At 38.2% G+C, this 72,089-nt stretch overlaps 1 long non-coding RNA gene across 1 annotated transcript; it reads right to left on the bottom strand.

Moving 5' to 3' along the window:
* Positions 1-40,406: 40,406 nt before the first annotated feature.
* Positions 40,407-53,515, bottom strand: LOC116534975. Its single transcript, XR_004261981.1, has 3 exons — positions 53,505-53,515; positions 52,901-52,902; positions 40,407-40,712 (listed from the first exon to the last, which is right to left on the bottom strand). It is a non-coding gene; the product is annotated as an uncharacterized LOC116534975 (long non-coding RNA).
* Positions 53,516-72,089: the final 18,574 nt, after the last annotated feature.

Below are 72,089 nucleotides of genomic sequence, written 5' to 3'. Positions count from 1 at the left end.
TAAATGTGTCCCAGAGATTCTGGTATGTTGTGTCTTCATTCTTGTTGGTTTTGAAGAACATCTTTATTTCTGCCTTCATTTCATTGTTTATCCAGTCAACATTCAGGAGCAAGTTGTTCAGTTTCTATGAAGCTGTGTGGTTCTGGGTTAGTTTTTGAATTCTGAGTTCTAACTTGTTTGCACTGTGGTCTGAGAGACTGTTTGTTAGGATTTCCATTCTTTTGCATTTGCTGAGGAGTGATTTACTCCCAATTATGTGGTCAATTTTAGAGTCGGTGTGATGTGGTACTGAGAAGAATGTATATTCTGTGGGTTTGGGGTGGAGAGTTCTGTAAATGTCTATTAGGTTTGCTTGGACCAGGTCTGAGTTCAAGTCCTGGATATCCTTGTTAATTTTCTGTCTGGTTTATCTGTCTAATATTGACAATGGGATGTTAAAGTCTCCCACTGTAATTGCGTGGGAGTCTAAGTCTCTTTGTAAGTCATTAAGAACTTGCCTTATGTATCTGGGTGCTTCTGTATTGGGTGCGTATATATTTAGGATCGTTAGCTCTTCTTGTTGCATTGATCCTTTTACCATTATGTAATGTCCTTCTTTGTCTCTTTTGATCTTTGTTGCTTTAAAGTCTAATTTATCAGAGATGAGAATTGCAACTCCTGCTTTTTTTTTGCCCTCCATTTGCTTGGTAAATCTTCCTCCATCCCTTTATTTTGATCCTTTGTGTGTCCTTGCATGTGAGATGGGTTTCCTGGATACAGCACACCGACGGGTTTTGGCTTTTTATCCAATTTGCTAGTCTGTGTCTTTTGATTGGGGCATTTAGTCCATTTACATTTAGCGCTACTATTGTTATGTGTGAATTTGATACTGCCATTTTGGTTCTAGTTGGCTGTTTTGCCCATTAGTTGATGCAGATTCTTCATTGTGTTGATTTTCTTTACCATTTGGCATGTTTTTGGAGTGGCTGGTACTGGTTGTTCCTTTATATATGTAGAGCCTCTTTCAGGAGCTCTTGTAAAGCAGGCCTGGTGGTGATGAAATCTCTGAGTACTTCATGTTCACAAAGGATTTTATTTTTCCTTCACTTATGAAGCTTAGTTTGGCTGGATAGGAGATTCTGGGTTGAAAGTCCTTTTCTTTAAGGATGTTAAATATTGGCCCCCACTCTCTTCTGGCTTGTAGGGTTTCTGCCAAGAGATCTACTGTGAGTCTGATGGGCTTCCCTTTGTGGGTAACCCTACCTTTCTCTCTGGCTGCCCTTAGTATTTTCTCCTTCATTTCAACCCTGGTGAATCTGATGATTATGTGCCTTAGGATTGCTCTTCTTGAGGAATATCTTAGTGGTGTTCTCATTATTTCCTGGTCTTGAATATTGGCCTGCCTTGCTAGGTTGGGGAAATTTTCCTGGATAATATCCTGAAGAGTATTTTCCAGCTTGGATTCATTCTCTTCGTCGCATTCAGGTACACCTATCAAACGTAGATTAGGTCTTTTCACATAGTCCCGCATTTCTTGGAGACTTTGTTCATTCATTTTTACCCTTTTTTCTCTATTCTTGCCTTCCCGTTTTATTTCATTGAGTTGATCTTCGACCTCTGATATCCTTTCTTCTGCTCGGTCAATTCGGCTGTTGAAACTTGTGCATATTTCGCGAAGTTTTCATGTTGTGTTTTTCAGCTCCATAAATTCACTTATATTCCTCTCTAAGTTGTTTATTCTTGTTAGTATTTCATCAAATCTTTTTTCAAGGTTCTTAGTTTCTTTGCATTGGGTTAGATCATGTTCTTTTAGTTCACAGAAGTTTCTTACTACCCACTTTCTGAAGTCTGATTCTGTCATTTCATCACACTCGTTCTCCATCCAACCTTGTTCCCTTGCTTGTGAGGAATTGTGATCCCTTGCAAGAGTAGAGGTCTTCTGGTTTTAGGTGTTTTCATCCTTTTTGCGCTGGTTTCTTCCCATCTTTATGGGTTTATCCACCTGTTGTCTTTGTAGTTGCTGGCTTTCAGGTTGGGTCTCTGAGTGGAAGTTCTGTTTGTTGATGATGAGGTTATTTCTGTTTCTTAGTTTTCCTCCTAACAGTCCGGCCACTCTGCTGTAGGTCTGCTGAGGTCCACTCTAGGCCCTTCTTGCCTGGGGATCACCTGCAGCAGCTGCAGAACAGTAAGGGTTGTTACCAGTTTTCTTCTTCTGCTATCTTTGTCCCAGCAGGATACCCGCCAAGTGTCAGTCTGATCTCTCCTTTATGAGATGGCTCTTTGGATATACAGGTGTCAGGGAGCTGCTTGAGGAGACAGTCTGTTCTTTATAGGAGCTCAAATGCTGTGTGTGAGCTCCATTGTTCATTCAGAGCTGCTGGGCAGGTACGTTTAGGTCTGTTGCAGCAGAACTCATAAACCGCCTTTTGTTCCCAGGTGCTCTGTCCCAGGGATTTAGGGCTTTATCAGTTTCTGTTGTGCTGCTGCCTTCTTTTTTTTTCCCTTCAGAGTTGCCCTGACCAGCAAGGAGGCACCCTAGTCACTGTCTGCCTGCAGAGGCTTTGCTGAGCTGCTGTGGGCTCCACCTAGCTGCCAAGTGAACTTCCCTGCAGTCCTGTTTATATGGATATAGTTAGAACTGCCTCAGCAATGGTGGCCCACCTCTGTATTGGCGTACTCTCTCTGTAATGACTCACTGACTCAGCAATGGCGGATTGCCTTGGCAACGGCAGGCTGCCTCAGCATTGGCTGAATACCTCCGTAGTGTTGGAGTGCCTCAGTAATGGCGGACGCCCCTCCCCCACAGTGCTGGACCATCCCGGGTTCAGCTGCGCTTGCTGTGCAACTCTCAATCCAGGGAGTTTCTGATTGCTGTTCTTTTGTGGGGGTGAGACCAGCCGAGCCTGATCGCGTGGCTCCCTGCCTCAGAGACTTTTTTTTTTTTTTTTTAAGTTGGTGTTCCAGTCGCCTGTTGAAGGGGCACTGGGATCTGTGTGTTTTCCTGTGGGGTGACTCACTGCGCTGGGTTAAACAGCGGCACTGAGATTCGTGGCACTTTTTTTTGCCCTGAAATCTACTGTCCTGGTTCCCTGTTCAGTCCCCTTTTTAAACAGACGAATGGGCGACTTCCCATGGCTCTGGTCGCCAGTCAAAGGGGCACACAGACCAATGTATTTTGTGTGGAGAACCACTGCTCCGGGGCGCCGATAAAGCAGCCGCGCGGGGCACAGCAGCCGTGCCGGCCGACGCAGCGGCACCGGCCAAAACAGCTGTACTGGCAACCCATGGGGCTCCTCCGCCTGGGAATTTCCTAGTCTGTGGGCAATAAAAATGTGGTGTGCACTCACCCTCTGTGCTTTCACTGGGAGCTGCAATCCTGAGCTGTTCCTAAATGGCCATCTTGGATCGATCTTCCCTTTTTTTTTTTTTTTTACCCTCTTTGGAAAATAAACTATAAATAAAGGGAGAAAATACCAATTCATGGCAAGCATGGTCTGCTTGGGTTTTTAGAAATCCACTCAACTGACCCCAGCTTCATCTATTCCTCACCACCCTTTACCACCCACCTTAAAACCTTAACTCTAGACTCTGCTCTTCCTTCTCGTTATCCTCTTTTCCCCCACCTCCTAGTAATAAAAAACAATAACATTGCTCCTGCCTTTGTCCTCCTCCACCACTGTAGCATTTGTCACCAGGGACCAGCCCTTTATTTTTAAGACTCTCTTCTTTGGCTTCCATTGGAAAATTATCATCTTATCTCTGAGCCTCAAATGTGCCTATCTTTTTTTTTTTTTTTCTTTTTTTTTAAGACGAGGTTTCACCATGTTGGTCAGGCTGGTCTTGAACTCCCAACCTCAGGTGATCCACCCACCTCGGCTTCCCAGAGTGCTAGGATTACAGGCATGAGCCATCGTGCCCGGCCTCAATGTGCCTATCTACACAAAGTTCCCATTTGAGGTATTGGATTAGATGGGTTTAATGGCCAGCTCTATAATCTAAGTATTTAAAATTATACCCCTCAACTTTTTTAACTTCATCAATCTCTCCTTCTCTGTCTTTTGGCTGATTTTCTTCCTCCTGTCCCTTTCCTAGGAATCCCTCAAGGTCTATTTTACAGTGTATGTTGTTCTTTCTCTACACTTGTTCCCTTGGAAAATTTATTCACTTTTTATATTAAAGTATTTAGAAGCAGCAAAGGCTTTGAAGTCCTAAAGACTTGGATTTTAATTATTTTGACTTTCTCTGTTGAAATGGGCTAATACTTCTGACTTTCCCTCACAGAAACTCAACACATGTTAATTTGTCTTCTCTCTCTCTCATCTGGTAATTAGAAATCTATGATATCAAATCTAACATATCACTCAAGATACAGGCTTATATTTTCAATGACTTGCTAATACCCGAAATTCAGCCCATCCAAATCAGGTGCGTTTTACAGATAAGGAAATGGACACTCAGAAGGGAAATGGTCTAAGATCCTACAGCTCAAATTAAAGCCCACATCTATCCAACGTTTAGGCTTTAGCACAATGCCATAATCTAGTACCCATGCCGCCTCTTGAGTCCTAACTCTTTCTTGGAGTCTTGTCAAACTTTATTTATCATCCCCTCTTTTGAACTCCAACAGCACTTAGTATCCTTGCCATATAACTTGGCATTTTACTGTGTGCTAGCTTGTACTATTCAGTTGTTTTTCTGTGTGTAAATCTTGTATTCACAACCAGATTGGAAGGCAGCAGCATGTCATGCCTTTCTCATCCTTCACAGCTTCTGGCACAGTGGGAGTGAGGCACATAAGTTAATAAACACTTATGGACTTGACTAGAGAAAACTGATGGGCAACCACAACCAGCAAGGGGAGAACTGGTATATCATTGGATTTAAGAAGAGCTGGATGTAAGCAGATGGATACTGTGCTTGGCTCCAGGAAGCAGACGAAGTAAGCCAAAATAAATACTTGCTTCCCTCACAAGTTGTCTGATAGTTAGAGAATTGCAGATTATGTCTTTCCATATGTTGAAGTAATCAGGAAGAGGGTCTTCAATAGGGTTTTTGGTAGAATTAAGAGAGCACTTCCAGTTAATGTCAGAAGATGGGGAAAACCTATTAAGGCAACATAAACATGAATGGATGTCTTCATACCCAGCAGCAGAGCTTCTGGCTGCTACACCTGGCACACTTTTAAATCAGCTAGCATTGGAGGACCTGGAACAGCTAGAAAGAGGTAGAGATGGAATATGGGGAATAGTGGAGTTCAATAATTTTTTCAAATACAAGAATGGAAGTGATTTCAAAGCAATCTAACCAGATGTTGGAGGAGAGAGATGAAGTTCCTTTTGCTTTTCATGTCTGATGCTTCCCTAAACTCTACACTGCTCTTTCCCTTGGATGCTTCCTGCTCATTTTTGCCCCTCTACCTACGTGAGTCAAGGCCACAAAATATCAGCTTTGCAGCTATGTGGGTGAAAGCATATAAATAAAGGACCTGATAACATGTATGTATATGTGACTTTTCCTATTTCCTTATCTGCCTTCAGATAAGGCACCCACTACTCCATATTGGTAGTTTATGTTAACAAGACTAATAACTACAAAACCCCATTCATCAGAACATTCTGCAACACCTTTGCATGTAGCATCATAGAGACAAAATATCTGAGTATTTGTCAATATGTCTCTTGATAAACAGTTCAAAGAAGGAAGATCACAGACTTTGAAGTCAGGCCAACTTAAGTTCTAAGCCTGGTTTCACCACTTAATGGTTGTTTAATCATGGGAAAGTTATTTAATTTATTTGAGTTTTTATTTATAAAATGAAAAGTAAAAATATTGATATTTCAGGGAAATTATGAGGATTAAAACAAAGTATGCACAACTTTGCACTTAGTAAGAACACAATATACAGTATCAAATATTTATTACATGTTGCCTCATGCTAGCCACTTTAAGATATCGATAATAATAATAGTAACGATAATAAATAGCAAATGTTGAACTCTGAGGAAGTGTCAAGCACTAATTGAAACACATTAATGATCTTAAGAGACAGTGGTTATAATTATCCCAACTTTATAGGTGAAGTAATTAAGCCACAAGAAGGTTAAATAATTTGCCTAAAGAATATAGTAAGTGGTCAAGATGGGATTGTGAGCCCTAGTAATCTAACTCTAAGATTAAGTTTTTAATCACAATAGCATGCTGAAGAGGTCCATGCTGCTCCATTCTCATCATATGTCAAACAGCTAAGATAAATGTTAATGCTGAATTACTTGGTACTATGTCCAAATGCAAGTGGAGTTTAGAGAAAGTAAAGCTCACTGTAAGCTGTAAGGTAGCAAATTTTCTCAGGGAGTAGTTCATGTTAGAAAGAAGACTTAAAACTGTATTTAGAATTTCAAAATGTGAATATTTGATGGAGATTTTCTGTTATTTTAAACAACAGGAAATTGAGGCCCAGAGAGGCAAAGGAGCTTCATTGTCATCACAATGACAAAATCAGGGTAAAACTATTTGGACAATAAGAATGATGGATCTTTTGAGAGAGAGAGTAACACTTATGTTTTTACAGGGTCATATAACCAAAATAACTGCAAAAATGATTTCAGAATTTAAAAATTATTTAGCAATGAGGCAAGATTGCTCAGTAGAAGTGGCATATGGATAAATGGATGACAACTATGTCTATGTATCAGTTTGTTTAAAGGTATTGTTATCCTGAGCACCAATTTATCCAGTGATTTTTACCCTTTTAAATACCACTGTTCTGATATCGAGCCTTGAAGGACAACTTGAAGTAGATAAATGACTAATTGCTAATACTAGGGAATCCAGGTATATGAGAGAGGTAGATATCAGCAGTGGGAAAAGAGACTTACTAAAGGCAGAGAGTCGGCTACAATTATGTCACAGGTAGTGAATGTTGGGAAGACAAGTGTGGACATGTGTGGCTCTAGCATAGGGGGCCAGGTTGAAAGGTTTTTAAGTGAAAAATTTTACTGAACTAGCTGTATATTCACATGCAATTACAAGAAATAATACAGTGTAATATTCCTTTATATTTTCATCCAATAATAACATCTTGCAAAACTATAGTACAATATTACAACCAGAATATTCACATTGATAAGTCAACTAATCTTTTTCAGATTTCCACAGTTTTAATTGTACTCATTTGTGTGTATGTGTACTTAATTCTAAATTTTTTTTCACATATGTATGTTTATGTGCTCACCGCCACAGTCAATATACTGAACAGTTCCATCACTACAAAGATCCCTCATACTGCCTATCATAACAGACCTCTCTCTCTTCACACGCCACCCCCTGCCACTCAATGGCCCAATACCTAACCTCTGACAACAAATAATCTTCTTCATTCCTGTGATTTTACCAACTCCAAAATGTTGTATCAATTGAATTATACAATGTGACTTTGAGGGATAAGTCTTTTTCACGCAGTATAATTACCTGAGAAATACTCAACTTGCTGATGATATCAATAGCTTATTAGTTTTTATTGCTGAGGCATATTCCATTGTATCATTGTAAAAGAATTTGCCTAACCATTCATCCATTGAAGGAATCTTGGCTGTTTCCAGTTTTGGCTATTACGAATCAATCTCTTATGAATATTCATATACAAGTCTTTATGTGATATAAGTTTTCATTTCTCTAGAGTAAATGACTAAGAGTGCAATTGCTGGATCATATAGTAGTTTTTATTTTGTAAGAAATTGCCAAGCTATTTCTCAGAGTGGCTGTGTTACTTTACATTCCCACCAGCACTGTGTAAGTGATCCAGGTTCTTTGCATCTTTACTAGCGTTTAGTATTGTTTCTATTTTTATTTTAGCTTTTCTGAGAGATGTATAGTGATATCTCACTGTGGTTTTAAACTTACCTTTCTTTAATGGCTAATGATGGTGAAATATTTTCATATGCTTATTTGCCATCTTATCCTCTTCAGTGAAATGTCTCTTCATGTCTTTTGGCTATCATTTATTTAGATTTTATAAAAATTATTTTTGAGAGGTTTTTTTTTTTGTATATTCAGCATACTAGTTCTTTATTGGATATGTAGTTTGAAAATATTTTTCCCAATCAGTAATGTGTATATTTATGCTTCTAATATAATCTTTTGTAGAACAAAAGTTTTTTTGTTTTTTTTTTTTTGGTTTTTTGGTGAGACAAAATGTATCAATTTTTCTTGTCATAGAAAATGGTTTTGGTGTCAAGTATAAAAATTCTTTGCCTACCACTAAATTTTCAAGGTTTGTTTCTTTTTTTCTAAATGTGTTACAGCTTTATGTTTTATACTTAAGCCAGCGATCTATTTTGAATTAATTTTTATAGAAGATGTGAGGTTTATGTCAATGCTCATTTTTTTCACCTATGTGTGTCCAATTCCTCCGGGATCATTTATTGCAAAAGCTATCTTTCTTCCAGGGAATTGCTTTTGTAATATTTGTCAGGAATCAATTCAGCATATTTCTGTGTCTATTTCTGGGTTCTCTTTTCTGTTCCATTCATCTGTATATCTATCCCTCCGCTATAACACACTATATTGATTACTGTTGATATATAATAAGTTTTAATATCAGATACAGTGTTTCCTCCCACTTCATTTTTCTATTTCAATATTGCTTTAACTGTTCTAGACCCTATGTTTTTCCATGTAAATTTTAAAATAAATTTGTCTGTCTAAGAACAACTTGCTCATATCTGTAATCCTATCACTTTAGGAGGCTGAGGTTGGTGGATCACGTGAGGTCAGGAGTTTGAGACCAATCTTGCCAACATGGTGAAACCACGTCTCTGCTAAAAATATAAGCATTAGCCAGGAGCAGTGCCTCATGCCTGTAGTCCCAGCTAGTCAGGAGACTGAGGCACAAGAATCACTGCTTGAACCTGGGGGGCAGAGGTTGCAGTGAGCCAAGATCACACCATTGCACTCCAGCCTGGGCAACAGAGTGAGACTCAGTCTCAAAAAAAAAAAAAGAAGAAGAAGAAAAGAAAAGAAAAACAAAAATAAAATAGCCAGGCGCGGTGGCTCAAGTCTGTAATCCCAGCACTTTGGGAGGCCGAGGCGGGTGGATCACGAGGTCAAGAGATCGAGACCATCCTGGTCAACATGGTGAAACCCCGTCTCTACTAAAAATACAAAAAATTAGCTGGGCATGGTGGCACGTGCCTGTAGTCCCAGCTGCTCAGGAGGCTGAGGCTGAACAATTGCCTAAACCCAGGAGGTGGAGGTTGCGGTGAGCCGAGATCGCGCCATTGCACTCCAGCCTGGGTAACAAGAGCGAAACTCCGTCTCAAAAAAAAAAAAAATAAAATAAAATAAAAAAATAAAATAAAATAAAAACAACTTGCTGGAATTTTCACATGCATTGACATAACCCCATAGATCATCAACTTGGGGACAATTGGCATCTTTAGTAAGTTGAGTCTTTCAGTTGATGGACAGGATATATATTTCCATTTATTTAAGTCTTTGGTTTCTTTCATCAGCATTTTAAAATTTTCATACAGATCTATAGGTGACTTGTAAACTTATACTATAATATTTCATTTTATTTGAAGTATTTGTACATGGTATACTTTTAAACTCTGGCAAAATATACAAAATTTTACCCTTATAATCATTTTAAGTGCACAATTTAATGACATCAGCTATATTCATAATGTTGTACAATCATCATGAATATCTATATTTAGAATTTTTTCATAATCTCAAACAGAAACTTTGTAACAAGTAACTCCTTAGTACCCTTTCCTACAGCCCCTGACAAACTCTATTCTACTTTCTATCTCTACGAATTTGCCAATTCTATGCATCTCGTGTAAGGGGAATTATATAATATTTGTCCTTTGTGTCTTCCATATTTCATTTAGCATGTTTTTAATGTTTAGTTATGCTGTAGCATGTATCATAATTACATTCCTTTTTAAAGGTAAATAATGTTCCATTGTATGTACATACTACATTTTGTTTAATTTAAAATAAATCAGAAATATACCTGGTACTGTATTAGTTTGTCTTTGGTATCAGTGTAATATTAGCCTCATGAAATGAGATGGAAAATCTGTCTTCCACTTTTTTATTTCTGGAATTGTGTAACATTGGTATTCATTCTTCTTTTAGTGCTTGGTAGATTTTGCCGGTGAAACCATATGGGCCTAGAGATCTGAAAGGTTTTTTTTACAAAACTGATTCACTGGTTTATAGGCCTATTTAAATTATCTATTTTATATTGGGTGAATTGTGGTAATTTGTCTTTTTTTCAGGAAGTTTTTTTATTAAATCTAAGTTGTCAAGTTTATGATTGTAAAGTTATTCATAGTATTTCTTAACAGCTTTATTGTGATATAATTAACATATAATGCAATCCAGCAAGTTGAAGTATACAATTCAATGTTTCTAGTACAGTGAAAGATATGTAACACTACCAGTATGACGCGTTTTGGAATACTTTTATCATCTCAAAAACAAACCTGTTAGCCTGTAGCTATCACTCCCTATGTAATGGTCCTCTCAGGTCTAAACAATCACCAGTCTACTTTCTGACTCCATAAATTTGTCTATTCTGGACATCCCATGTAAGTGAAATCATATAATATGTGGTTTCTTATGACTAGCTTCTTTTAGCTAGCCTAAGGCTTTCAAGGCCTATTCCCTTGTCTTAGCATGCTAAAGCATTCCCTTGTTTAGCAAGCATTCTCTTATTTTAGTATGTATCAATGCCTCATTCCTTATTGTTGCTGAATGCTATTCCATTGTATGAATATAGCACTTCCTATTTAGACATTTGTCAGTTGATATACAAGTTGTTTCCACCTTTTGGTTATTATGAATAATGCCTCTATATACTTCAGCTTCTCATACGTATATACCTAGGAGTGGAATTCTGGCAGTATATGGTAGTTTTATCGTTAACCATTTGAGAAATTGTCAGACTGTTTTCCGGAGAGGCTGAACCACTGTGCATTCCCACAAGCCGTATAGGAGAGTCACTGTTTCTCCATATCTTCACTGATACCTCATACTGCCTAATTTTTTTAATTTTCATCATCCTAGGGCATATGAGGGGGTATCTTATTGTGGTTTGATTTACATCCAAGTGTCCTTGTGACTAAGTATGTTGATCATCTTTTTATGTGCTCATGGGCCATTTGTTATAATATTTTTGAGAAATGTATATTCAGATCTTTTGCCCTTTTAAAATTATGAGGGTTTTGTGTGTGTGTGTGTGTGTGTGTGTGTGTGTGTGTGTGTGTGTGTGTGTTGTGGTTGACTTGCAAGAGTTAAGATTTATTTATATATTCAAAATACAGGTTCCATATCTAACACACTATGTGAAAATATTTTTTTCCATTCTATAGTTTGTCTTTTCACTTTTTTTAATAGTGTTCTAGGCATCACAAAAGATTTTTTAATGGTATCCAATATATCTCATTTATCTTCTGTTTGTTTGTGCTTTTCGTGTCATATTTAAGAATCCATTGCCAAATCTGAGACCATGAAGACATATGACTATGTTTTCTTCTAATTGTTTTATAGGTTAGCTCTTACATGTAGGTCTTGATCCATTTTGAGTTATTTTTGTTAATGGCGCAAAATTGGGATAATTCTTTTGAGTATAGATACTTAGTTGTCCTAGCACTAATTATTGAAAAGAGAAATCTTTTCTCATTAAATTGTATTTGAAATATTATTGACAATAAACTCATCAAAAAATAAAGATTTAGTTCTTGAACTTCAGTTCAGTTCCACTGATCTATATATGTGTCCTTTATGCCAGTACCATACTGTCTTGACTATTGTTGCTCAGTAGTAAGTTTTGAAATTGGGAAGTGTGAGCCATCTGCCTTTCTTCTTTGTCAAGATTTCTGTGACTATTCTGGGCCTTTTGCTATTCCATCTAGATTTTAGAATTTGTGTGTCATTTTTTACAAAGAAGTGAGCTAAGACTCTACCTGGAGTTAAGCAAACTCAAGAAAATAAGCACAGTTCCCACAAGTGTACCCCACTTCAAACACCATGCACAAGTTTGGAGTTCCCTAAGCACCCTTATTTTTGGACAGCAGGCTGCAAATTGAGGGGTTGTTACTATTCTCTCAGGTTTGATAATTCACTTCAGTTACTCAAATAACTCAGGAAGTTACTCTACTTATAATTATAGCTTTATTATAGTAAAAGGATACAAATCAGAACCAGCCAAAGAGAGAAAGTCTGGGAGGGTCCCAAATATAAAGCTTCTGTCATCTTCAAGGGCATAATATCCTTCTATCACATTGATGAGTGACAATATGCAGAGTATTGCCAATCAGAAAGCTTGTCTAAGCTCTGATATTTAGGGGTTTTAATTGAGGTTCCATCACATAGGCATAATTGATTGAATTTTTAGCCATGCTCCCCTCATTAGCATAAATCATCAAATGTGGTTTGAGGGAACTACCATGAATAAGAGAGACATTCCAAACAGTTGGGAAATTCCAAGGATTTGGAGATTACCTCCAAGAAACTAGAACAAAAGCCATCCAAGTATTTTATTGCACATATTCTGATAGGGATAGTATCAAATTTGTAGATTAATGTAAGGAGTATTGTCATCTTATAAATATTAAGCCCTCCAGTCCATAAACATGGAAAATATTTCCATTTCTTTGGGTCTTCTTTAATTTATTTCAAAAATGTTTTGAAATAAAGTGTTCAAATTCCTTTGGGTATGTACCCAGTAATGGGATAGCAGGGTCAAATGGTAGTTCTGCCTCTGGGTCTTTGAGGAATCACCACAATGTCTTCCACAATGGCTGAACTAATTTACATACCCACCAACAGTGTAAAAGTGTTCCTTTTTCTTTGTAAATTTACCAGCATCTGTTGGTTTTTGACTTTTTAGAAACATGGAGGGTTACAGTATATATTGGGGCCTGTCAGAGGGGGAGTAGGGTGGGGGAGATCATCAGGAAAAATAGCTAATGGACGCCAGGTTTAATACCTAGGTGATGGGATGATCTGTACAGCAGACTACCATGGCTCACGTTTACCTATTTAGCAAACTTACACATCCTGCATATGTACTCTTGAACTTAAATTAAAAATTGAAGGGGGAAAAAAAAGTGTTAAGAGAATAGGTTTTGCATCTAAAATTTACTCCCACCTGTTTTATTATTTTTGATGCTAAGAAATACAACTGAGTTTTTACATTAATATTCTATTTTGAAAACTTGATGATCTCATTTATTAGTTAAATAGTCTTTTAGTGGGCTCCTTATGACTTTGCATACACAAATTCATGTCATCTGCAAACAGACACAATTTAACTTACTCATTTCCAATCTGGATGCCTTTTATTTATTTTCCTTGCATCATTACACTGGCTAGAACTTTTAGTACAAAGTTGAAAGAAGGAGTGAGAGTGAACATCTTTTTTCTGTTCTGATCTTAGAGGGTAAACATATAATCTTTCACTATTAAATGTGATGTTCACTGTGAGTATTTGTTAGATGCACTTTATCACATTAGAAAGCTTCCTTCCATTCTTAGCTTGTTGAGAATGTTGTCATAAAAGGTTGTCAGATTTCGTCAAATGCTTTTTATGTATTAATATGATTATGTGTGTGATTTTAATTTGATTGATATGGTTTTTCCATTGATTTTTAGGTGTAAGCAACCTTGCATTCCTGGGATAAATTTCAACTGGTCATGGCATTTAAGGGATATAATTTATTTTATATGATGATGGATTCAGCTTCTCAGTATTTTGTTAAAAGCTTTGTGTCCATAATAAGAGATACTGATAGCAGTTTTCTTGTGATGTCTTCATCTGGATTTTTACTAGTAGACCTAAGAAATGAGATAGATGACAACATAATAGTAGTGGGGAATTTCAATACTACAGTGAACAGCACTAAATATGTCATCAACACAGAAAGTCAACAAACAGCAGACTTAAATGATACTTGAGAACAAATGGACTTAACAGATATTTATAGAACATTCTACCCCCAAACTGCAGAATATACATTCTCTTCATTAGCCCATGGAACACTCTCCAAAACCGATCATATAATAGGCCACAAAACAAGTCTCAATAAATTTAAGAAAATCAAAATCATATCAAGTACATTCTCAGGCCAAGTGGAATAAAACTGGAAATTAACTCCAAAAGGAACCCTCAAAACTATACAAATACATGAAGATTAAATAATTTGCTCTTGAATGATCTCTGCTTTGACAATTAAATGAAAATGGAAATTTAAAAATTATTTGAATTGAATTATAACAGTGATACAAGTTATCAAAACCTCTTTGATACGCAAAAATGAGGCTGAGAGGAAAATTCATAGCATTAAATGCCTACATCAAAAAGTCTGAAAGACCACAAGTAGACAATCTAAGTTCATACCTCAAAGAACTAGAGAAAGAAAACAAAACAAACAAAGAAAAAACCAGGCCGGACACGGTGGCTCATGCCTGTAATCCAAGCACTTTGGGAGGCCGAGGTGGGTGGATCACCTGAGGTCAGGAGTTCAAGACCAGCCTGGCCATCATGGTGAAACTCCATCTTTATAAAAAAAATAAATAAATAAAAATAAAACAAAACAAACAAAGAAAAAAAAACGCAGAAAAAGAAAAAAATAGCAAAATCAGAGCAGAAATAAATATTAAAAAAAAAATACAAAAGAAACCAAAAAGTAGTTCTTTAAAAAGGTAAATAAAATTGACAGATCATTAGTGAGGTTAACCAAGAAAAGAAGAGAGGAGGTCCAAATAAACTCAATTAGAAACGAAACGGGAGCTATTACAACCAATACCACAGAAATACAAAAGATTATTCAAGGCCACTATGGACACCTTTATGCACACAAACTAGAAAATCTAGAGGAGATGGATAAATTCCTGGAAATGCCCAACCCTCCACCATTAAATCAGGAAGAAATAGAAACTCTGTACAGACTAATAACAAATAGACTGAAACAGTAATTTAAAAAAATGCCAGCAAAACAAGTCCAGGACCAGTAGGATTCACAGCTGAATTCTAACAGACATTTAAAGAATAATTGGAACCAATACTACTAAACTTTCCAAAAGATAGGAAAAGAGGGGATCCTCTCTAAATCATTCTATGATGTCAGTATCACCCTGATAGCAAAACCAGGAAAAGGCATAACACCACCAAAAAAGAAAACTACAGGCCAATATCCCTGATGAACAAAGATGAAAAAATCCTCAACAGTTACTAGCTAACTGAATCCAACAGCATGTCAAAAAGATAATACATCATGATCAAGTGAGTTTCATATCAGAGATGGTTTAACATACACAAGTCAATAAGTGTGACATACCACTTAAACAGAATTAAAAACAAAAATCATATGATCATTTAAATAGATGCAGGAAAAGCATTTAACAAAAATCCAGCATCCCTTTGTGATTAAAACCCTCAGCAAAATTGACATAGATGGCCTCAAATAAGTAAAAGCCATCTATGACAAATCCACAGCCAACATCATACTGAATGGGGAAATGTTGAAAGTGTTTCCCTTGATAACAGGAACAAGACAAGCACGTCCACTTTTACCACTTTTATTCAACATAGTACTGGAAGTCCTAGCCAGAGCAATCAGACAAGAGGAAGAATAAAGGAAATTCAAATGGGAAAAGAGGAAGTCAAACTGTTTTCACCAATGATATGATTGTGTAGCTAGAAAACTCTAAAGACTCATACAAAAAGCTTGTATATCTGATACCTGGATTTAGTAATGTTTCAGGATACAAAAAATCAGTGTACACAAATCAATAGCACTGCTATACAACATTAACCACAAAGCTGAGGATCAAATAAGAACTCAACACTTTTTACAGTTTTACAACATCTGCAATAAATAAAATGAAATACTTAGGAATATACTTAACTAAGATGTAAAAGACCTCTACAAGAAAACTACAAAACACTGCTGAAAGTAATCATAGATGACACAACTAATGGAAATACATCTCATGCTTATGAATAGATATAATCTATATTACAAAAATAACCATAATTCCAAAAGCAATCTATAGATTCAATGCAATTCCCATCAAAGTACCACTATCATTCTTCACAGAATTAGAAAAAAAAATCCTAAAATTCATATAGAACCAAAAAAGAGTCCATGTATCCAAAGCAAGACTAAGCAAAAGAAACAAATCAAGAGGTATCACACTACCCGACTTCAAACTATACTACAAGGCTATAGTTACCAAAGTTATAAAATAAGCACATAGAGCAATAGAACAGAATTAGAGAACCCAGAAATAAAGCCAAATATTTGTAGTCAACTGATCTTCAACAAAGCATACAAAAACATCAAATGGGAAAAGGACACCCTATTCAACAAATGGTGCTGGGATAATTGGCAAGCCACATGTAAGGAGAATGAAACTGGATCTTCATCTCTCAACTTAAATAAAAATCAACTCAAGATGGATCAAGGACTTAAATCTAAAACCTGACACTATAAAAATTCTAGAAGATAACATCAGAAAAATCATTCTAGACATTGGCTTAAGCAAAGACTTCATGACCAAGAACCCAAAAGCAAATGCAACAAAAACAAAGATAAATAGATGGGACTTAATTAAACTAAAAAGCTTCTGCACAGCATAAGAAATAATCAGCAGAGTAAAAAGACAACCACAGAGTGGGAGAAAATCTTTGCAAACTATGAATCCAACAAAGGATAAATATCCAAAATCTACAAAGAACTCAAACAAATCAGCAAAAAAAGAAAAAAGAAAAAGAGAAAGCATAAAAATTCCATCAAAAATTGGCAAAACACTTGAACAGACAATTATCAAAAGAACATATACAAATTGCCAACAAACATTTGTGAAAAATGCTCAATATCACTAATTATCAGGAAAATGCAAATTAAAACCACAATGAGTACCACCTTACTCCTGTAAGAATGGCCATAATTTTTAAAATAAAAAATAATAGATGTTGGCATGGGTGTGGTGAAAAGGGAATTTTTACACTGTTGTTGGGAATGTAAACTAGTACAACCACTATGGAAAACAGTATGGAGATTCTTTAAAGCACTAAAAGCAGAACTATCCTTTGATTCAGCAATCCCACAACTGGGTATCTACCCAGTGGAAAATAAGGCATTACAGGAAAAGGACACTTGCACAGTCACTTTTATTTCAGAAGGGCAGGTCTTTAAAGAAACCACGCCACCATAAGTGCTCCCAACTCCATGTAGGCTAGGGTTGGTGTGGCTAGTGCCCGCCTCCCAGCACCTCCCCCAACAACAGCAGGTAAATAGGCTAGGTGAGAAGGAGTTCTAATTGCCCAAATTCTTTCTTTTCTGCCTCATGGGCATAAGGGATAGAGATGATTCACCTCCATCTTAGGCTACAGCCCCCTCTCTAACTAACCAGAAAGTGATTCCAGTAGGGGAGGGCCTCCTATGGAAGGTGCCTTAGAGTCTGACCCAGCCCGGCATGATACTTGAGAGAGTTGGAGAGGACGCTGAGCATACCCGGGCATGGAAGTGGGTGGAGCGAGGGTATAGAAGCCACAGCTCCAGAGCTGGTTGGTGACTTTCTAAGGCTAGGGTGGCAAGGTCAATCTAATCCTTTGTGTGTTCAACTTTGTTGAAAAAAAAAAATTGGGTTTTTTTTTTTTTGAGCATGGGAGCTTCAGATGTGTGTGTGCGTGAAAACAGCCAGAAGCAGTAACAGGACGCAGATGGGGTGTGGGGTTTGGGAAACTGGGCTCTCCAGAGGCTTTTGGGGTAAACGTCCTGACTTCTCAGGAGTGCTACTATTGCTGCTGATCATAAACACAAGAGAGAGTTTCTAGAGACTCATTTGGAGCTACTGAGAACTCGGGTAACAGCTGGGGGAAAAAAATGCAACCCTAAAACCAGGTTGAAGCCTCCTCGGGAAAAGCCTGCACCCGGTGGGCTTGGGCCTGTCATTGCCCTAAATCCTCCCATTGGATGGGCAGTCTAAGCAGAGGCAAGGGTGAATGTGGAAGGCCCTCTAGCTGCCTATCAGCCTGTTTACTTGGTGCCAGTAGCAGCGGCGGTGTCTCCCTCGCAGACTTCTCCCACCTTTCCTGCAAACCTTAGGCTTACCTGGGAGCGCTTTCGCCCAAGAACGACTTAGAGGTCGGTCGGGCACCTTCCAGCCTCAGTTTGCCTGTTAGCGGGGTGGGGGGGGGGGGGGGGGCGAGGGAGGGAAGGTGAGGTGACAGCTCACTGCCCCCTTCCTGGAGCTGGAGCTGCTTCAACGCTGGGGGCGTCTCTGGGGGCGCTGAATGGCACAAGGGACTGCTGCTGTAGAGGTAGCCTGTGCGCTGACAGGCGCCAGGGAGACTGAGCAGCGACCCTGGGTGGCGTGGGGCGGGGCCCTGAGCGAGTGGGTAGAGCTTTGCGAGTGAGACTTTGCTTCTGCCATGAGATGCAGTCTGGGCTCGCAACGCCAAGAGTGGCACCGGTGGCTCTTAGGTGAGGGAGGGTGAGCTGATTTTCCAGACGCCAATGGTGTAACTAGGGCTCCGGTTGCCCCCAGGGGACCGGCACTTTGGTGGTTAGATCAGATGGCGCATTTGAATTGGCAAGTGGTTGTTGCCTGCCAGGCGCATTCACCGATTTTTAACCCCCCTCTTCTAAATGTGTCCAATTCAGTTTACCAACCTGAAAATAATTAACATATATCCCTTGCTACTCACTTTCTTTCATTCCTCATCTCCTGCTCCCTCATTCCAAAGAAATCTTGGCCTTTAGGATTTCTTTCTTTTTCTCCAGTCAGCAGCGGGTCAGAGCCCTGGAACCACTGTAGATTCCTCTGGGCGGCGGGAGGTTGAAATGGGAAGAAGGAAGTGACAGGTAGAAAGAGGGAAAGAAGCAGTTTAGAAAAATGGGCTCTTTGGAAAGCTGCCTACAACTACGATTCCAGTGATGCAGACAGCATATGTGAAATCAGAAGTATGTGTCGATTTTTGCAGTACTTATCATGGTTCCTATTTTCTCCTAAAAAAGGAAAGTTTTGGGGAGACATGAGGAAAAAGGGAAAAAATTCACAGCAAAGTGGCTTATTTCTTGGACACTTTCCTTGAAACACTTGAGGTTTGGTTATGTTATTTCTAACAATTTCCTGTTCTCTCTCTCTCTCTCTGTGTGTGTGTTGTGTGTGTGTGTATGTGTATACATCTGGAGAAAATAATCTCCCAATGTGTCTTTTAGCTTCCTAGATGGATTCTTCATTTCCCCAGCACCCCGAATCTTCTTGAAGGAATGCATAAACACTCCAAAACTCTTATGAGCACTGACTTTCCCTTGGGTAGAGCAAGGACACTGTGAATCTTTGTGGGCACATGTAATTTTTTTCACAACAGTATGCAAGCACTGCACATGTCTTCAGTAAAGCTCCATTTTCCCCCAAAACAGCGCAAGAATTTGATTTTCCCCTTATATCTAGTACTTCCTGCTAGAGAGTGTGTGAACATCTCATATCTGCTATATTCACCAAATTTCCCCCAGTGGTGAAGATCACAGACATCTTCACACACTGTAAGTTTCCTTTGGAGAGTGTGAGAGAACCCCATATCCTAGATTTCTATGGGTTTGTTTGACAGTTCCCTAGTTGTCTCCTGTGCAAATCAAAATCAAAATTATCTCTCTTCAGGTGGAAACAACCCATAATGTCTCCTCATCACAACCTTTACTTGGGAGTCTTGGAACTATTTTTCAATCTCCACTGAACATGGAATTTTGCAACATCACTTTGTATCTACCCCAGTCAGGGCAGGAGCCTGCACATCTTTCCAGCACTCAGGTTCCCCTGGTGGTCAAGGCAGCCGCCTTGGGCTGTCTTCCATGCACATGAAATTCATGAAAGACAGAAGCAAGCAAGGGACATTACATCTTCTGCAGACACCAGATTTTCCCTAGACAGCCAAGGAGCACCTCACATTCCTTCTCTAGTCAAAATTTACCTCGAGGCAATGAATGTTAAAAGATTGCTCACCTTCCCCCATGCTCCCTAAATTGTCCTTGGATTACAAAGCGGTCAGCTTCTTCCCTTAATCCTATATTTCCTGTTTAAAAGATGACAGAGGGTTGGCCCCAGATCCAAAGAGCAGACCAAGAACCCAACAGCATGTCCTCAGCCTAGCCCCAAACAACCAGGAGCCGACCGACTCCCACAGGTTCACAACTCCTCCAAAAACTCCAAGAGCCCTTCAACCTCTGTTCTGCCAACAATAGAGTAGTTGCTAACCCCACAGCTGCACACATATACAGACTGAGGTCAGTTATTAAAATTGTCTGAGGGATTAAAAAAAATCAAAAGACAAAATCTGAATTCTGGACCTGAGAATACATATGTTTAGATAAGGAAAGCGAGCTGGACACCTTTACTGCACAATAGCCTTGAAGCAAGTGCCTTTATGCAGCCCTGCTAGCATACCAGGAGGACCCAAAGCTTAATCTGGCCCAGGTGGCAATAACGAGACTCTTCCCCTCTCCCTGCTTCAGCTGGGCTTCCTGCCTTACCTCTAACCTAGTGGAACCCACAGTCCCTACCTCGCCAGGTATCAGCATAGGGAGAACAGAATGCCCCCGCCCTTTAAGAATCCCTGAAAGACCCAGATGCTCCAACTACATCAGGAAGTGGGCCTTCCTGCACTACTTGGTATTCTTCTTCCCTAGTGGCCTTCTCTCCCAAGAACAATAGAGGTTGCACATGTGGCTTCCAGAGAGTTAGCTCAAGCCAGCTAATCACAGCCAAGGAGAGGAAGCCCCAGCTTTCAAGCAGTCTGGCGCTGCAAATTTGTCCAAGTCTCTAGGTAACCAATTTATAGGGTTCCACAGGGAGGGAGGGAGAGGGCGGTGCAACAACTTATTGCTGCAGAGGATGCAGGGGAGACAGCACTCGGCTGTGGGCTCTCCTCCCACAGGAGTTATTACCTCCTCCCTTTGCCACCACGCAGTGCCATTTGTGAAGACTTTAGGCTAGCACGCAGTTTTTCAATCTATTCCTTACCAAGGTTCAGTTTCAAATCAATTCAAAGTTCCCCCACCCCCACCCAGTCACCATCTCTTTGAGGTACAGTCCCGACCTACCAAAACAGAGACTTAAAGAAGTGCTTTTGGTTGTCCAAAAGGGCACTCCGGGTGCCCAATCTTGTGGCGATAGGAATCTAAAGGAAAATTCAGCCAGTGACTATGATAAGAAAAAATGGCAATGAAAACAATGTATGTACATGTATATTTGTGTTGTTTTCCATAGTGAAGCAAGCGTGCTCTCTCTCTCTCTGTGTGTGTGTGTGTGTGTGTGTGTGTGTGTGTGTGTGTATATATATATATATATATATATATATGCAGGTTTTTTTTTAATGAACATATACACAGAGGCAAGTTATCTGTTTGAGATGGAAGTATTAGTGGCACAGCCAGGATTCCATACCATCTGACTCTAGGTATTTTTGTGATGTCTCAACATAAAATGACCTGATATTATATTATGGTATTATGTGTGCTCATTTTGTCTTTATGCTTTTAAAGTAATCATGCAGTATTGTGCATTTGGGAACTGGGGTGCCTTGTGTTCAAAACGATTCTGTAACTTGTGTGAATTTTGGTCCCTAAGTGAAGAATATGTAGCTTGCTGCAGAGATAATATTGCAAATTAACATCTCTTCATCTCTTTTGTTGTTGTTCAATAGCCTGAGATTTGCTGTAGCCTAATCAATCACCTAACTCTGTGGATTCATTCTTCCACAAATGTATCTTCCTCTGTATTTATTACAACACCTTCTCAAACTTTTATTTTCAGAGCTCCTAACTCATCTTCTTAAATCCCTCCTCCCTGCATGCTTAGATATCCACGACTCTGGCTCACCAAAGGCAGATTAATATAAATGCCAGTTTTGTCATGTCATGATCACTGCATAAGACACTGATACGGGATTCCCAGGCAAGATGGCCCAGTAGGAACAGCTCCGCTCTTCAGCTCCCAGCAAGAACAACAGAGGAGGTGGGTGATTCCTGCATTTCCAACTGTGATACCTGGCTCATCTCATTGGGACTGGTTAGACAGTGGGTGCAGCCCACGGAGGGTGAGCAGAAGCAGGATTGGGTGTCACCTCACCCAGGAAGCACAAGGGGTCAGGAAACTCCCTGCCTTAGCCAAGGGAAGCCCTGAAAGACTGTGACCTGAGGTACAGTGCATTTCAACCCAGGTACTATGCTTTTCCCACTGTCATTGTGAGTCACAGACCAGGAGATTCCCTTTGGTGCCTACACCACAGCAGCCCTGAGTTTCAAGCATAAAGCTGGAAGGCCATTTGAACAGACACTGAGCTAGCTGAAGAAGTCTGTTTTCATACTCCAGTGGTGCCTGGTACACCAGTGAGACACAACCGTTCACTCCCCTGGAAAGAGGGCTGAAGCCAGAGAGCCCAGTGGTCTTGCTCAGTGGATCACATCCCCACAAAGCTCAACAAGCTAAGCAAGTTCTTAGAGATCTGCAAAGAGACTTACACTCTCACACAATAATAGTGGGAGACATTAACACCCCACTGTCAGTGTTAGATCAAGACAGAAAATTAACAAGGATATTCAGGACTTGAACTAAGCTATGCACCAAGCAGATCGAATCAACAGAATATACATTCTTCTCAGCACCACATTCAACTTATTCTAAAATTGACCGCACAATTGGAAGTAGAACACTCCTCAGCAAATGGAAAACAAAACAAAACAAAACATAACGTTTGATAATCCAAGGTCATTAAGATTTACTGCTATATCTTTTTCTAATAATTTTATAGTTTTAGATGTGACATTTAGGATTTCGCTTCTTTTTAAGTTAATTTTGTATATGGTGTGAAGTATGGGTCCAATTTTCTTTTTTGCATGTGAATATACAGTTGTCACAGCACCATCTGCTCAAAAGACTATTCTTTGTCTATTGAATAATCTTGGCTCCCTTGTTAAAAATCAGTTGCCTGTAAATATGAGGGTTAATTTCTGAACTCTCAATTCTATTTTATTAATCTATATGTCTATCTTCATGCCATTGCCACACTGTCTTGATTACTGTAGCTTCACAGTATGTTTTGAAATAGGAACCTGTGAGTTCTTTAAATTTTCTCTGCTTTCAAGAATGTTTTAGATATTGCAAATTTCTTACATTTTTATATGAAAGAGGATTGGCTTGTCAATTTTGGCAAAATAAATCCAGCTTAGATTTTGATAGAGGTTGTATTGAATATGTAAATCATTTGTGGAAGTATTGCCGTCTTAACAATATTATGTTTCTAATCCATGAAAATGGGATGTTTTTCCTTTTATTAGGTATTTAATTTTTTTCCAGTAATGATTTGTAGATTTCAATGTAGAATTTTTGCACTTAAATTATTTCTTTAGTAATTTTGTATCATATTTTTCCTAGTAATGAATTCTCTTTTTGTTTAGATAGTGTACTGTGATGGCTACTTAAGGGTCTATGTCCACTGCCTGAACCATCAGGTTACCTAAGGGTCTAGGTCCACTGCCTGAACCCTGAAGGTTGGGCAGTGAGCCAAGATCATGGTGCTCAACCAAGGAGCAGATGTCCCTAAAATCCAAACAATCCAGAGAGTATCTGAGAATCTACCAAAGAAAACAGTCCCATTACACAAACCCAGTAGGCAAAGAGCCAGAAAATTAGCTAAAAATCATCTCAGAGATAGGTGGCAGTGTAGATCTCTAGAGCTATTTTGCCACCATCCAGGACAGCCCTTTATGTAAATAGCAAGAAACTCCTATGATTATCAAGCTAGATTTATGTAAGTCATTCTTTGGTCTCTCAATTTCTTCCCAGGTTGGGGGAGATGTTTGCATTTCATTTGTTTTATACTATATGGGAATGTACTTATTTCACTTTCATTTTAAAAATATTGTTAATTGCGTAAAAGATTTTTGGTTGATAGGTTTCAACATTTTGAATATATTTTCCCTCTGCCTTCTGGCTCTTTTCTCTAATGATACATCAGCTATTAATCATTTGTAGGTTCCTATGTACATGGAGAGTTGTCATTCTTGTGCAACTTTCAGGATGTTCTCTTTCTTTTGCTTTCAACATTTTAAATATGTGTCTTACCAGGAACCAGCTCAGCCGGGAGACTCCCACCCAGGTGGGCTGAAAGTATTGAGAGAAGCAGACACCCAGAGAACCAACAGAGTGGATCTATCTTGGGGACTAACAGCCTGAGAGCCTGCACGGTGTGCAGCTCTCCAGGACTGAAGGCCCGGAGCAGAGAGTCATCCACACATTTATTTGCTCTTTGACAGGTGATTCTTATTAATACAAAGGTGTTCTACATATACACATAACTCAGGAATATACCAGGTAGGCAGCTGCTAGCTGTCTACCACTAATTACAAACTAAAAGTAACTTCCACAAGGGGGTCATGAGGGCAGGGTAAACTTAATGTTTCTCAACGGTGTCTTGGTATAGATCTCTTTATTTTACTTTTAATTTATTAATGGTGTTTTATATTTCTCTGAAGTTCTGTATATTTTTTATTATTTTTTCTTTCTAATAGAAATTATATATTCTGTATTGATATCTCAAGTTTATTAAATCTTCTGCCAGTTCAAATCTACTGTTCAACCTCCACAATAAAATATTTATTTTTTATTGTCAATTTTACCTTCAGGATTTTTATTTGTTTTTTTTCTTTTTTTTTTTTTTTTTTTTAGACAGTCTTGCTCTGTCGCCAGGCTGGAGTGCAGTGGCGCGATTGCAGCTTATTGCAACCTCCGCCTCCTGGGTTCAAGCAATTCTTCTGCCTCAGCCTCCCAAGTAGCTGGGACTACAAGCTCGTGCCACCATGCCCAGCTAATTTTTGTATTTTTAGTGGAGACGGGGTTTCACCATGTTGGCCAGGATGGGCTCGATCTCTTGACCTCATAATTCGCCCGCCTCAGCCTCCCAAAGTGCTGGGATTATAGGCATGAGCCACCGCGCCCGGCATTATTTATTTTTTTCATAATTTAAATTTTGATTGATATTCTGTATTTTATGAGACATTATCATCATACCTTTCTTCAGTTTAGCATAGTTTTCCTTAGTTATATGAAAATATTTAAAGATATATGAAGATATTTATACATATATGAACATATGTGAACACATTTAACATATATGAACATATTTAAAACCAATTTAAAATCTCTGGTAAATTCAACATCTGTAGCTTCACAGAAAGAGTTTCTTTTTTGCCTGCCCTTGTCTATGTGAATTTGTTACATTTTTCTCTTTATCTATATGTCATATATATATGTGTATATATATATATATATATATATATTTTTTTTTTTTGACAACTCAATATTTTAGATGTTTCATTGGAGCAACTTTGGGGAAACAGCCAGAGCTTGTTCTTATCACACCCAAATATTAGTCTCCAGTAATTGTCAGAAGGTTGCAGTATTGTTTTCAACAATACTTTGGAGCATAAATTGTTCTACAATAATCCAGTGAAAGTTAGACCACTTTGTAGGGTAGAAGTTTAGTCTTTTAGGCCAGTCTTTGAGTCTTTCTCCAACCCCAGACAGAAGACACTTATTAGAGGTCTTTTCCCATGGTTATTGCTGATTATCTTCTAGCTAACCTAAGATTGACACTGTTTTCTCATAAAACTACAAGTATTGATTTTATTGTTTGCTACCCAAATCTCCATTGTTGTCAGCAATGGCTTAAAGCTTGAGCTTTCTCATGCTCTGTTTCCAAGAGAGTCAGTTATTGTTGGGAAAGTGATTGAACTGCAGTTTTTACACTTTGTACTGCCTATCCTCCTAGGTAAGTCCTGTACATCCCTGCTCCAGAGACAAAGACAGGTATAGTGGCCTGCTTCTCTTAGAGAGACAACTCTGCTTTATGAACAGCATGCTAGACAGTGGTGATAACCACTGATTTTCTGTACTGGTGTCTTCTGACTTGGAACTTCTACCTTACAAACAAACTTGAATGAGGAAGATCAGGACCCATCATTCTTGGCCTGCCCTGCTAGTATTCTTAGCCTACCATAACCTTAGCAGTAGGGGCTCAGTGAAGCGAGGAAGCCACAAACCTCTCAGCTATTCTTACCTGGACTTGAGCTTCTAAAACACAGATCTTGGTGATAGCGGCAGGAGAGAGACAAATGCCTAGGCAGATAGCAGCAGGTCCCCAGTGAAACCCCACCTTCAGGCCAAATGCATTTTAAAACCTGAAAGCCAAGCTAATGAAATCCACGGACCAGATTGAGAACTGTTCTTCCAGTTTGGTGCATTTTCTTCTGATGGATCACCACCATTTACCTATTTTACATTTACTTATCCTTTCTTAATTGGTTTTCTAGACTTTTGTGCCCACCTTTGAGTGTTGTCTTTGCTTTAACCTTTTTTCATACTCACAAACCAATCAACACATACTCCCTATTATAAGTCCATAAAAAGCCCTAGGCTCAGCCACACAGGGAGAGAAGAACCACCTGACTACAGGAGTAGGGGACCACCCCTCAACACCCATATCCCCTCTCTACTGGGAGTTGTTCCATTGATCAATAAAATCCTCTATCCTCAGTGCCCTTCAATTATCAGTATAACCTCAACCTTATTCATGAATGCTGGACAAGAGCTTGGATCCCACCTAGTGTGGATACCCAGAAGGGCTGTCACGTTGGCCTTTACCCAGAGGGCAGCTGCTCCGTGCAATGGGGCTAGGGGCTGACTGAGCTGCTAACATGCCACTATTATCAGGCTGTGAATGGCAGAACTAAAAGGGCTAATTAGCACACTCACATCCCCTCTGGGGCTTCAGGGTTGCCAGTACCATTGCCTGGGTGCCACCATGTTCCCCTCGAGGTGGCATGCTTGGTCTGGCATCTGGCATCATGGAGCTTGCTCCTGTGTCGGCACTAGGAGTGGCCAGCCAGATCCTGCACTCACTTGCTCACATGCTCCCTCCTACAAGGGGCTGACCATGGTGGGCTGAGTAGATGGGGTGCCTTGGCTTTGAGTCTGGCAAAGGGGCAAAGAACAATCCTGTGTCATTTTGGGGGCTTGCCTGGGATCCTGAAAAGTGACTAAATGCAGACCTAGACTCTTCACTTTTGTCCCGTGGCTTCTTGTTCTCAGACTTTTTTCTGAAGGCAGACAAAGCACCAAACCTCTGATTAGCTAGTTAAGAGTGAATGGCACAACCACAGAGGATAGGATGATGGAGAGGACGCCCTCTCTTCCGTTGCTCTTGGGGTTGGGAATGTTGGCCTTGCCCTAATGCAATCTTTTTATTGCATAATTTCTCTTTCTTTCAGTGCTGTTATTGCACCAATCTTTTCTTTTACAATATTGGAGGTGTTGTTCCAAACTACAGAGATATTACTGGGTAGAATGAGCATTTGGCCCAACCATCAGATATGCAATTCAGAACAATATGGTTTCACTGTGTTCTTACAGGGAAGGAGATTCTAACGGTTAAGGGTTTTTTTATTTGTTTGTTTGTTTGTTTTTGTTTTCTTTTTATTTTTTTCTGTTGAAGGACCTCATTTGCATAGAGCAAGAGACATTTTCTCCCAGGTACCTTCGCTTTCCTGTGCTTAAGTTTTTTTGTTTGCTTGTTTTTGTTAACTCCATGTCAGGAGTTAACACAGCCCTGCAAATACAGGAAGCTGTTCTATGTGAGAGGCCTTTTGGGTTTTTTTCTTCCTTTTAAAGGACATCTTACTCGTCCAGGACCCCAATTTGTGATCCCTTATTATGTGTTTGAGGAGGACCACCGAGAACTTAAGAGTCCATGCACCCTCCTGCAGCACCTTTCTGTCCCAATTCCAACGTTCGAGTTGAAGTCCTAGAAAGGAAAAGTGAATCTGAGGGATCCAGAGACAGATGACAACAGAAGTCAATGAGCACAGTTTATGTGAGCATGACTAATTCATGCTGATTAGTTCCCTCCCAATTTTATGAATAGAGGTCATGCTAGCATCCATGGCATAGATGAGGTTACTGGCAGCAGGAAGGATAGGCAACATGTAGGCGAGTGCAAATAATTCCTACCCTCTAGGCCTCCCTGTTACATATGGATGAAAGCTACATTGGTACCCATGGGTGACACCCTGCCAAGGATGCTGGAACTTGGGAATATAAAGATGAAACAAAGAAAATGGACGCCTTTTCTTTCTCTCCCTAGTGTACCCTCGGTATTCACTGGGAAGAGAAAGGAATTAAAGGAAGTCTTTTTCCCCTCTTTCCAGATGAGTAACCAGCCATCTTCACTCTATACTGCTATTAAATGCAGCCTGAATCACTGGGACTCCTTTGAAAAATAATGCCTACTTTTTTTCTTTTTCCTCCTCTGTCCTTTCTTCACAGGTGGAAAATTGTGTTCCCATACCACAGGACACGCCCCTCAGATGCAGCACCAAAACTGGGAAAAGCTAAACTGTTTGGCTTTTTAAAAACAAATAAATAAATAAATAAACCTGGAATAAATTACAGATCCAACTGAGCAAATCTCATAAGGAAGGACAACTTTTACAGTATCAGATAATCTCTTTGTCTGCTCCTACTTCACAAGACTCCAGGGTCAAAACGCTCCATAGCTCGGGGGAAGGGAACTCAGAAGCCTAATATGCCAGCAAAAAGTTCAAAGGGTTTTTTTTTTTTTTTTTTTTTAAACCAGTGAGACTTCTGGCCTTCTTCTCTCTGTGCAAACCAATAGAATAAATGCCAAAAAAAAAAAAAAAAATCACTGTTATATCCTCAGTACAGTTTTGGTTAATGAAAAAAGAATTGTTAGGCTAGTCTTAAGCTGTAGCCAATCTGCTTTGTGTATCTTTCTGTATGTTTCTGTCATAAGAAGGAATACTTTAGCATAGAATCCATGTCTAGGACCCCATTAACCCACTGTTCAAGCCATCCCAGCAAATTGGTCAGTTACAAACTTTACTACAGGTCTCTGAAGGGGGAAAAAACTGAATGAGTTCTCTATCTTTTTGTATGTCCTTGGGAGCTTGATCTTGTATTCACGTGACAGTACCTTCCTTTGGTCTCTGCCATTATACAACGGCAGCCCATGTTCAATCCTGGCTTAGGGAATAAGTACTTTCTGGCTTTTATCTGTGTAAATTTTATTATTTGCTGGTTCTTTTTCTTTACATGAATAACTTCTAGCTTCCTTTCATAAATCTTTCTTACTCTAAGTTACCTTTAGAGATTCCATATTTTGTAAAAACTGCTAACCACCTCTTTGAAAATACCTCATAGACTCATAGTTGAATCATATCCTTAGTTAAGGGTTGTTGGTTTCACCTGTGAAGTTACCTTCAGGAACGCTCAGAAGCCAAAATTATTGACCATTTGGCATGGCTAAAGTCTGATAATAAGGGATTCGAAAGGATTTCCTTAAATAACACCATGATCAAAAGTCCACTTAATTAAAAGTCGATATCCAAGCTATAGGTTTCTCTTCTTTGATCTCTTTGGAAAAAGCTTTTTTTTTTTTTTTTTTGGGACGGAGTTTCGCTCTTGTTACCCAGGCTGGAGTGCAGTGGCGCGATCTCGGCTCACCACAACCTCCGCCTCCTGGGTTCAGGCAATTATCCTGCCTCAGCCTCCCGAGTAGCTGGGATTACAGGCACGCGCCACCATGCCCAGCTAATTTTTTGTAGTTTTAGTAGAGACGGGGTTTCACCATGTTGACCAGGATGGTCTTGATCTCTTGACCTCGTGATCCACCCGCCTCGGCCTCCCAAAGTGCTGGGATTACAGGCTTGAGCCACCCCGCCCGGCCTTTTTTTTTTTTTTTTTTTTTTAATTCTTGGTCAACTGAATTTCTTTACTCCATTTTATCTTACCACTCTTCAAGCATGAATGAGAGGCGCTTAAATAAGTTCTGAGAGGATGCGACTCCTTGGGAGGAAGAGAGAAGGCACCCTGAACCCTATTTTGGAAAAAACAAACAATCAGGAACTAAAAGCAGATAGATCCCTCTCAAAATCTGTTTTTATCCTCAAGCTATATCTGCTTATTAGGCCCTAGAAACTGCACGCTTTCCAAGCCTGGCTCTTGAAGAACTCCACCCTGAGGCAAGTAATATAATTAGGAGATTTGCAAATAAAAAGCCTTACAACTTCTGAATCTTCTTCTGTCTGTTTAGTTATATATGTGTTGTGTGTGTGATGTTTATATAAAAAAGAGCTCTGATTAATTGGCTTAGTGAAAATTAAGCACTTAGGTCAAATATTTTTGAAGAAAAAATAAAAGCTATAATGCCTTTTTAGTTCACTTGAGTAACCTTTGAGACATAAAAATAGTTTTAAAAAATGTTGGTAAAATACAAGTATCTTCAAAATGTAAACATGTGGTCTAAACTATGCAGGTCAGAGTCTAGGTTTGCTAAATGCCTTAAGGTAATAAACTTCTTCTTTGGTTTTTGAAAATTGTTTGACTTGCCTGCTTTACAGTTTAGTAAATACTGGGGACATATAGAATTAACCACACCTCTAACTATGCTGGAAAAAGTCAGACCTTATCTGTGCCTAGTGCATAATTAAAATAACTCATCCGGTTTTACAATAAAATTTTTTAAATGACTAAAAATTACCATTATAACATGTAATAGAGATGACTGAAAATAGATTTACATAAAAGGTATGTTAAAAAAGTAAAATGTGGCTGGGTGTGGTGGCTCACGCCTGTAATCCCAGCACTTTGGGAGGCCAGGTGGATAGATTGCTTGAGGTCAGGAGTTTGAGACCAACCTGGCCAACATGGTAAAACACCGTCTCTATAAAAAAAAAATAAAAAATAAAGTAAAATGTGTTTCTAGTAAAAGATTATAGGAAGTCATGGGAATGTACATTTTTACCTAGTTTAGAGGGTTAAAGGATTGTTTTAAATTAAAAAAGATAAAGCTAAAGGTTTAAACAAGTTGTGGAAGTTTTGTAAAAATTAATCTTGCGAAAGAACTCTGTGTTAACATACTGAGTAAATTCCAAAGGATATTATATGGTTTTTCCATAAAATGAGCATTGGAATAAAAGCACAACGAGGTTTTCTGAAGGCACTGATCTGCTCTTTAACAAAAATTTGTAAAGTGTTGTATAAGATTTATTACTCTTCCAGTTAGTCCCTGATCCTCGTGCCTCTTGACTGGGAGAGACCTCCAAACAGCGGTCTACAGACATGTCATACAGGAGAGCTCCGGCTGGCACCCGGTCAGTACCTTTCTGAGCTAAAATTTCCAGAGGAACGAGCAGTCAGAAATCGTTCTGTTCTGCAGCCCTCAATGGTGATTCCCATGCAAATGGGGTCTGGAGTGGACCTCCAGCAAACTGCAGCAGACCTGCAGAAGAGAGGCTTGACTGCTAGGGAAAAAAACAAAAACAAAAACAACCTAACAAACAGAAAGCAGCAACAACAAGGTAAACAAAAAAGACCCCCACAAAAACTCCATCTAAAGTTCATCAGCCTCAACAAAAGGTAGATAAATTCACAAAGATGAGAAGCAAACAGCGCTAAAATGCTGAAAATTCCAAAAGCCAGAATGACTCTTCTTCTCCAAATGATCATAACTCTTTTCCAGCAATGGCACACAACTGGATGGAGAAGGAGATTGATGAATTGACAGAAGTGGGCTTCAGAAGGTGGATAATAACAAACTCCTCTCAGCTAAATAAAGCATGTTCTAACCCAAAACAAGGAAGATAAGAACCATGGTAGAAGTTTACAGGAACTGCCATTATAATAACCAGTGTAGAGAGGAATATAAATGGTCTGATGGAGGTGAAAAAAAAACTTCACAAGAACTTCATGAAGTATACACAAGTATCAACAGCCAAATAAACCAAGTGGAAGGAGGGCTATCAGAGACTGAAAACCACCTTGCTGAAATAAGACATGAAGACAAGATTAGAAAAAAAAAAAAAAAAAAAAACAAAAGAATGGGAATGAACAAAGACTCCAAGAAATATGGGACTACATAAAAAGTCTAAACCTACAATTGATTGGTGTACCTGGAAGTGATAGAGAGAATGCAACAAAGTTGAAAAACATACTTCAAGATATTATCCAGGAGAACTTCCCCAACCTAGCAAGACAGGGCAACATTTAAATTCAGGAAATACAGAGAACACCACTAAGATACTCCACAAGAAGAGCAACCACAAGACACGTAATCATCAAATTCTCGAAGGTTGAAATAAAGAAAAAAATGTTAAGGGCAGCCAGAGAGAAAGGTCAGGTTACCTACAAAGGGAAACCAATAAAACTACAGCAGATCTCTTTGCAGAAACCCTACAAGCCAAAAGACAGTGGGGGCCTATATTCAACACTCTTATTGAAAAGAATTTTCACCCAGAATTTGATATCCGGCCAAACTAAGCTTCATAAGTGAAGGAGAAATAGAATCTTTTATAAACAAACAAAAGCTGAGAGATTTTGTCACCACTAGGCATGCCTTGCAAGAGCTGCTGAAGAAAGCACTAAATATGGAAAAGAAATTGGTAGCAATAAGTGCAAAAACACACTAAAATATAAAGACCAGTGACACTATGAAAAACTACCACAAACAATGTGCAAAATAACCATTTGGCAACATGATGACAGAATTAAATTCACACGTAACAATATTAACCTTAAATGTAAATGGGCTAAATGCCCCAAATAAAAGACACAGACTGGCAAATTGGATAAAAATCAGGACCCATCCATGTGCTATATTCAGGAGACTGATCTCACATGCAAAGACACACATAGGCTCAACATAAAAGTATGGAGGAATATTTACCAAGTGAATGTAAAGCAAAATAAATCAGGCGTTGCAATCCTAGTCTCTGAAAAAACAGACTAAATTAACAGAGATCAAAAAAGACAAAGAAGGTCATTACGTAACGGTAAAGGGGATCAACACAACAAAAAGAGCTAACTACCATAAATATATAGGCACCCAGTACAGGAGCACCCAGATTCATAAAAAAAGTTTTAGAGACATACAAAGAGACTTACACTGCCACACATAGTAGTGGGAGACTTTAACACCTCACTGTCAATATTAGACAGATCAATGAGATAGAAAATTAACAAGAGTATTCAGGACTTGAACTCAGCTCTGGACCAAGAGGACCTGATAGGTGTCTACAGAGCTCTCCACCCCAAATCAACAGAATATACATTCTTCTTATCACCACATGGCACTTATTCTAAAGTAGACCACATAATTGGAAGTAAAACACTCCTCAGCAAATGCAAAAGAACGGAAATCATAACAAACAGTCTCTCAGACCACAGTACAATCAAATTAGAACTCAAGGTGAAGAAATTCATTCAAAATTACAAAACTATGTGAAAATTGAAAAACCTGCCCCTGAATGACTCATGGATAAATAATGAAATTAAGGCAGAAATAAAGAAGTTCTTTGAAACCAGTGAGAGCAAAGAGACAGTGAACCAGAATGTTTCAGAAAACAGCTAAAGGAGTGTTAAGGAGGAAATTTATAGCACTAAATGCCCACATCAGAAAGCTGGAAAGATCTAAAATAGGCACGCTAAAATCACAATTAAAAGAATTAGAGGAGCAAGAGCAAACAAATTCAAAAGCCAGTAGAAGACAAGAAATAACTAAGATCTGAGCAGCACTGAAGGAGACAGAGACAAGAAAACCCTAAAAAATGCAATGAATCCAGGAGACGATTTTTTGAAAAGATTAATAAAATAGATAGACTGCTAGTTGGACTAACGAACAAGAAAAGAGAGAAGAATCAACTACATACAATAAAATGTGATAAAGGGGATATCACCAATGATACCACAAAAGTACAAACTACCATCAGATATTATATACACTTCTACACAAATAAACTAAAAAATCTAGAAGAAATAGATAAATTTCTGGATACACATGCCCTCCCAAGACCAAACCAGGAAGAAGTTGAATTCTTGAATAGACCAATAAAAAGTTTTGAAATTGAGGCAGTAATTAACAGCCTACCAACCAAAACAAAACAAACAAACAAACAAAAAGCCCAAGATCAGATGGATTCACAGGAATATTGTACTAGGGGTACAATGAAGAGCTGGTACCAATTCTTCTGAAACTATTCCAAACAATAGAAAAAAAATGAACTCCTCCCTAACTCATTTTCTCATACCAAAACCTGGCAGAGACACAACAAAAACAAAAAATTCAGGTCAATATCCCTGATGAACATTGATACAAAATTTCCGAAGAAAATATTGGCGCACTGAATCCAGCAGGATAGAAAAAAGTTATCTACCACGACTAAGTTGGCTTCATCTATGGGATGCAAGGCTGGTTTAACATATGCAAATCAATAAATATGATCCATCACATAAACAGAAAGAATAACAAAAACCACAGGATTATTTCAATAGATGCAGAAAAGACCTTTGATAAAAGTCAACATTCCTTCATATTAAAAACTCTCAATAAACTAGGCATTGATGGAACACATCTCAACATAATAATGGTTATTTATGACAAGCACACAGCCAATATTATACTGAATGCACAAAAGCTGGAAGCCTTCCCTTTGAAAACCGTCTCAAAACAAGGATGCCCTCTCTCACCACTTCTGTTCAATATAATATTGGAAATTCTGGCCAGGGCAATCATGCAAGAGAAAGACATAAAAGATATTCAAATTGGAGGAGAGGAAGTCAAATTGTCTCAGTTTGCAGATGACATGATTGTCTATTTTACGAAACCCATTGTCTCAGCCTAAAAACTCCTTAAGTTGATAAGCAAATTCAGCAAAGTTTCAGGATGGAAAATCAATGTGCATCCTATACACTAACAATAGACAGAGAGCCCAATCATGAATGAATTCCCATTCACAATTGCTACAAAGAGAATACAATACCTAGGAATGCAACTTACAAGGGACCTGAAGAACGTCTTCAAGAAAAACTACAAACCAGTGCTCAAGGAAATAAGAAAGGACACAAACAAATGGAAAAAAAAAAAGCATTTTGTTTATGGATAGAAAGAATCCACATTGTCAAAATGGACAGACTACTCAAAGTAATTTATAGATTCAGTGTTATTCCCATCCTGCTACCATTGACTTTCTTTGCAGAATTAGAAGAAACTACTTTAAGTTACCTATGGAACCAACAAAGAGCCCATATAGCCAAGAAAATCACAAGCAAAAACAACAAAGCTGGAGTAATCACGCTACCTGACTTCAAACTATACTATAAGGCTACAGTAGATATTTAGAGCAATGGAACAGAACAGAAGCTTCAGAAATAACACCACATATCTACAACCATCTGATCTTTGACAAACCTAACAAAAACAAGCAATGGGTAAAAGATTCCTTCTTTAATAAATGGTGCTGAGAAAACTGGCTAACCATATTCAGAAAACAGAGACTGGACTCTTTTCTTACTCCTTATACAAAAATTAAGTTAATATAGATTAAAGATTTAAATGTGAAACCCCAAACCATAAAATCTCTAGAAGAAATCCTAGACAATAACATTCAGGCCATAGGCATGGCCAAAGACTTCATGACTAAAACACCAAAAGCAATTGCTACGAAAATCAAAATTGACAAATGGAATGTAATCAGACTAAAGAACTTCTGCACAGCAAAAGAAACTAGCATCAGAGTGTAGGAGGTCAGTCAGAGAGGCAGAAGAAGCTATAGAGAAAGGAACAGACCTTCTGAAAGGTCAGAAGGCTCTGCATAGCTTCAGGGAAGAATAAGCTGAAGGTAGCTGTTCTCTTACTCTAAGGTAGAGGGCAAGGAATAGGTGCAAGGGAGTGGAGAGGAATTTATCTTAAATAGGCTTGTTTACTTATGTTGTCCGGAAACCTACCTGGGGGAAAGACTGCTTCCCCAAGGGGGAACAATAATGTTAATTACCCACAGATTGTGTTGGCTCCAGGCTTTTTGTATTATGTCTGTACTGAATAAAAGCAAGGAGCTCCAGCTATTCGGGGCTGCTCACTCTTTGGCAGTCCCCTCACTGCTCTCACACTGTATACCTATATCTGAGTACTCCTTTTATCCATTGTTCAGCCATGGTCTGTGGGATAGACCTGGCAATCACAATGAAATGGCAACGTACAAAATGGGGAAAAATTTTTCAATCTACCTATCTATGATCTAATATTCAGAATTTACAAGGAACTTAAACAAATTTACAAGAAAACAACAAACTACTACATCAAAAAGTGGGCAAAGGGTATGAAAAAACATTTCTCAAAAAAAGACATTTATTTGGCCAACAAACGTGGAAAAAAAGCTCATCGTCACTGTTATTAGAGAAATGCAAATCAAAACCACAATAAGATACTATATCATGCCACTCAAAATGGTGATTATTAAAAAGTCAGGAAACAATAGTTGCTGATGTGGCTGTGGAGAAGTAGGAATACTTTTCCTCTGTTGGTGGGAATTTAAATTAGTTCAACCACTGTAGAAGACAGCATGGAAATTCCTCAAGCATCTAGAACTAGAAATACCATTTGACCCATCAATCCCATTACTGGGTGTATATCCAAAGGATTATAAATTATTCTACTATAAAGACACATGCACACATATGTTTATTGCAAAGTTATTTACAACAAAAAAGACTTGGAATAAATCCAAATGCCCATCATTGGTAGAATTGAAGATGTGGCACATATACACCATGGAATACTATGCAGCCATAAAAAGAAATGAGATCCTGTCCTTTTCAGGAACATGGATGAAGCTGGAAGTCATTATTTTCAGCAAGCTAACACAGGAACAGAAAACCAAACACTGCATATTCTCACTCATAAGTGGGAATTGAACAATGAGAACACATGGGCACAGGGAGGGGAACATCACACACCAAGACCTGTTGTGGGGTGGGGTGCAAAGGGAGGCATAGCTTTATGAGAAATACCTAATGCAGATGACGGAATGATGGGTGCAGCAAACCACCATGGCCTGTGTATACCTATGTAACAAACTGCATGTTCTGCACATGTACCCCAGAACTTAAAAGTATAATTTAAAAAATAGGTTGTAATTTATATATCAATTGTTTGTAACTGAGTTTTTCCAAAATGCTTTAAAATAATTCTCTTTAGTCCTTTAATTATCTCCCTGCAATCTGGTTTACACTATCACTTTTCTTAACAACCACTTTAAGACAAGATGGAGAAAGAAATATCAGCCCAGCTCCCATGTGAAACATAACTCAGACTAGATTAAAAGAAGTTATGAATTAATTACATTTTAAAATGCAGAAATGGAGATTGTGCTGAAGAGGAGAAGAATAACAAATTATTTTCTTTGGCTTAAGAGTGTGTTTGATGACTTAGAGGAGCAGAAGCTTTATCTGCCTGATTCTGTTTGCTTTTTCTAATCTGGATTGGTGGCAGGAGGTAGCATATGCACTGAAGTGTGGAGAGGAGTTAGGATATGATTAAAACTTCACTATAGGTAATTGACAATGCAAATGATTCATGTACGTAAATGAATGTTCTAATATTTGCAACTCTACTCTCAATACTACTTTCAATACTACAGACTTAAGATTTCGGTTCCCAAAGGCAAGATGCAAGAAAAAGGTACTTAGCCCCATTCCTGCTATCCATATGTTCACCTCTCCTGTTGTTCCTACCTAGCCATCACAGGGAGCAAGGCCTTATAGGATTTCACCAAGCAGAAGTCAGGAGTTCAAGACCAGACTGGCCAACATGGTGAAACCCAGTCTCTAAAAAAAAGAGAAAAGAAAAATTACCTTAACCTCTCAAAGCCTCCATTTTCTTATCTAGAAAATGGGATTAACATTTTCCTTACAGAGTTATTGGGAGAGTGAGATAAAATAATGTAGAAATAAAATAGTATAGAAAATTTCAGTGCACATTGTAATGCATCATATCTACATATGATTTCTATGAGTTTGTTGATTTGGAGCCTTCCTGTAAAGGCCTATCACATTTAGACCTTACCTGACCCTCATTATTGTAACTTACCTCATATTGCTTTCTCTCCATGTATGTCCGCTCTTCACTTTCCAAAGTGACAGCTAGCTCTTCTTCAGTAATAAAAAAGGCTCATCTATGTAATTTAATCCCTCTCCTACATAATATATGTACATTTTCAGGGGTGTCCTTATAAAGACAATGCTGTTTTTTAGACTAATGACTTTCTGGGCCCTTTTGGTACAGAAGGACTCTCAAATATTGATCATGGGGAGCCTCTCAAATATGTCCCAATGTCCATAACTAGCTCCTTAACGTGGAAGTAACCACATAGAATTCTGTCAGGGCCACAGAAATTTTGTCAATTACATTTGGATCACTTACTCTTTGCTAATTACAGACTAAATGGCTCATACTCTTATTTCAGTAGACCTTAGCAATATATATTGTATGTGTCCCTGTCACAGAGCGAGCTCCAGGCAAACAGGCACCCTTTATACCTACTCTCTATTCTACCAAATGTCTTATTCACAGGACTCTAGTCACGATGAGGCTCTCTGAGCCTAAATATCTCTCATTCCCTCTTGCTCCTTGTGGTGCTGGCTGAGGTTTTATTTTACTGTTTAAAATTTGAGATCAAGATTACTAATATTAGACCTGACTGAATATTGCTTAAATTTTACAGGAAACTTTCTCAGTACTACAAAATGAAGATAGTCCACTTTGTTGTACAAAGGCCAGGTTTCATGGCCCTGATCTGTCACTGCTCAGCATTTCTCACACTCATCAATTCTGGCAACAAAACTGATCTGATCAAGTTGATAGAATAGACAGAAAAGTCAGAAACTACTCAAATAGAAAGGCAGCCTAGAGTGCTACAAAAATGCATGAGGCTGGTTGTCCACAAGCCTGGATTCCAGTTCTGCATCAATTGTTAGCTGGTTTTACAATCTCAAATTTCCTTTTTTCTCTATGTACCTCACTGGGTGCACACACACACACACACACATATAGGGAGCAAACAGTTGGATTTGTTTTCTAAAGCCCTGCCAACACTGATAGCCTTAAATTAAATGATACCGGAAAGTCACTTATTTATGGGCCTTGTACTCACTAGCTATGTGACTTTGGACAGTTTGTTTAACCTCTCTGTTCTTTACTTTCCTCATTGAAACGATGGGCATAATAATAAAAGTGCATTAAAGCGTTGTTGCAAGGGTTAAATACATTGATATATGTAAAAGGAGACTTGCAAATACTAAGTGCTGAATTATTGGCATTATTATTGGCAGTAGTATTTTATCAAGAAGGGCAGGCTACATGATTTCTAAAAGATCTTCCGGTTATAGCATTTCCTAGCTGTTCACGGTGGTTCGCTCCTGTAATCCCAGCACTTGGGAGGCCAAGGCAGGGAGATCACAAAAACAAGAGATTGAGACCATCCTGGCCAACATGGTGAAACCCTGTCTCTACTAAAGGTACAAAAATTAGCCAGGTGTGGTGGCAGGCACCTGTAGTCCCAGCTACTTGAGAAACTGAGGCAGGAGAATTGCTTGAACCCGGGAGGCAGAGGTTGCAGTGAGTCGAAATCGCACCACTGCCCTCCAGGCTTTGAGATTCTGTCTCAAAGCAAACAAACAAACAAACAAAAACTAAGAAACAAAGCAAACAAAAAAAAATTTCCAGAGTTGGAGTTGTTTAATTTTGCATGTTATATGAGACCACAAAGATGAAATAATGACAGTCCTTGTGGAAAAATTTTGAAAAGTGCGAGAAGCAAAGGGAAGGTTCAGAACATGAGATAAGGGCCAGGCACAGTGGCTCATGCCTGTACTCCCAGCATTTTGTGAGGCCAAAGTGGGATGATTGTTTGAGCCTAGGAGGTTGTGACCAGCCTGGGCAACATAGCAAGACCCATCTTTTCAAAAAAATAGAAACAAAGCCAGGCATGGTGGCACACTCCAGTAGTCCCAGCTATTTAGGAGGCTTATGTGGGGGAATCACTTGAGCTCAGGAGGTTGAGGCTGCAGTGAACCATGATCACACAATTTCAGCCTGGGAAACAGAGTGAGACCCTGTCTCAAAGTAAAATAAATAAATATGTTTTAAATGTTGAAAGAAAATGGCCAGGTGTAGTGACTCACGCCTGTAATCCCAGCATTTTGGGTGGCCAAGGTGGGCGGATCACTTGAGGTCAGGAGTTCTAGAACAGCCTGGCCAGCATGGCAAAACCCCATCTCTACTAAAAATAAAAAACCTTCCTGGCATGGTAGTTCCCACCTGTAATCCAAGCTAATCGGGTGCCTGAGGCATGACAATTGCTTGAACTTGGGAGGCTGAGTGTATTTGTCAGGGTTCCCTAGAGAGGCAGAACTAATAGTGTGTATATACATATATGTGTGTGTGTGTATCTATATCTCCTATTATATATAAATATATGTTCCACTATATATATTATATATATATATATATATCAAAGGAAGTTTATTATGTATTAACTTCCATGATCACAAGGTTCCAAAATAGGACTGTCTGCAAGACTGAGGAGAAAGGAGAGACAGCCTGAGTCTCAAAACTGAAGAAATTGGAGTCCAGTGTTTGCGGGCAGGAAACTTCCAGCACGGGAGAAAAATGTAGGCTGAGAGTCTAGGCCAGTCTCGCCACTTCACGTTTTTCTGCCTGTTTATATTTGCTGACAGCTGATTATATTGTGCCCACCAGATAAGGGTCGGTCTGCCTTCCCCAGCCCACTGACTCAAATGTTAATCTCCTTTGGGAACACCCTCAGGGACACACCCAGGATCAATACTTTGCATCTTTTAATCCAATCAAGTTGATATTCAGTATTAACCATCCCATAGAGGTTACAGTAAGCCAAGATAGCACCACTGCACTACAGCCTGGGTGACAGCAAAACTGTGTCTCAATAATAACAATAGTAATGTTTAAAAAAAAATTTAAAAAGACATGAAGTAGGAAATTCTAACTCCACGACAACCCGTTAAGAACATTTTTTTTTAACTCTGGTCATAAGGCAACTAATACCAGGAAATAAATATCTGTATTAATCAAATTTCTCCAAAGTTCTATCAAGTTCTATATATAAACACACACACACACACACACACACACACACACACATATATATATCACATTGGTGCTGCATTCTGTGTGTGTGTGTATATACATATATACATAACAAACTATATATATATGTGTGTGTATATATATATATACACACACATATATATAGTTTATTATATATGTATATATAGTATATATATATACACATACATATATACATATATATATAACAAACTATATATATATGTATATATAGATATATACATATATATATATATATACACATATATATACACACACATTTTGTTTCTCTGGAGCACCTTGACTAATATAGATTATACACATAAATATATGTATAATATGTGGATGATTTGTATATGTATACATACATACACATACTAATACAGATTTTGTACAAATAAACATATACATATATATGTATATAACAATATTTACTATGAGAATTGGCTCACTTGTTTATGGAGGTTGAGAAGTCCCACAATATGTCATCTACATGTTAGAGAACCAGGAAATCAGGTAGTGTAATTCAGTCCAAAACTGAAGGTCTGAGGTGGGTGGTGCTGGTGTAAGCCTCAGAGTCCAAAGGCCCTAGAACCAGGAATTTCAATGTCTGAAGACATGAGAAGATGAATATCCCAACTCAAGAAGAAAGAGCGTCTCCTTTTTCATCTACCTTTTTGTTCTATTTGGGTCTTCAACAGATTGAAAGATGCCCAAACATCTTTCAAAAGATGAAGGTGCATCTTTACTCAGTTTACTGATTCAAATGCTAATGTCTTCCAGAAATATCCTCACACACAAAACCATAAATACTGTTTTACCAGCTACCTGGGATTCTTAGCCTAGTAAAATTGACATATAAAATTAGCCATCCAGGAGAATCACTTGAACCTGGGAGGCAGAGTTTGCAATTTGCTGAGATCGCATGACTGCACTCCAACCTGGTTGACAGAGTAAGACTCCGTCTCAAAAAACAAACAAACAAACAATCAATCAAAAAAATAAATAAATAAAATAATTAGCCAGCATATTGTTATGTTGAACTGGACATAAATATAAAAGACAAATCATATAAGTTGCAAACTAAGTTATTGTTCAAAAATTAATGAACTCTTATTGATGAGTTTATGAGAGCTGTTCCATCCAGACAACTGTCTGAGCATGCTGTTTGTCAGAATCATTAATTTCTTCATTCAATCAATCACATTAATAACAGATACTCTGCTACATGCTGGGGGGATATAGACATTGCTTCTTTTTCTTAGAGATCTTAGTCTTTAGTTAGAGCTATAAGGCACGTACTTGTTATCACTGAATGGGATCTGAATTTGCCTATGATTTTCTCCTGACAATGGTGCTTTCTAGATAGGTAAAGAGCCATCAGATAGACAAGATGAACTGTGTAAACTATTTACTTTATATTAAAATGGGATTTATTTTGAACCTCTGTGCATAAAAAAAATTCATGTAGTAAATACTGATCTATAATTGAAAGGAAAATTTAAAGAAATGCAAGCACCTTGGTACAATTCAGCATCTTCTCACTAATCAACACATATTACAGCAATTGTTTAATATAACTCTGATTTCTCTTTAGCATTAAATTTTTCTCAATAGTCACTTTATGCTTCTCTAGGCTTGTCAGGGCATGAGAATGGCTCTGAGAACTCCACTATGTTTTTCAGGTGTTAAAAACTCCTGCAGCGGTCTGGTACATGCTGTAACTTCTTTGGGGAGTGAGGCTTTTGATAGCCCCAGTTGTTTTTCTTACTCCATCGGTAGTGCATGGCACTTTCACTACACAACTGTCTAATCTCTCTTTGTCTTTTAATGGCAAAAAAATCTGCTTCATTTCAGTACGACTGGACAAAACTTAGATTGTGTCTCTGTATTATGTACGCCTCTCATCAGTGTAAATAGAATTTCTTTTTCCTCGCCAAAAAATATTATATTTATAGTCAATTTTATCTACTTACTTTAGGTATTTAATTGATATTTACCCACCATCCATTCACTCAACATTAATTAAATGCCTACTATGCACTGGGCATTGTTCTAGTCATCAGGGATATAGAGATTACAAATATATCATCTTTGCCCCTGAGGAGCTCCAACTCCAATGTGGAACATGATTTTTCACAGCTTCCCCTTCCTCTCCCGGTAATAATCAACCACTGTGTACCATAGAGCATGGCAAATGTTATGCAAGTAAAAGGAGGTAAATGAGGTATTCAGGGATTTGATCACAGAGGTTCTTTAATTCCACAGAAACAATGAAAAATAATGGAAGGGTTTTAAGTGGGAGAGTGACATAGGGATATCTGTGTTGTAGATAAGTCTCTCAGCAGTCAGGTGGGGGAAATCAACAATTGGAAGTTGCACCAAGGTAGGGAAATCAATTTGAAGATTATTGCAGAAATACAAGGGACAGTTAATGAATTGTGTTACAGAGAAGGGTCAGTCTCTTAGCTCATGGCTAGCCTTTCAGCTCCAATGTAGGGGTTGAGAATAAGACAGTTTCAGTTTTCCCCTGTCATTAGATTCTTTGTGAAAAACTCAAGGGGTAACTAAAATTGTCGCATAAAAAAGTCACAGGTTCCAACAGGGACTTTGGACTAGAATAAGTAAACATTAAGAAAATGTTTTATCTACTTGGGAAAGGATCTTCCTATTGGCTTATGGGAGATAAGTAAGGGATATCTGGGTAGAATACATTTTAATTTCCTAAAAATTATGAAAGAATTAATACATGTATGTGATTGCCAGCATATGTACTGAGAGGCAATACAGGATAGTAAGGTGTAGCTCTATTAGATAGAATAAGAGGGCACCTGTGTTCACATTTTGTCTCTGCCACCAATGAACTGTACAAATTGATGCATATTACTGAACCTCTCATTGGTTCAGTTTTCTTACCTCTAATATGAAAGCAACTGATTTTTCATATGCCAAAAAGTAATCCAAGCACTTTACATGTATTGGCTGATTTAATAATCATAACCACCCTGTAAAGCATTGTTACTATTATTTCCATTTTACAGATGGAGAAACTTAGGCAGAGAGTGGTTACATGACTTACCCAAGGTCACACACCTCATATGGTGTGTGAGACAGAGCCAGGATTAGTCAGAAGCTATGATCTTAATCACCATGCAATACTCCTCTCACAAATGGTAAAATTAATACTAACCCAATTCATGGTGGTGTTATGAAGATTAGAGTTATTATTTTAAAAACACTTGAAACACCACCTGTTACTAGAGAAGGTATTCAGGGTTAGTTAGTAGTGGTAGCAGTGGTTATAGTAGTATAGTAATTGGAGTAGTAGTTTTAAAATAGTAATAGTAGTAGTCATAATGTCTCATATGGAGCCCATGCAGGATCATATTATATTAGAAGCAAATTCATACATTAATTCAAAAAATATTGGGTACCTACTATCTGCCAGACACAGTACTAGTGCTGGGGATACTGTGGCGAACAAGACAGAAAAGATTCCTGACTGGCAATAATCTTCCTCAGCTTTCCCTGTATAGTCTTGTCAGATGCATAACTCTAAAGCAGTTCTCTGCTCAGACAAAGACATTCATAAGATTTCCTTAAACTTGAACTCTTTCTCACCTCAAGCATGGCTATTCACTGCTTTTCCCCTTCCCACTATTCTATCTTCCTCTCCTGACATCCTATATCCCTTTCCTTTACATTCCTTTCTACATTTGCTGCTCTCTTTCCATCCCTTATTTCTGGTTCTACATAAATTATCTTCCCACCTCTTCCATCCTATAGCTCTTATTTCCTCATGTGGTTTCAAGAGCATGAGAGGGTGAGACAAAGTCTCTGGGAATGAACTAAAGAACCAAGAAGCAGGTGATCCATCTCTCCCTCACTCCCAGGAAGGCTCTCTGATGGCCTCTCTGGATCACTCATGGGGCCCTGATATGGTTTGGCTGTGCCCCAACCCAAATTTAATCTTGAATTGTAGTTTCCATAATCACCACATGTTGTGGAAGGGAGCCAATGGTGGAAGGTAATTGAATCATTGGGGTGATGGTTTTATAAGGGCTTTTCCCCCTTTGAATAGCTCTCATTCTTTCTCCTGCTGCCTGCCCTGTGAAGAGGTACCTTACACCATGGATGTAAGTTTCCTCGGGCCTTCCCAGCCATGTTGAACTGTAACACAATTAAACCTCTTTCCTTTATAAAATTAATTAGTCTCAGGTATGTCTACTGGCAGCATGAAAACAGACTAATACAGTAAATTGGTATTGGGTAGTGGGGTGCTGCTATAAAGATACCCCAAAATGTGAAAGCAACTTTAGAACTGGGTAACAGGCAGAGGTTGCAACAGTTTAGGAGTTTCAGAAGAAAACAGAAAGATGTCGGAAAGTTTGGAACTTTCTAGATAGTTGTTCAGTGGCTTTGTTCAACATGCTGATAGTGATATAGACCATGAAGTCCAGGCTGAGGTTGTCTCAGATGAAAATGAGGAATTTTTTGGGAACTGGAGTAAAGGTGATTGGTGCAAGGATACTGGTGACATTTTGCCCCTGCCCTAGAAATCTGTGGAACTTTGAACATGAGCGGTATCTGGCAGAAGAAATTTCTAAGAAACAAAGCATTCAAGAGGTGACTCAAGTGCTGTTAAAAGCATTCAATCTTATGTATCCACAAATATATGGTTTGGAATTGAAGCTTATATTTAAAAGGGAAGCAGAGCATAAAAGCGTAGAAAATCTGCAGCCTGATAATATGACAGAAAATAAAAACCCATTTTTGAGGAGACATTGAAGCCAGCTACAGTAATTTGCATAAGAAATGAGAACCCAAATGTTAACCATCAAGACAGTGGGGAAAATGTCTCCAAGCCATGTCAGAGGTATTCATGGCAGCCCCTCCCATCACAGACCCAGAGTCCTAAAGGAAAAAAAAAATGGTTTTGTGGGCCAGGCCCAGGCCATTGCTACTTTGTGCAATCTCAGGACTTGGTATCTTGTATTTCAGCTGTGGCTTCAAGGTGTCAACAGAGAGCTCAGGCCATTGCTTCAGAGGATGCAAGCCCCAAGTCTTGGCAGCTTACACATAGTGTTGGGCCTGCAGGTGAACAGAAGTCAAGAATTGAGGTTTGGGAACCTCTACATAGATTTTAGAGGATGTATGGAAACAACTGGAAGTCCAGGAAGATGTTTACCTCAGGAGTGGAGCCCACATGGAGAACCTCTCTTAGGGAAGTGCAGAAGGAGAATGTGGGGTTTGAGTACACACACAGTGTCCCCACTGAAGCCCTGTCTAGTGGAGCTGTGATCAGAGGGCCACGATCCTCCAAACCCCCAAATGGTAGATTTACTGACAGCTTGGACCATGCACCACACCCACTAGAAACGTCAGGTAATGGTTCGGTAATTATTGCTTTGCCTCTCCAAAAACGATAATTTGGCAGCTGGGGGAGACAATCTCTTGATGGTCCACACCTACTAACATTAAAAATGTTAAACGAATGTAGACCCTAGGAAGAAACAGCTTCCTAGGCAAGCATATTAAGAGAAAAAAAATGGTGAAGTATGATTTTCCAGGCACATTCCACTAGCAAAATGAAGAAAGCTTCAGATGGGCATGAATAGAACTCCTTAAGCACCCTGCTTGTGATCACTTCCCAAAGCTAAGAGGACTCTGGGAAAGAGGGGAGCTTATAAAAGTATTAGGATGATGGTTAAATGGGGCACTTGACCTTCTCTTTTTAATATTCACATACCTGCTTGGGTCTCTTCCAAGTACACCTTTGTTTTTTTTCCTATTCTAATTTCTGGTCTTCAGATAAACTTTTAAATAAACTTTCATTCCTGCTCTGGAACTTGCCTCAGTCTCCTTTTCTGCTTTATGTCCCTCAGTCGAATTTTTTTCTTCTGAGGAGGCAAGGACTGAAGTTGCTACAGACCTGTACAGATAGGTGACCGGTAATTTGAATTTCTTCCACCAGTATCACTTCCAGGCCTTATTCAACTTTTATAAGTAACTAGAATTTCTATACATCTCTGGAATGCCATGCCAAAACTAATTAGCAACCTTTGCTAACATTAAAGCACCAAAATGTAATCCTTGATCATGACCTACAGGGCTAATAAAGTCCAAATTATCCTTAATCTCATGCCCTAAGGTCCATAAATTCTCCTAAGGAAAATCCACCAGTGTGCTCAGTCCTCTTGCTGAGATGCCCTCCTGCACTCCTCTGAAGCATATTCTTTCTAATAAAACATTTTCCTTTTTCAAATCTGTACTGTTGTTGGTAAATTCTTCTTACCAACCTGTGAGTTGACCACTTTCTGATGCAGGGGCTCTGAAACTTTTACTGACGAAGTCCACTTGTCTGACATCAGTATAGCTATAGCCATATTAGTAATTTTTTGGTTTCTCTTTGCATGGATTTTTTAAATCATTTCACTTTCAGCGGATTTGTGTCTCTATGTGTAAGTGAATCACTTGTTGGAAATAAATGTTTGAATACTTTTTAAAAATCTATTTTTTTCAATCTCTTCCTTTCAATCATAGAATTTAATCCATTTTCATATAAAGTAATTACTGATAAAAAAGGACTTCTGCCATTTTGCTATTTATTTTCTGTGTGTCTTGTAGCATTTTTATAACCTGATTTCCCCCATCACTGTCTTATTTTGTGTTTAGTAGATTTTACTTAGTGAAGTGTTTAATCCTTTTTCTATTTTTTATATATGGTTTCTATATATATTCTTTGCAGTTATCATGGAGATATCACGCAACTTCCTAAAATTACAATAATCAACTTGAAGTGATACCAACTTCAATTACATGTCAATTGTATTCCTGTATAGCTCTGCTTCTTTTGTATTATCAATATCACAAAATTTATTAATATATTCTGTGCCTATTAACATGGATATACAATTATTTTTCATCATTTGCCTTTTCAATTCAACAGAAGACAAAAATTGAGTTATAAACCAAAATTACAATAACACTGGCCTTTATAATGTTTCATAAATATTTACCTTTTTGGAGATTTTTATATTTTCATATGGTTTGAGTTACTGTTTGATGTTCTTTCATTTTAACATGAATGACACCCTTTAACCATACTTGTAGGACAGGTCTAGTAGTGATAAATCTGTTATTGTTTAGCTATAAATGTCTTAATTTCTCCCTAATTTTTGAAGGAATGTTTTGACAGATATAGAATTTTTAAGAACTTAGCTTTTTAATAAGATTTAAGCTCTGATTGTTTATCTTGCCCAAATTCCTATTTAAGGGGTCTAGGGAGTCATGCATTACAAACCACAAATTCTCAACAGATAGGTTTTACTTGACCCTATATATTGTGACTTTTCAATCTGACTCTGGCATAACATTACAAGACAAGAAAAAAAAATTAACCCAAAAATGTATTTCCTTGTCATACCTGAAAATTGCCCTGCAAAGTCTGTTGTGGAAAAAGTCAAAATGCTATAGAAAATCCCCTTTCCCCATTGTTTTTCTTCCTTTCTTTCTAGATCCAGGAGATTATAAATTAAGAGCCAGACACTCTTTTAATCTGATAAGAAACATTTTACAACCTGCTCTCTCTCTGAGATCTGTTATGTGAGAGATTTCTCTGCACAATAAAACTTGGTCTCCACAATATTTTATCTTAACCCGAATATTCCTTTCCATGGATTCTAGGTCTTCAGATAAAAACTCAAGCAATTTTCAATCAGAAAATGTTTAAATGTACTGACAACCTGGAAGCCCCGGGTTTGAGTTGTCCTGCCTTTCTGAATAAACCCAATATATTTCTTAAATGTATTTGATTGATGTCTCATGCCTTCATTAAAAATATATAAATCTCTTACAATGTTTTAAAGAGTTTGACCCTTTTCATTGATAATAATTTTGGCACTCAATGTGGGGCCTCAGAGAAGACTCAGGACCCCAAGGAGTTGCCCAAAACTGGAGCTTAGTTACAAGCAGAGGTCCATTGAAGTCTCACTGAGTTCAAATTTCTCCTCTGATCGAACTGGAAAGTCCTCCTGAGCCCCAGAACTCACCTTGGTTGATAAACCTTGATTTTTTCTGAGCTGGTTTTCTCCTAGGAAGGAGTTTTTAAAAAACTCTAATTCTAGTTCAGGGATGCATTCTAAAGGGATTTTTTTTTTGTTGCTTTTTCTCCTAAAAGTTATCCTTATTCGGTTTATCCGTACACATTCACCTGAGGAATTGAACTGTTGTGTTCATAGATAAATGACAGACTTAATTTTTCAGCTCTGAAGAGCAAGCATATTTGCTCCATCCAGATGAAAGGTGCCCTTGGGTGACCACGAGCTTTGTGAGAGTGTCTTCAGGGTTAACCCCGCTATGATGTGCAGCACTCCTGTAGGGAAATCCCTGACAAATTTAATTTAAAAAATGGCTTGTACAGGAAATGCATATAAGAGCTTATCACTCAGTGTTTTGAGCCCTCTCAGTGGTCACAGACCTGGAAAGAGAAACTGAGAAACACAAGAGGGAGGAAATGACTCAGTGGTGAAACACTATGGAGTCCTACCCACAACCAGCATGCATCAATCCACTACGCAAAAAACCTAGGCTACAGCTCAGTTCCTCCTTATTAGAAAGAAGAAAAAAAAATCAGGAAACGAATCTAAAAATAGGAAGAAAACAAGAAGAATGACCACTTTTCTGGCACTCCGTAGGTTTTATGGCATCTGTACTTGCCAGAGTTTATATAAAATGAAAATAATATGGTCTTCGTGCACATTTATATTAAGGAAAGAGTCCTCAGGTCAACCTGCAAACTACAGAGTACCTAGAATCTATTTGCTTTTCTGCCTGCTGTAATCTGCTGTTACTTTTCTACTGAGATAAAAACCATTGCTTGGATCTAAGTGTTTTTTGCAAGCTGGTGAAGTTGTATTTGTCTCATGTCTAAATTACGGAAGTAATAGCTATGGGAACTTTGTGTGTGTATGTGTGTGTGTATATGTGTGTGTATATTTAAAGGCCTTTGTATTAGACTTCTATAATTTTATGTTTAACTGGCAATTGAATTCATCTAAATTTCCCTCTAGCTCGACAGACTTTCTTTCTAGGTTATGACATGAATTTTACTAACTGATTTTCACCTGAGTTGCCTTTAGTATGCAAATTTAAGGCTATTTAACTGACAGCTGCCTGGGGTAAGATTGCTAAAAAAATGTATAAAAAAGGGAGCCTTGATAAATCTATATGACATGCTTTTATTAGCATGCCTAATATGTCTATGTATTTAAGTGTGTACACAATATTTTCACTATTAAAATATATAAAGAACTCTAATTGGCTTTTTTAAAAAAGTGCTTAAGTCAGATACAAAAAAATGATTCGTCAAATACTTTTTCAAGTTCACATGACTTAAGTAAAATCTTTACTAAATAAGCTGGCTTTAAATTTGTTGGTAAAGTAATATCAGCAACGTCTTTAGGATTCTTAGCATTTTGTTTGCATTTATTGATCAAGTAGTTTCATGTTTATCCCTGCAAAATACTATAAGATTTGCCATAAGGGTTATAAACTATAAAACCCAGCCCAAGAGAGAATTATCTTTGTTTGTATATACTTATGAAATGTTGTCTTAAATGAAACAGCCAAATACTGAATTATTGGCATAAATACCCTTAAAACTAACAATAACTTTTATTATGGTAAATATCTGAAATTCACAATTATAAAATCAGTTAATAAAAAAAAAAACAACTTTAAATGGCTATCAGAGTTTTTTTGTAAATAATCTAGGTAAAGTACTAAATTAATTGCATAAATGTAATGAAATAAATGCTTATAAACAAACTCATAATTTAGGATCTAAGGTTATTAATTGACATTAAGTAAATAGGTGATTTCAAGTTGAGAATTATAGGAAAACATGCTTAAAATATTCTTATTAAAGGTAAAATATATTTGTCTAATTCAAGGCTTATTTAAATGTTATGTATAAAACAAGGTAAAGGAATCAGAAAATAAGATGTAAAGAAAGCTAAAGATATAAAGAAGTATTTTTGGTTAAAAAAAGTTAAAAAGAAAATTAATTTTATACACGAAATAATCTTGTGCAGTAGATTTTTGTCCTAAAATCAAAAGACAGGATTGTACAAGAAAAAAAGAATAAGAGAAAGCAGTCTAAACACATTGTGAATGTGAGGAAGGAGACCCCTTCTCCCGAGCTTCTAAGGCCATTTCCCCTTTAGCCTCCTACCTTGCATCTCAAAAGGAGAAGTTAAAAGTTAGCCAGAGGAGGGACCAGCTGGTGGCTGTCAGGTCTAAATGATTAAACCCCCTACTGCTAACCACAATCCTCTCTATAGATCACAGATATGATATGGGGGAATTTTCCCTGGAAGGTACTGTTCTTGCTTAATCACCATTAGACTCCCCACCTAAGTCACGTTCCCCATGCTCTTGACCCTCTCATATGTGCACCTCTCAGACTTTAAGCCTTTTAAAAGGGCCAGGGTTTTCTTTGTCAAGGAGCTCGGTTGTTGAGGCATCTATGGCTTGGCAGCTCCCAGCAGAATAAAATTACCACTTATGTAAGTAATAACGAGGTTAGTAAAATGAATTTTTTAAAGAGGACACATAATTCAGTTGGCTATAATTGAAAAGAAATTATAATAGTCTTTCTAGAGATGGGTATTTAATATTAAAAGTGTACTAATACAAAAATAAGTAATTGGTTAAAACAAGATTTTATGATTAATATTGACTTACTTTTAGTGCAATAAGTTTGTAAATTTTTAAAAACTTAAGAATGTTTCTTTAATATTATTCAGATTGATATGTTAAAAGTGTCACTCTTTCTTTTTTGAAAAGGCCTTGAATAATAGCTCTCTCCTTCACCTTTTCTTGGTTCCTGTAACTTTTACAAATTATCTAAAGTAAGGAAAAAAAATGTTTTGTAAACAGGCAAATAAAGTAACTTTTAAACATGCATTTTATTCTGCATGCTGGTTATATCTCTATCTTTATATGTGTCCTATGGAAGTGATATTTCACTTCTGTTAAAACATGCATTTGAATGAGGAAACCCTCCAAACAGGCTTTGTGTGAGCAACATGGCTGTTTATTCGCCTGCGTGCAAGTGGGCTAAGGTCGAAAAGGGCATTAGCAAAGGGCGGTGGGATAGGAGTTGTTTTTTTTTTTTTTTTAAAGATGGGGTTTCACCGTGATGGCCAGGCTGGTCTTGAACACCTGACCTCAGGTCATCCACCCACCTCGGCCTCCCAAAGTGCTAGGATTACAGGCGTGAGCCACTGTGCCTGGCAGGAGTTGGTTTTATAGGTTGGGGTAAATTTTTGGGGGAAGGGACAGGGGTGTTACAGAGTAAGATTAATTACAGTGGTGGGGGTAGGGGCAAGGAGTATACAGTACCATAAGTTCAGTTACAATGATGGGTGGGTAAGGCTTAAGTGTAGTTAAGATGGCAGGGTGGGGTAAGGAGTATTTACATTATTGTAAGATCAGTTAAGATGGCAGAGTGGGATGAGGAGTATCCACATTATCGCAATGACAGTGAAGATGGCAGGGTGGATTTAGAAGCTTAATGTCTGGGGGAAGCTCCACTGGGCGATGAGGGATAATGGCAAATGCAGGCAGGGGGTGGGGGTGATAAGCCAAGGAAGGCAGGACTTTAGACTTTCTGGGTCCCGGCTTGCACATGGAGGCCTGATATACCTGTCTTTTTATACATAGAGAGAAAGAATTAGAGAAGAGGGGGTGATGACAGGTTTCAGGGGGGTGGGGAGCAAAGTTTCTCATGGCTTCTTTGAGCAGGATTGGGGGTGGCGCGGAAATCTAAAAATGGGAAAGAATTTAGACAGCTGTGGGATTTCAGGGAAAGGGGTGATATTGTGGGGTTGTTTAAGAAGGAGTATTTGTTGTATTGACTGATGAGTTATAGCTTGTATACAATTTTGTAGGAATTGAGAGATTGATTGGTAAAACACAGAGTCCAAATAAGAGAAGGAGAAAGATAGTATCAGAGGACTAAGGATTGGAGGAAGCCATGACTCCCAGTTAGAGAGTGCCCAGCCAGTCCAGCCAGGTCCCGAATAACCATTTGCCTGATTAGTGAGCGTTTGGGCTCTGTCTTTTAATTTATTGATGTCATTTTATACAAGGCAAGGCTGGTTGACATAACAACATTTTTTTAAATTTAGGAATAGGCAAAGACCTTTTTCAGCAGTTAGTAAATTAAGGCCTTTGCAGTTTTGGAGGACAAGAGCAGTTAGGGAATTTACTTGAGTTTGAAGGGGGGATAATGATTGAGTTAATTCTCCAATGCTAGCAGAAAATTATTAAAGAGGCTATGGAAGGTGCCGATTGAAGTGCTAATGTGACATGGTAAATACCCCGTAAAACTGCATACCTCAACCATACCTCGGCTTTCTGTTGAAACTATTCCCTGTAACCCTGATGTGACAGGCAAGCAGTCCAAAACCACGCCATCTTGGCCCCTGCTACTTGTAATAAGTAACTAAGGTCTGTAATTTCCACCCTACCCAGGCAATGCGTAAACTAATGCTTATCTTGACTTCTGTGAACCACTTAAGTAACAATCGGAATGTCCAAAGTCCCCTAGCCCTCGGAACGTCTGAAGCCCCTCACCCTCACCCCCGCCCAGGAGGTTGTTTACAGAATGTCCAAAGTCCACTGGCCCTTGGAATGTCTGAAGTCCCTCACCCCCACCCCTGCCTCTCACCCTCACCCCCACCCAGGAGGTGATTTACAGACATAAAAGGTCTTGACACCCTCCTTTAGGGGTCACGGGTTGGAGAGACATGAGTACTCCGTGGCTGCCAGCAATAAATGCCCTGCGATTTGGCATACTTTTGTCTTGGTGTTGATTTTCTATTCTGGCTCTGGTACAACAGTAAGGTCTGTGCCAAGTGCAGTAGTAATTTCTAACCCTACAAGTATGGGTGTTAATGAAATGACCCGCTTGTGTTGTGTCTCAATCACAAGAGGAACAGGGAGGCTTTTGTCCCCTTTGGCAAACTGAATTTGGAAGTAAGAAAAACTAGGATATAAATGCCTATCCAGTTGGGAGGAAGGCAGAACTACAGAGGAAAAAAAAATGTACTTGGCTTAGACAGAACTGGAAGTGTAAACTGAAAAGGTGAGGAACTGTTCTGAGGGGCTGGAGCTTTGGACCCGAATGCCAATGGAACCAGCAAGGGCTGCCGCTGTTAAAGGTTGTAGCAGGGCTTGGGAGGGTAACTGTGTGGAGGGAGAGCTTTTGTTTTCATGGTGTATGAAGAAACGTGTGGTATTTATAAGCAACCATTCGCTTTTATTAACAAGATTGGGTATGAGCAGAGAATGGGAACCAGATAAAGAGTGAAATATTAGCTGTAATTGCCTGGAGGAAAAGTGTAAACAGGAAACTTAAACAAAAGCAGGGCATGTAAAAGTAAATGAGTACAGTGAATTTCATTACAATTAGACAGAAAATAATAGAAACAGAGACTTTTTAAGGTGTGGTTTTGTGATATTGTGCTGGCCTAGAGCCAGAACCAGAGCAAAACTATTTTATAAAATGCAAAACTGTTTTTAGATAAGTTGAAATGGCTGCCCCATTCTCCTTACAACAACTACTGTCCTTGGCCTCTGTAAATAGAACTGTTAGTTTGTCTTCAAAACTATGTAAAGCTGTTTACCTTTTCTTATCAGTAACTGCCAGAATTGCTAGCCTTTGCTCACCGGCAATTGCCAGACTAAGCAGCCCAAGCTAGTTCCATCCTGGCTCCTGTGGCTTGTAATAAGTAACTAAGGTCTGTGATTTCCACCTTAACCAGATAATGTGTAAACAAATGTTTATCTTTGGCTTCTGTAAACCACTTAAGTAACAAACGGAATGACAAAAGTCCCCATCCCTTGGAATGTCCGGAGACCCCCACCCTCATCTCTGCCCAGGAGGTAATTTACAGAATCCACTAGCCCTCGGAATGTCTGAAGCCTTTTCATCCCCATCCCTGCCCCTCACCCCCACTCCCAAGGTGGTTTTTCGGGTATAAAAAAACCGTGGCACCCTCCTGTTGCCACCACAGGTTGGAGAGACGTGAGTCCTCTGTGGTCGCCGGCATAATAAAATGACCCTACAATCTGGCATACTTTTGTCTTGTGATAACTTTCTACATTCGGTCAAATACAACAGTTTAAGCAGTAGGGGCGACTGCATAAAACCGGAGAAGGCGAGGGACTGAAAGTGTGTGAGGCGTAAAGAGGAAACTTTGGAGGTTGTGAGCGCTATAGAGGGTAAGTGGGGCATAGCCTGTGGTTTTGTGGGATTTTAAAAGTATCAGGGCAGCAGCTGCTGCTGTGCGTAGTCATGCCATGCATAGCCAGTCCAGGACTGTTAAGTTGTTTGGATAAAAATGCTATAGGCCTGGGGCCTGGCTCCTGTGTAAGAATCCTGACCGCACAGCCCTGGGTTTTAGCAGTATATAATGAAAAGGATTGAGGCACATTGGGGAGAGCTAGGGAGGGAGCAGTTTTTAGAGCTGTCTTTAAGGAGCAAAAAGAGGAGTGAGGAAAGGATTTAGGATTAATAGGGTTGGATACGTTTCCTTTAGTGAGTTTATACCATGGCTTAGTTAGAATAGCAAAACCTGGTATCCAGAGATGAAAGTGGCCAACCACACCCAGGAAAGAGAGAAGCTGTTGTTTGGTGGATGGAGTTGGGGTTTGGAAATTAACCGTATACAGTTGGCAGGGAGAGCGTGTGTATGCTGGCGAAAGATTATAACAGATGGGGAAGAATTTCGGCTTTGGAAGGGGATACATGATACCCCTTTGAGCATAGATGCTGAAGAAGCAGGAGGGCGAATTAAAATGCCATGTTGCAATAGGCGGGTGATGACAGGATTTATGCCTTTTAAAGCTAGTTGTGGGATGGGGCACTGACACTGGGCAGGGTAAGGGTGGTTAGGTTTTAGGGGGATGATGGGGGTGAGTGACTTGTCGCAACGGATGGGAAGTTGGTGTCCCACACCCTAGGGTTAAATAGAGGGACATAAGGGGAGCTATTGAGGGAGGTACGGGTTTGGGGAGGAGGGCAGCAACGGGGTGTGGCTGTAGCTCAGGAATAGTCAGGGAGAGAGACAATTTTGCTAGAATATTTTGGCCTTACAGGGGAACTGCACAAGTGGGGATGATTAGAAAATAATGTAGAAAGTATTTCTGGCCTAACTGACACCAGACTTGGGGAGTTTTGAGAGGCCTGGAGGCCTTGCCGTCAATTCCCACAACAGTTACAGAGGCCAAGGAGACAGGTCCTTGAAAAGAAGGCAGCTTGGGGTAGGTGGCCTTTGTGTTGATTAAGAAGGGGATGGACTTACCCTCCACCTTAAGAGTTACTCGAAGTTTGGCATTCGTGATAGTCCAGGGGGCTTCCAAGATGCTTGGGTAGCGTTAGTTTTTAGCTGCCACGCCGAAGATTGGAGCTTCAGGAGATCTGGGAGCAGGGACGTGAGTTAGACAGTTGACTTTCTGTGGGGGCCCCCCCAGCACAGGCGAGGCACTGCTTAGGAGGAGTCCCAGGCTGCAAGCATTCCCTGGCAGAATGGCCAGGTTTCCAACACTTGAAGCAAGGTTTGGGAGGGGTGGCTGGATGCTTTGAAGTCTTTGTGAGCCGGTGGTGTGGCTGGGGTTTGTCTTAGAGAAGAGGCAAGCATCGGTAGTTCTGAGATGTGCTGCTGCTGGGCGGATTTTTTGCTATTATTGATCACCTTGAAGGTGAGGTTGCTTAATTCCTGTTGTGGGATTTGAGGGCCAGATTTTAATTTCTATACCTTTTTGTAATATCAGGGGCTAATAGGGTGATAAAATGCATATTAAGTGTTCTTTAGGGGTGAGAGTAGAAGTAAGGATGACATTTAAGTTACTCCAGGTGAGATTACAGGACAGGGTTAATTAAGTATTGGAGGATGTGATGAAAAGAAGCCTAATCATTGGTCAGTTTGGGAAAGGTCAGACAGAGAGAAAGGAAGTGCACCCTAACTATGCCTATTGCTCCAGCCACCTCTGGAAGGGGGAATTGTTGGGCAGGGGCAGAGGAGGTGCCGAGGGACTAAACTGTAAGCTGGACCATGTATAAGGCGGGCAGGTGACAGGAGGGGCATAAGGAGGTGGGTTGTGGGCAGAGGAAGAGGAGGGAGGCTCTGGAGGGTGGGGTTAGGTCCTGGTTTAGAGACTGGTTTACACAGGCGGGAGGAGAAAGGTCAGAAGGGTTGATGGACAAGGAGGATTCTGGGTTACTGGTAGAGGAAGGAGGGGCAGATGGAAGGGAAGAGAAGGAGTAGAGATTAGGGAGGGATTGATGTGTTAAAAAAAAATGCCTGGACATAGAGAATTTCAGACCCTTTGCCCATGTTGTGACAAAAATTGTTTAAATTTTGTAAAACAGAGAGGCTAAAGGTGCCAATTTTTGGCCAGTTGGATCCATTGTTTAACTTGTATTGTGGCCATGCAGTGGCACAGTAAAGAGAATGCAGTGTTCACAGAAGAAGATGAGACACTTGGTTTTAGGTCAGGAGACAGTTGAAGAGGATTGAGGTTCTTTAGAACACAGGCCAGCAGAGAGGAGGGAGGGATAGAGGACGGACGGTTGCCCATGCATGGTTCTGGAAAGGCAGAAGAGACAAGGAAAATGGGCATGGGACATAGCCGCTCAATAGGCGACCCTAGTTGAGCCTGGGTTGAACCTCCTCATTGGTGAGCGGCCAAAGAGAGCGTCCTCTATGTTGACCTGCCACCAATATTGGCCATGAGCAGAGCATCTTCTATGTTGACCTGCCACCAATATTGGCCATAAGCCTGTTGGGCGAGTGACTAGGGTAAACGTCTTCATGATAGTTAAACCCCTGGGGAAAGCTGGGTCCCCAGATCTGTGACTTACATAGGATTTTTTCCTGTCCTGAACCACATGGAAGGACCTGGTTTACCTGATTTTCCTTGTCTTTGTGGTGGAAAAAGGATGAAGCCAAAAGGGGGAGGAAGTGGAAAGGAAAAGACAAAAGAATGGGAAAGCAAAAAAGAGAGACGGTTTACCAAAATAGCCAGTGGTGTGTGTCCATGGGCTGGTCTGATGACCCCAGGTCAATAGGTAGATCTCTTCATGGAGGGAGCACAAGAACGGGGACGGGGGTTTGGTCTCCCGTAGGAGTTCTCCCATCCTGGGTTTCTGGCACCAAATGTTAAAATGCATGCTTTGAATAAAGAAACCCTCCAAACAGGCTTTGTGTGAGCAACATGGCTGTTTCTTCACCTGGGTGCAGGTGGGCTAAGGCAGAAAAGGGCATTAGCGAAGGGTGGTAGGATAGGAGTTGGTTTTATAGTTTGGGGCAAATCTTTTGGGGAGGAGGTAGGGATGTTATAAAGTAAGATTAGTTACAGTGGTTGGGGTAGGGGCAAGGAGTATCATTACCATAAGTTCAGTTACAATGGCAGGTGGGTAAGGCACAAGAGTAGTTAATATGGCAGGGTTGGGTGAGGAGTATTCATGTTATCATAATAACACTTAAGATGGCAGGGTGGGTTTAGAAGCTTAATGTCTGGGGGAAGCTCCTCTGGGTGATCAGGGATAATGGCGAACAGATAATGGCTAACACAGAAGGGGGATGCGGGGCGGTGATCAGCCAAGGCAGGCAGAACTTTAAATTTTCTGGGTCCGAGCTTGCACATGGAGGTTTGACAACTTCCAAACTACATGGAAGAGCTCTAAACAATAACTTTTAAAATGTAAATGCTTATCAGATTGATAAGAGCTAACTTGTATGTATTTTAACTTACATAGCCTTGATAATGTTTGGTAAAAATTAATTTGGTAAATTTAATCTCAAAACTCCCCAGTAATTTAAAAATCTTAAAGTCATGTTTAAACCCTCAAGTTTTCTTTCCCCCGATGGAAATTTGGGTTGTGAAAAAGTTAAGACAGCAGAAGCATAAAATATACTTTTGTTAAAATTTTATACACACAAGGGTGTCAATTCTAAAAAAAAAAGTAAGTTCATTTTTGGTTAAAAAACTATTTAAGAGTTACTTTAAAATAAATGGAAGTATATAGGTAAAACTAAGTAAATTAGAAAAAAACAAGCCAGGGCAACAAAACTCTAATCCCTATGTTACCAAGAAAATAGTCTATATGAGGGAAGGGCAAAATCAACTATTTAAAACCAAAGTGTGTAATGTAAATGAATTGTTATTTTTTTGTAGATTTGTATCATTCAGTTTTTTTTATAAGAATGTTTACTATAATGGATTGTAAAAATAACCACTTTAAGAATAAAATTATTAATTAGAATTTAAGAGCTTGTTTGGATTAATGCAGCACCCACACCTCATTACTAAACAATTACTGAGTGTATGTGATCCAAATGTACAGGAGGTGATTCCTGAGAAAGCAATCAGCCTAGTGGGCCAGATAATCCCATTATAATTATGGTCTGTTTTGTCCTGAGAAGGGGACTGACCAACTCTCCCTAGAAAATACCAAGTAAAGTACCCCAGATGAAACAGTTAGTATGTTTTTTATGCAAGCCATGTCAAACTAGCTTTATGCTAACTGGAATATCTTCCCACTTAATATGTCTATTGCCTGGGTCATGGTAAATTTGGGGATTAAAGGGGCCCCTTTTTCATGGGTGCCCCTCCTACAGAATCAGAAATTTGTTTAAGAAGGCTTATCTAATCTGATGTCTTACAGATGCAACTCCCTGCTGGAAACCCAAACCCTTTCACCAGAAAAGGTAAAATCTCCTGGGGGAAAAATAAGGCTTCCTGGGGCCAGAACATAAAAACATACAGGTGAATAGAATTATAAAGGCAAGATGTTTAAACAAGCTTAATGTAGGTTAGTTGTAACCCCCTTTACCTAAATGTCTTATGAAAATGGGTAGTATATCTAACTGGGAGATGTTTTCCCTTTTCTAGTACTATAAAACTGAAGGCATTTAAATCTGCTCATGTAAATTGTCCACTGCATAGCCTTTTGTGTGGAGCTGTTACGGAGCTGATGACAAAAACTGTGAGCACTTTTCAATAACAATGACTGAGCTAGAGAATATCTACTTGATGATGCATTTATTGCCTTGTTATAAAATATTAACTGAAGCTACCCCTATGCTAATGGAAATAATCTTTTCCAAAAAGTTCCAAGATAAAATAAAAATCATTTACATAATACCTTGCTACCTAATAAGCTGAGAGTGTTTTTCCTAGCACTAATTTGGAGAAGCTGCTAAATTCTACCATGCCAAATAGCTCCCAAGAGCTGTTTGGTTTGGAGGTGGCATTTCCAATGTAAACAAGCATCTTGTTTTAAAAACTCTTCCTCTGGGTTGAAAGGAGGGTCAAGAAAATCTTTTTCGTTTAAGGCATTTAGGTAAAGTATGTTTTTGTAAGCAAATTTACCTTTCTGAGTTCTCCAAAATTCAGATTATAGTTTTATAACAGTATAGTTGTCTACATGAGTTAATAATAGTTAAAAATAATGTTTTAAGGGAAAGTATGACAATACTAGATTTCAGCCCTAACTTTTTAAATGCAGATTAAATCATTATTTCTTGGCTGTAATAATTTTCTGGGAAGTTTCAGATTATACTTTTTCTTCCTACATTCAGTTGGTGCCCTAATGGAATAGATTCCTTTTTCCGTTCCACATATGATTACTCTTATATCTGTCAAATTATAAATGTTATTTCTCTCTCTTTGGTTTACTCCAAAGGAAACCAAAATTATGGTATCCTGAAGACCAGAGATATAAATCTCCCTCATTTTGCATCCTACTGACCCCAGATCTGTTTCACTGCTAATGCTTTGCTGCCAAAACTATACAAGCTGCCTCCCTCTAGGTCCAGGGACTTTCATGGAAGAAGGGCTGGTTTTAAGGGATAAAATTAGGACAAGACCAAACACTCCAAATCAAGAAAGGGGTGCAAAAAAGGCCTAAACAGCTGGTTAAACAAGTTTAGTTGTGTTGTTTACTGCCCTCTGATTCTACCCATAATCTTGGATGCCTAAATCTTCACTATCTTTATAATATTTGTTACAATAATTGCATTATATTTGTTGCTATAATAGCATTAGACATTTCTTGTAAATGTTATGCCAGATACAACAGAAGGAAAAGGCACAATTAAAGACTCAGTTTATGATAGCTCAGAAAATAGAAGTTATCTGGGATTTATTTTTAGACTAAATCCTAGGCCTGACTGCATTTCACCCATTTTACAATTGGCTATTACATCAGATCAGACCCTGTCCTCCCAGCATTATCCAAATTGCCAATATTTAAGACTGTTACCATCAAATCAGAGGAATCTAGAAACAAGTCTACTTAGTTCTGTGGGACTGTTGCTGTTTTTTTGGCCTGTATATGTATTCTGTGGAATGCTTTTTGGCCAAGAAGGGGGACTGAGGACTAAGCTCTGATATTTATCTTGCTGAAATTCCTACCCAAGGGATCTAGGGAGTCATGCCCTACAAACCATAAATTCTCATCAGATGGGTTTTATTTGACCCTATAAATATCATGACTTACTTTTCAATCTGATGCTGGCTTAACCTTATAAGATCCCCGTTGTTTTCCTTTCTTCCGTCCCAGATCAAAGAGATAATCAACTAAGAGTCAGACACACTTTTAGGTCTGAATAGAAATATTTTACAACCTGCTCTCTCTCTCTGAAGTCTGCTGAGAGATTCCTCTGTGCAATAAAACTTGGTCTCCACAATCTTTATGCTAACGTGAACATTTTTTTCCGTTGATCCAAGTCTTCAGATAAACTCAACCAATTGTCAACCAGAAAATGTTTAAATTTATCTATAGCCTGGAAACATCCCACTGCTTTGAGTTGTCCCACCTTTCTGAACCAAACCAATATATTTCTTATATGTATTTTATTGATGCCTCATGCCTTCCTAAAAACATATAAATCTCAAAATATTTTACAGAGTTTGACTCTTCGTGTACGTTAGCATATATATATATTCCAGTCTCCTCTTACCCCTTCACTTAAAGGGAAAGAGGAATGTGAAATAGGCTGCTGAAAGCTCAAGATAAACGTTGTTGCCATCCTCAGGAGTGAAGACGGGTGTTTTTGATTGGGGTTTCCTTTTGTTGCTATAAATATTTGACTGTTCTTTTTGAGCTCCTGTTCAGTTTCTATACAAATTTTTACAAGCCATTTGAGAAAACAAGAAAGGGTTCCAAATACACAGAAAGAATAAACCACAAAAAATGCCTTTGATGCAGCCCAGATATTGAATTTAGTTGACAAAGATTTTATATATACTGAATATATATTAATTGAATATATATAAATATATTTAATAAGCTAAAAGAAAGTACGTCTAAAGATTTTTTAAATGTGACAACAATGCCTCACCAAATATAGAATATCAATAGAGCTCAATTCTGAAACACTAACCCAGCAGTAAAAGAAAATTTCTCCACATCTTCACACTCTGTCCTCTTTCATCTTTTTATCACCTAAGAAATAATAATAATAATAATAATAATAATAAAGGTATCAGAGATTTAAGAAAATACATTAGGAAATGCTTTTACCAGGGAAGAGGGTAAGAAATGGAGGTAAGGAAGGCCATACCACTAAAAGAAAAAAAGATGGTCACAATCCAAGATACACGTCTAATACAAAACTAATATTTAATGAGTAGATTATAAAATACACCCTTTATTTACAATTTACCATCATGTGAAAAGCTCCAGTATAATATCAGTGGATTATAACTGAAATTGCTGCAAGACATCAATGTTCTCTAAAAAGGAGTACACAGGAAAGCCCAATGTAAAGAAGCGAGACAAAAACAAATATACTAAAGGAATTTGAAGCTATAAAATATATCAAATGTAGCCCACCTTCTATATACAACAATGTAAGTTTTTACAATAAAATTTTATTTTTATTACCTAAAACATGTCTGATTTCTTTTTTAATGCCAAAGGGCAACAAAAACCTTTCTGAAGGGACAAAGCAAGCCTCAGAATCAGTCATATGACACAGATGTTGGTATTATTACACATATAAATTAACAAAAATATAATGAACATGTGTTTGAATGGGAAAATTAGATAAAAATATAGGGACAGATGAGTAATGTAAGCAGACTTTAGAAAAGTATCAGAAGGAAATACTAAGAATAAAAACACAGGAAGAGAAATAAAGAATGTTATTAGTCTGTTAGCACTGATGTAATAAAATAAAATAGACTGGATAATTTGTAAATAATACAAATTTATTTTTCATGATTTTAGAGACTGGGAAGCCCATGATAAAAGCAACAACAGGTGTGGTTTCTGGTGAAGGTTGCTCTCTGTTTCCAATACGGCTTGTTGCTGCTACATTTTCCAGAGGAGATGGATACTGTGTTTTCACAAGGCACAGTGGACAGAAAAAAAAAAAAAGAGAAAATATTCTTCAACCTCAAGTCATTGTATAAGAGTGCCTACCTCATCTATGGGGGTAGAGGCCTCATTACTTAAATACCTACCTAAAGGACTTATGCTTTTATACTATCACATTGAAAATGGAGGGTTTTCGTTGTTGTTGTTTTTTAATTAACTTTGATTATAGTTTCAATGGTATATTGTCAGGTTAGTTATATTGGTAAATTGCATGTCAAGGCGGTTTTGTGTATAGATTATTTTGTCATCCAGGTAATCAGCATAATACCCAATAGGTATTTTTTCTTATCCTTTCCCTCATCCTACACACTCCACTCTCAAGTAGACCCCAGTGACTCTTGCTCCCTTCTTTGAGTTCATGTGTGCACAATATTTAGCTCCCGCTTGTAAATGAGAATATGTGGTATTTGTTTTTCTGTTTCTGTATTAGTTCACTAAGAATTATTATCTCCTGCTCCACTGATGTTGTTTCAAAGGATTTAATCTTTATTTTAATGGATGCACAGTATTCCATGGTGTATATGTACCACATTATTTTTTAATTTTTACTTTAAGGTCTGGGATACATGTGCAGAATGTACAGGTTTGTTAAATAGGCGTACATGTGCCATGGTGGTTTGTCCCATCAGTCAAACTGTCATCCAGGTTTTAAGCCCCACATGCATTAGGTATCTGTCCTAATACTCTCCCTCTGCTTGGCCCCTACCGCCCAACAGGGTCTGGTGTGTGACGTTCCCATCCCAGTGTCCTTGTGTTCTCATTGTTCAACTCTCACTTATGAGTGAGAACATGCTGTGTTTGGTTTTCTGTTCCTGCGTTGGTTTTCTGAGAATGAGGCCTTCCAGCTTCATCCATGTCCCTGCAAAGGATATTAACTCATTTTTTTTAATGGCTGCATAGTATTCCATGGTGTATATGTGTCACATTTTCTTTATCCAGTCTACCATTGATGGGCATTTGGGGTGGTTCCAAGACTTTACCATTGTAAACAGTGTTGCAATACACATATATGTGCATGTGTCTTTACGGTAGAATGATTTATAATACTTTGAGTACATACTCAGGATTGCTGGATCAAATGATATTTCTGGTTCTAGATTCTTAAGGAATCACCACACTGTCTTCCACAATGGTTCAAATAATTTAAACTCCCGCCAATAGTGTAAAAGTGTTCCTATTTCTCCACAGCCTCACAAGCATCTGTTGTTTCCTGACTTTTTAATGATTGCCATTCTAACTGGCATGAGATTGTATCTCATTGAGGTTTTGATTTGCATTTCTCTAATGACAAGTGATGATGAGCTTTCTTCATACATTTTTTCACCACATAAATGTCTTCTTTTGAGACGTGTTTATATCCTTTGCCCACTTTTTCATTGGGTTTTTTTTTTTCTTATAAATATGTTTTAAGTTCCTTGTAGAGTTTTGATATCAGACTGTTGTCAGATGGATAAACTGCACAAATTTTCTCCCATTCTGTAGGTTGTCAGTTCACTCTGATGATAGTTTCTTTTGCTGTGCAGAAGCTCTTTAGTTTAACTACATCTCATTTGTCAGTTTTGGCCATTGGAGCGATTGCTTTTGGTGTTTTGGTTACAAAGTCTACCCATGCCTATGTCCTGAATGTTATTGCCTAGGTTTTCTTCTAGGGTTTTTACAGTTTTGGGTTTACATTTTAGTTTTTAATCCATCTTGAATTAATTTTTGTTTAAGGTGTAAAGAAGGGGTTCAGTTTCTATTTTCTGTATATGGCTAGCCAGTTTTTCCAGCACCATTTATTAAATATGGAATTCTTTCCCCATTGCTTGTTTTTCTCAGGTTGTCAAACATTACATGGTTGTAGATGTGTGGTATTATTTCTGAGGCCTCTGTTCTGTTCCATTGATATACATGTCTGTTTCGTTACCAGTTCCATGCTGCTCTGGTTACTGTAGCATTAGAGCATAATTTGAAGTCAGGTAGCATAATGCCTTTAGTTTTTTTTGTTGTTGTTTTTTGGTTTTTTGTTTGTTTGTTTGTTTTTTGCTTAGGATTGTCTTACTATGTGAGCTCTATTTTGGGTTCATAGAAAATTTATTTTTTTTTAATTTTTATTTATTTATTTATTTTGAGATGGAATCTCACTCTGCTGCCCAGGCTGGGGTGTGATCTCAGCTCACTGCAACCTTTGCCTCCTGGGTTCAAGCAATTCTCTTGCCTCAGCCTCCCAAGTAGCCGGGACTACAGGTGCATGCCACTACACCTGCCTAATTTTTTGTATTTTTAGTAGAGACAGGGTTTCACCATGCTAGCCAGGATTGTCTAGATCTCCTGACCTTGAGATCCACATGCCTCAGCATCCCAAAGTGCTGGGATTACAGGCATGAGATGCTGTGCCAGGCCAAAGGTTGTTCTTTTTTCTAATTCTGCACAGAAAGTCAGTGGTAGCTTCATGGGAATAGCACTGAATCTATAAATTCCTTTAGGCAGTATGGCCATTTTCACAATGTTGATTCTTCTTATTCATGGCATGGAATAATTTTCCCATTTGTTTGTGTTCTCTTCTTTCCTTGATCAGTGGTTTGTAGTTCTCCTTTAAGAAGTCCTTTAGGTCCCTTGTAAGTTGCATTTCTAGCTATTTTATTCTCTTTGTAGCAATTGAGAATGTGCGTTCACTCATAATTTGGCTCTCTGCTTGCCTATTATTGGTATATAGAAATTCTGGTAATTTTTGCACATTGATTTTGTATCCTGAGACTTTGCTAAAGTTGCTTATCAGCTTAACAAGGTTTTGGGCTGAAATGATAGGGTTTTCTAAAGATACAATTATATCATCTGCAAAGAGAGACAATTTGACTTCCTCTCTTCCTATTTGAATATGCTTTGTTTCTTTCTCTTGTCTGATTGCCCTGGCCAAAACTTCCAATACTATTCGTTGACTAGGAGTGGTGAGAGAAGGAATCCTTGTCTTGTGCTGGTTTTCAGGGGGAATGCTTCCAGCTTTTTCCCATTCAGTATGATATTGACTATGGGTCTGTCATAAATAGCTCTTACTATTTTGACACATGTTCCATCAATATCAAGTTTACTGAGAATTTTTAGCAAGAAGGAGTGTTAAATTTTATCAAAGACCTTTTCTGCACCTATTGAAATAATCATGTTTTTTTTTTTTTCTTTTTGTCATTGGCTCTGTTTATGTGATATGCTTATTGATTTGCATATGTTGAAGCAGTCTTGCATCCCAGAGATGAAGCTGACTTGATTGTGAGGGATAAGCTTTTTTTTTTCCTGCTGGATTTGGTTTGCTGGTATTTTATTCAGGATTCTTGCATCAATGTTCATCAGGTGTATTGGCCTGAAATTTCCTTTTTTGTTTGTGTCTCTGCCAGGTCTTGGTATTACTATGATGCTGGCCTCATAAAATGAGTTAGGGAAGATTCCTCTTTTTATATTGTTTGAAATAGTTTTGGAAGGAATGGTACCAGCTCCTCTTTGTACCTCTGGTAGAATTCAGCTGTGAATCCTTCTGGTTCTGAACTTCTTCTTGGTTGGGAGGCTATTAATTACTGCCTCAATTTTAGAACTTGTTATTGGTCTATTTAGAGATTTGACATCTTCCTGGTTTAGTCTTGAGAGGTTGTATGTGTCCAGGAATTTATCTATTTCTTCTAGATTTTCTAGGTTTTGTGCATAGAGCTGTTTATGGAATTCTCAGAGGGTAGTTTATGTTTCTGTAGGGATTAGTGGTGAGATCCCCTTTATCATTTTTTATTGTGTCTATTTGATTCTTCTCTCTTTTCTTTCTTATTAGGCTAGCAGCAATCTGTTTTGTTAATCATTGCAAAATCCAGCTCCTGGATTCATTAATTTTGTGAAGGGTTTTTTTGTGTCTCCATCTCCTTCAGTTTTGTTCTAATTTTAGTTATTTCTTGTCTTCTGCTACCTTTTGAATTTGTTTGTTCTTGTTTTTCTACCTCCTTTAATTGTGACGTTAGAATGCAAATTTCAGATCTTTCCAGCTTTCTAATGTGGGCATTTAGTGCTATAAATTTCCCTCTTAACACTGCTTGAGCTGTGTCCCAGAGATTATGGTATGTTGTATTCCTGTTCTCATTTGTTTCTAAGAATTTTTTTTATTTCTGCCTTAATTCCATTATTCACCCACAAGTCATTCAGCAGCAGGTTGTTCAATTTCCATGTAGTTGTGAGATTTTGAGTGTGTTTTTAAATTCTGAGTTCTAATTTGATTGCACTGTGGTCTGAGAGACTGTTTGTTATACTTCTCCTCTTCCCTTTTTTTGCATTTCCTGAGGAGTGTTTCATTTCCAATTATGTGGTCAAGTTTAGAATAAGTGCATTGTGGTGCTGGGAAGGATGTATATTATGTTGATTTGGAGTGGAGAGTTCTGTAGATGTATATTAGGTCTGCTTGGTCCAGAGTTGAGTTCAAGTACTGGATATCCTTTGTGATTCTACATCAAGAAGAAATAATTTTAAGCATATATGCACACAACAATGGAGCACCCAGATATATAAAAAATATTATTAAAGTCAAAGATAGATACAGGCTCCAACACAATAATAGCTGGAGACTTCAACATCCAACTTTTAGCGTTGGACAGATATTCCAGACAGAAAATCGACAAAAATCACTGAATTTAAGTTGCGCTATAGACCAAATAGATCTAATAGATATTTACCGAACATTGCATCCGCCCAAGAGCTGCAGAATATAAATCCTTTTTTTATTTTTATTTTTTTGGCACGTGAATCATTCTCAAGTATATACTATTGGTTAGATCACAAAACAAATCTTAATACATTCAAAAAATTTAAAATAATGTTAAGCATTTTCTCTGACCAAAATGAAATAAAACTTGAAATTAATAACAGGAAGAATTTTGGAAACTATACCAATACATAGAAATCAAACAATATGTTCTTGAATGACCAGTGGGTCAATAAGAAAATTAAGAAAATAATTGAAAACTTTTCTTGAAACAAATGATAATAGAAACACAATATAGCAAAACCTATAAGGTACGGCAAAAGTAGTGCGCAGAGGAAAGTTTATAGCTATTAATGTCTACAACAAATAAGAGGAAAAAATTTAAATTAACAATTTAATGATATATATTTTAAAAAATAGAAGAGCAAACAAAACAAAATTAATATAAGAAAATAAATTATAAAAATCAGAACTGAAATGAATAAAATTAAAAATATATAAAAGATTAGTGAAACAAAACTTTTTATGAAAAAATCAAACATCCACTGGCCAGACTAAGAAAAAATAGAGAAAATCCAAAGAAATGAAATAGGAAATTAAAAAGAAAACATTTAGGCCGGGCGTGGTGGCTCATGCTTCTAATCCCAGCACTTTGGGAGGCCGAGGCGGGTGGATCACCTGAGGTTGGGAGTTTGAGACCAGCCTGACTAACATGGAGAAATCCTGTTTCTAAATAATAATAATAATAATAATAATAATATAAAGAAAACATTTAAAGTGATATTTCAGAAATTAAAAGAAAAAATTAGTGGCTATTATGAGTAACTATATGCCAATAAATAAAAAAGAGGAAAGAAAGAGACAAATTCCTAGATACATGCAACATACCAAGATTGAACCGGAAAGAAATCCAAAACCTCAAAAGACCATTAAGAAATAGTAAGATCAAAGTCAAAAAAGTATCCCAGTAAAGAAAAGCACAGAACCTGGTGGCTTGCTGCCAAATTTTGCCAAATATGATAATGAAAAACTACCAAACATAAATGATTACTAATACCAATCATATTCAAACTTCCAAAAATCATAGAAGAAGATAATACTTTTGAACGCATTATGTGAGACCAGTATTATCCTCCTACTGAAACCAGGCAAAGACACATTAAGAAAGAAACAACAATCCAATATCTTTGATGAATACTGATGTGAAAATTCTCAACAAAATACTAGTAAGCAAAATTCAACAATACATTACAAGGATGACTCATCATGGCCAATTGGGATTTATTCCAGAAATTCAACGATGGTTTGACATATGCAAAATGTTCAATATGATACATCATATTAACAGAATAAAAAATGACAGCAATATGAACATTTCAATTGATTCTGAGAAAGCATTTAATAAAATTCAACATCATTTCATGATAAAACCGTCAAACAAATAGGGATAGAAGGAACATAGGTCAATATAATTAAATGCCATAGCCAGCAGATCCACAGCTTTTATCAATCTGAATAAGGAAAAGCTGAAGGCCTTTCCTCTAAGAACTGAATCATGAAAAGGATGCCCACTTTTTATCACTGTTATTTAATATAGTACTGGAAGTCCTAGCTAAAGCAATTAAACAAGAGAAAGATATAAATGGGATACAAACTGGAAAAAAAATCAAATTTTTCTTTTTTACAGATGATATAATCTTATATTTAAAAAAATTAAAAATGCCATGAAAAAATTGTTAGAACTGATGAACAAATTTCATAAATTAGTAGAATACCAAATCAGTGAACAATATGAAAAAGAAATTAAAAGAGTAATCACATGTGCAACAGCCAAACATAAAAATTGAATATATAAGAATTAATTAAACCAAATAAGGGAACAATTTCTATAATAAAAAAAACTGTAAGACACTGATGAAATAAATTGAATAGAAAAGCAAAAAATTAAGAAGCTCTTGCTCACAGATTGGAAGAATCAATATTGTTTTAATGTCAATACTACTCAAAGAAATCAATGGATTTGATACAATTTCTATCGAATTTAAAATTACATTAAATTCTAAAATTTATGTGGGACCGCAAAAGACCCATAGTAGCCAAAGTTATCCTATGAAAAAAGACCAAAACTTAATAAATCTCATTACCTAAGTTCAAATTAAACTACATAGTTATAATAACCAAAGCAGCATGATAATGGCATAAAGACAGACACATAGACCAATGGAAGAGAAAAGAGAACCGAGAAACAGATTCACACACAACACTTATCTCATTTTGCAATATGGTGCTAAGAACATACACTGCGGAAAAAAACAGTCTCTTCAATAAATGATGTTGGTGATACCCATATGCAGAAGAATAAAACGAGGTCTCTATTTCTCTCCATATTAAAAAAATCAAATCAAAATGGATTAAAGATTTAAATCTAAAACCTCAAAATATAAAACTATTAAAAGAAAACATGGGCCGGGCGCGGTGGCTCAAGCTTGTAATCCCAGCACTGTGGGAGGCCGAGGCGGGTGGATCACGAGGTCAAGAGATCGAGACCATCCTGGTCAACATGGTGAAACCCCGTCTCTACTAAAATTACAAAAAATCAGCTGGGCATGGTGGCGTGTGCCTGTAATCCCAGGTACTCAGGAGGCTGAGGCAGGAGAATTGCCTGAACCCAGGAGGCGGAGGTTGCGGTGAGCCGAGATCGTGCCATTGCACTCCAGCCTGGGCAACAAGAGCGAAACTCCGTCTCAAAAAAAAAAAAAAAAGAAAGAAAACATGTATATAAAACAAAATAAATTTCATGACAAAAACTCTAAGAGACAAAGAAGATCACTATATAACAATAAAATGGTCAACTCATCAAGAAGACTTAAAGACTTAAACCTATAACCTCAAACTCTGAAATGACTACAAGAAAATATTAGAGAAAATTTCACTGAAGACATTGGTCTGGGCAAAAATTTGTTGAGCAATACCTCATAAGCATAGGCAACCAAAGAAAAAACGGACAAATGGGATCACATCCAGGTAAATAACTGCTGTGTGACAAAGGAAAATGTCAACAAACTGAAGAGAAAACCTACTGAAGGGGAGAAAATATTTGCAAACTTCCCGTCTTAAGAGAAATTAATAATCAGAATATATAAGTAGCTCAAACAACTCTATAAGAGAAAACTCTAATAATTCAATCAAATGATGAACAAAATATTTGAATAGGCATTTCTCAAAAGACAACATGCGTATGTCACACAGGCATATGAAAATGTACTCAACGTCATTGCTCCTCAAAGAAATGCAAGTCAAAACTGCAATTAGATATCATATCACCCCAGTTAAAATGGCTTATATCCAAAAGACAGGCAATAACAAATGCTGGAGAGGATGTAGAGAAAAGAAAATCTTCATACACTGTGTGTGGGAAACTAAATGAGTAAAACAACTATGGAGAACAGTCTGAACACCCCTCAGAAATTAAAATATTTAGTTATCATATTATACATGAACCCCACTGCTGGGTGTATGCAAGGAAGGAAGAAAGGAAGGAAGGAAGGGAGGGAGGGAGGAAGGGAGGGAGAGATGGAGGGAGGGAGGGAAAGAAGAAAAGAAAGGAAGAAAGGAAAAGAAAGAAAAAAAGAAAGAAAGAAAGAAAGAAAAAAAAGTAAGAAAGAAAATCAGTATACCAAAGAGATATCTCCACTTATGTATTCATTTCAGCACTGTTTACAATAGGTAAGATTTGGAGGCAAACTAAGTGTCCATTAACAGATGAATAAAGAAAATGTCATACACATACACAATGGAGTACTATTCAGCCAAGAAAAGAATAAGATTCTGTCATTTGCAATAACATGAATAAAACTTGAAAACATTATCTTAAA

This window comes from Sapajus apella, unplaced genomic scaffold (genome assembly GCF_009761245.1).
Source record: "Sapajus apella isolate SASKATOON/1434 unplaced genomic scaffold, GSC_monkey_1.0 scaffold91, whole genome shotgun sequence".
Taxonomy (NCBI): Eukaryota; Metazoa; Chordata; class Mammalia; order Primates; family Cebidae; genus Sapajus; species Sapajus apella.
This window is presented reverse-complemented; position numbering and strand designations above follow the sequence as displayed.